General features: G+C 46.1%; 2 non-coding genes and 1 pseudogene across 2 annotated transcripts; all 3 read left to right on the forward strand.

Moving 5' to 3' along the window:
- Nucleotides 1–7,910: 7,910 nt before the first annotated feature.
- On the forward strand, nucleotides 7,911–8,018 carry LOC126301659 (U6 spliceosomal RNA). Its single transcript, XR_007553092.1, has one exon. It is a non-coding gene; the product is annotated as a U6 spliceosomal RNA (small nuclear RNA).
- A 3,036-nt stretch (nucleotides 8,019–11,054) lies between these two features.
- Nucleotides 11,055–11,155, forward strand: LOC126301661 (U6 spliceosomal RNA; annotated as a pseudogene).
- Nucleotides 11,156–23,290: 12,135 nt separating this feature from the next.
- Nucleotides 23,291–23,397, forward strand: LOC126301660 (U6 spliceosomal RNA). The gene has a single exon (XR_007553093.1). It is a non-coding gene; the product is annotated as a U6 spliceosomal RNA (small nuclear RNA).
- Nucleotides 23,398–72,089: the final 48,692 nt, after the last annotated feature.

The following is a 72,089-nucleotide window of genomic DNA, read 5'->3' on the forward strand; positions in this document are numbered from 1 at the left end:
AACAGTCTGAATGTTGCTGTTGACCATTTTTTGCTTGGAGATGCTCTTGAGCTTGAAACACACACAACAAGACCGGTGTTAACTAGCGAAATGGTCGGCAGAGTGCCGACACAGCGAGTTTTGGCTATCACTTGCACATCTAAAACAACGTCGGAAAGTAACTCGTTCGGCTTTTGAGTCACATAAAGTATGTGTGTTAATTTTGACGCCACTAGCTCTGCATGTTGTCATGCAATTTCTTTACCTCTCAGAAATGATTATGAGATAAAAGTGAAGTACGTGACGAGTGTGACGTTAGGAAAACATTAGGCATCATGGAGAGATTCTGTATGGGACCACCCAACCCAAACGAGTACTGTGTGACGTGCTACCCGGCAGGTATTCACCGAGGTAGCCGGCTAGCTCAGTCGGTAGAGCGTCAGACTCTTAATCCCAGGGTCGTGGGTTCGAGCCAGACGCAGGGCGGAACGGAATTTTGATCCGCTGCAGGTGTAAATCACCGTTTTTCTGATTAACGAGATTTAATGGAAATAGCAACTTTAAACTTTGCCTACGTCTCTGTCAGTCGCAAGGAAACTGTATTTGAAGGTGAAAGTGATTTTGTAGACATGTGTGAAAGACATGTTCTGAAATGCAAGTTTTGTTGTTTGGAGAGCTCATCGGTTACGTGTCAGATGTGTAGCTAAGCAGTAATTTGTCGCCATAGCTGCAAATATTAGCTGGTAATATGAAGTGTTGTCAGCTAAAGTCTGATGATGCAGACGACCGTAAGGACGAAGTACCCAAGAGTACCGCTAGGCCGCCCCTCTTTAGCTCAGTGGTAGAGCACTGGTCTAATAAACCAGGGGTCGTAAGTTCCATCCTCACATGAGAAAGATGAATTTTGGAAATCAGTTGCGCGTCGTGGCCGTATAGCAAACAGTACCTGTGATGACGAACAATTAGCGACAGGCGTTTTCTTAAGAATTACTCTCAGATGCGATTAAGGCGAATGGCGCAGATAAAGCATTTGCCAAAGCGGTACAGCATAGGGTGGGACGAGGCAGTCTGAATTACATTTTATAGATGTATTTCTCACATATCTCAGAGCCTCTCGCGATATTCGTCGTCGTCGTCGTCGTCGTCGTCGCCGCCGCCGCTTCTGCAGAAGTAGCAAATGGCAATCGTAGCAAATGCGGCGAGGGACGCCCTGCCTTCGATTCCGAATGCACAAAGTGTGTGGTCTTGTTTCTCGGCATAAGGTGGGACGAGGCAGTCTGAATTACATTTTATAGATGTATTTCTCACATATCTCAGAGCCTCTCGCGATATTCGTCGTCGTCGTCGTCGTCGTCGTCGTCGCCGCCGCCGCCGCCGCTTCTGCAGAAGTAGCAAATGGCAATCGTAGCAAATGCAGCGAGGGACGCCCTGCCTTCGATTCCGAATGCACAAAGTGTGTGGTCTTGTTTCTCAGCATAAGGTGGGACGAGGCAGTCTGAATTACATTTTATAGATGTATTTCTCACATATCTCAGAGCCTCTCGCGATATTCGTCGTCGTCGTCGTCGTCGTCGTCGCCGCCGCTTCTGCAGAAGTAGCAAATGGCAATCGTAGCAAATGCGGCGAGGGACACCCTGCCTTCGATTCCGAATGCACAAAGTGTGTGGTCTTGTTTCTCAGTCTATATTTGGTCGGTCACGACAGAGGTTGAATGTAACGAATGGGTGGGAAAGAGCAAGGGGCAGCGGCTGTGTAGAACGAAAACACAAATCCTCAGGGGTGTGAGCGTTTCGAGATGAGTCGTATACATGTAAATGTTGGTCGTCAGTGACCGTGTGGTCTAATGGATAAGGCGTCGGACTTCGGATTTGAAGATTACAGGTTCGAATGCTGTCACGCTTGTGTTTTTCCAGTTCTGAAAAAGAAACATAACGTTTTAATGTAGCAATTAAGCAGTACGAAACAGTCTGAATGTTGCTGTTGACCATTTTTTGCTTGGAGATGCTCTTGAGCTTGAAACACACACAACAAGACCGGTGTTAACTAGCGAAATGTTCGGCAGAGTGCCGACACAGCGAGTTTTGACTATCACTTGCACATCTAAAACAACGTCGGAAAGTAACTCGTTCGGCTTTTGAGTCACATAAAGTATGTGTGTTAATTTTGACGTCACTAGCTCTGCATGTTGTCATGCAATTTCTTTACCTCTCAGAAATGATTATGACATAAAAGTGAAGTACGTGACGAGTGTGACGTTAGGAAAACATTAGGCATCATGGAGAGATTCTGTATGGGACCACCCAACCCAAACGAGTACTGTGTGACGTGCTACCCGGCAGGTATTCACCGAGGTAGCCGGCTAGCTCAGTCGGTAGAGCGTCAGACTCTTAATCCCAGCGTCGTGGGTTCGAGCCAGGCGCTGGGCGGAACGGAATTTTGTTCCGCTGCAGGAGTAAATCACCGTTTTTCTGATTAACGAGATTTAATGGAAATAGCAACTTTAAACTTTGCCTACGTCTCTGTCAGTCGCAAGGAAACTGTATTTGAAGGTGAAAGTGATTTTGTAGACATGTGTGAAAGACATGTTCTGAAATGCAAGTGTTGTTGTTTGGAGAGCACATCGGTTACGTGTCAGATGTGTAGCCAAGCAGTAATTTGTCGCCATAGCTGCAAATATTAGCCGGTAATATGAAGTGTTGTCAGCTAAAGTCTGATGATGCAGACGACCGTAAGGACGAAGCACCCAAGAGTACCGCTAGGCCGCGCTTCTTTAGCTCAGTGGTAGAGCACTGGTGTAATAAACCAGGGGTCGTAAGTTCCATCCTCACAGGAAAAAGATGAATTTTGGAAATCAGTTGCGCGTCGTGGCCGTATTGCAAACAGTACCTGTGATGACGAACAATTAGCGACAGGCGTTTTTTTTAAGAATTACTCTCAGATGCGTTTAAGACGAATGGCGCAGATAAAGCATTTGCCAAAGCGGTACAGCATAAGGTGGGACGAGGCAGTCTGAATTACATTTTATAGATGTATTTCTCACATATCTCAGAGCCTCTCGCGATATTCGTCGTCGTCGTCGTCGTCGTCGTCGCCGCCGCCGCCGCTTCTGCAGAAGTAGCAAATGCCAATCGTAGCAAATGCGGCGAGGGACGCCCTGCCTTCGATTCCGAATGCACAAAGTGTGTGGTCTTGTTTCTCAGTCTATATTTGGTCGGTCACGTCAGAGGTTGAATGTAACGAATGGGTGGGAAAGAGCAAGGGGCAGCGGCTGTGCAGAACGAAAACACAAATCCTCAGGGGTGTGAGCGTTTCGAGATGAGTCGTATACATGTAAATGTTGGTCGTCAGTGACCGTGTGGCCTAATGGATAAGGCGTCGGACTTCGGATCTGAAGATTACAGGTTCGAATGCTGTCACGCTTGTGTTTTTCCAGTTCTGAAAAAGAAACATAACGTTTTAATGTAGCAATTGAGCAGTACGAAACAGTCTGAATGTTGCTGTTGACCATTTTTTGCTTGGAGATGCTCTTGACCTTGAAACACACACAACAAGACCGGTGTTAACTAGCGAAATGGTCGGCAGAGTGCCAACACAGCGAGTTTTGACTATCACTTGCACATCTAAAACAACGTCGGAAAGTAACTCGTTCGGCTTTTGAGTCACATAAAGTATGTGTGTTAATTTTGACGCCACTAGCTCTGCATGTTGTCATGCAATTTCTTTACCTCTCAGAAATGATTATGACATAAAAGTGAAGTACGTGACGAGTGTGACGTTAGGAAAACATTAGGCATCATGGAGAGATTCTGTATGGGACCACCCAACCCAAACGAGTACTGTGTGACGTGCTACCCGGCAGGTATTCACCGAGGTAGCCGGCTTGCTCAGTCGGTAGAGCGTCAGACTCTTAAACCTAGGGTCGTGGGTTCGAGCCAGACGCTGGGCGGAACGGAATTTTGATCCGCTGCAGGTGTAAATCACCGTTTTTCTGATTAACGAGATTTAATGGAAATAGCAACTTTAAACTTTGCCTACGTCTCTGTCAGTCGCAAGGAAACTGTATTTGAAGGTGAAGGTGATTTTGTAGACATGTGTGAAAGACATGTTCTGAAATGCAAGTGTTGTTGTTTGGAGAGCACATCGGTTACGTGTCAGATGTGTAGCCAAGCAGTAATTTGTCGCCATAGCTGCAAATATTAGCGGGTAATATGAAGTGTTGTCAGCTAAAGTCTGATGATGCAGACGACCGTAAAGACGAAGCACCCAAGAGTACCGCTAGGCCGCGCTTCTATAGCTCAGTGGTAGAGCACTGGTGTAGTAAACCAGGGGTCGTAAGTTCCATCCTCACAGGAGAAAGATTAATTTTGGAAATCAGTTGCGCGTCGTGGCCGTATTGCAAACAGTACCTGTGATGACGAACAATTAGCGACAGGCGTTTTTTTAAGAATTACTCTCAGATGCGATTAAGGCGAATGGCGCAGATAAAGCATTTGCCAAAGCGGTACAGCATAAGGTGGGACGAGGCAGTCTGAATTACATTTTATAGATGTATTTCTCACATATCTCAGAGCCTCTCGCGATATTCGTCGTCGTCGTCGTCGCCGCCGCCGCTTCTGCAGAAGTAGCAAATGGCAATCGTAGCAAATGCGGCGAGGGACGCCCTGCCTTCGATTCCGAATGCACAAAGTGTGTGGTCTTGTTTCTCAGTCTATATTTGGTCGGTCACGTCAGAGGTTGAATGTAACGAATGGGTGGGAAAGAGCAAGGGGCAGCGGCTGTGCAGAACGAAAACACAAATCCTCAGGGGTGTGAGCGTTTCGAGATGAGTCGTATACATGTAAATGTTGGTCGTCAGTGACCGTGTGGCCTAATGGATAAGGCGTCGGACTTCGGATCTGAAGATTACAGGTTCGAATGCTGTCACGCTTGTGTTTTTCCAGTTCTGAAAAAGATACATAACGTTTTAATGTAGCAATTGAGCAGTACGAAACAGTCTGAATGTTGCTGTTGACCATTTTTTGCTTGGAGATGCTCTTGAGCTTGAAACACACACAACAAGACCGGTGTTAACTAGCGAAATTGTCGGCAGAGTGCCGACACAGCGAGTTTTGACTATCACTTGCACATCTAAAACAACGTCGGAAAGTAACTCGTTCGGCTTTTGAGTCACATAAAGTATGTGTGTTAATTTTGACGCCACTAGCTCTGCATGTTGTCATGCAATTTCTTTACCTCTCAGAAATGATTATGACATAAAAGTGAAGTACGTGACGAGTGTGACGTTAGGAAAACATTAGGCATCATGGAGAGATTCTGTATGGGACCACCCAACCCAAACGAGTACTGTGTGACGTGCTACCCGGCAGGTACTCACCGAGGTAGCCGGCTAGCTCAGTCGGTAGAGTGTCAGACTCATAAACCCAGGGTCGTGGGTTCGAGCCAGACGCTGGGCGGAACGGAATTTTGTTCCGCTGCAGGTGTAAATCACCGTTTTTCTGATTAACGAGATTTAATGGAAATAGCAACTTTAAACTTTGCCTACGTCTCTGTCAGTCGCAAGGAAACTGTATTTGAAGGTGAAGGTGATTTTGTAGAGATGTGTGAAAGACATGTTCTGAAATGCAAGTGTTGTTGTTTGGAGAGCACATCGGTTACGTGTCAGATGTGTAGCCAAGCAGTAATTTGTCGCCATAGCTGCAAATATTAGCCGGTAATATGAAGTGTTGTCAGCTAAAGTCTGATGATGCAGACGACCGTAAGGACGAAGTACCCAAGAGTACCGCTAGGCCGCGCCTCTTTAGCTCAGTGGTAGAGCACTGGTGTAATAAACCAGGGGTCGTAAGTTCCATCCTCACAGGAGAAAGATGAATTTTGGAAATCAGTTGCGCGTCGTGGCCGTATTGCAAACAGTACCTGTGATGACGAACAATTAGCGACAGGCGTTTTTTTAAGAATTACTCTCAGATGCGATTAAGGCGAATGGCGCAGATAAAGCATTTGCCAAAGCGGTACAGCATAAGGTGGGACGAGGCAGTCTGAATTACATTTTATAGATGTATTTCTCACATATCTCAGAGCCTCTCGCGATATTCGTCGTCGTCGTCGTCGTCATCGTCGTCGTCGTCGCCGCCGCCGCTTCTGCAGAAGTAGCAAATGGCAATCGTAGCAAATGCGGCGAGGGACGCCCTGCCTTCAATTCCGAATGCACAAAGTGTGTGGTCTTGTTTCTCAGTCTATATTTGGTCGGTCACGTCAGAGGTTGAATGTAACGAATGGGTGGGAAAGAGCAAGGGGCAGCGGCTGTGCAGAACGAAAACACAAATCCTCAGGGGTGTGAGCGTTTCGAGATGAGTCGTATACATGTAAATGTTGGTCGTCAGTGACCGTGTGGCCTAATGGATAAGGCGTCGGACTTCGGATCTGAAGATTACAGGTTCGAATGCTGTCACGCTTGTGTTTTTCCAGTTCTGAAAAAGAAACACAACGTTTTAATGTAGCAATTGAGCAGTACGAAACAGTCTGAATGTTGCTGTTGACCATTTTTTGCTTGGAGATGCTCTTGAGCTTGAAACACACACAACAAGACCGGTGTTAACTAGCGAAATTGTCGGCAGAGTGCCGACACAGCGAGTTTTGACTATCACTTGCACATCTAAAACAACGTCGGAAAGTAACTCGTTCGGCTTTTGAGTCACATAAAGTATGTGTGTTAATTTTGACGCCACTAGCTCTGCATGTTGTCATGCAATTTCTTTACCTCTCAGAAATGATTATGACATAAAAGTGAAGTACGTGACGAGTGTGACGTTAGGAAAACATTAGGCATCATGGAGAGATTCTGTATGGGACCACCCAACCCAAACGAGTACTGTGTGACGTGCTACCCGGCAGGTATTCACCGAGGGAGCCGGCTAGCTCAGTCGGTAGAGCGTCAGACTCTTAAACCCAGGGTCTTGGTTTCGAGCCAGACGCTGGGCGGAACGGAATTTTGTTCCGCTGCAGGTGAAAATCACCGTTTTTCTGATTAACGAGATTTAATGGAAATAGCAACTTTAAACTTTGCCTATGTCTCTGTCAGTCGCAAGGAAACTGTATTTGAAGGTGAAGGTGATTTTGTAGACATGTGTGAAAGACATGTTCTGAAATGCAAGTGTTGTTGTTTGGAGAGCACATCGGTTACGTGTCAGATGTGTAGCCAAGCAGTAATTTGTCGCCATAGCTGCAAATATTAGCCGGTAATATGAAGTGTTGTCAGCTAAAGTCTGATGATGCAGACGACCGTAAGGACGAAGTACCCAAGAGTACCGCTAGGCCGCGCCTGTTTAGCTCAGTGGTAGAGCACTGGTGTAATAAACCAGGGGTCGTAAGTTCCATCCTCACAGGAGAAAGATGAATTTTGGAAATCAGTTGCGCGTCGTGGCCGTATTGCAAACAGTACCTGTGATGACGAACAATTAGCGACAGGCGTTTTTTTAAGAATTACTCTCAGATGCGATTAAGGCGAATGGCGCAGATAAAGCATTTGCCAAAGCGGTACAGCATAAGGTGGGACGAGGCAGTCTGAATTACATTTTATAGATGTATTTCTCACATATCTCAGAGCCTCTCGCGATATTCGTCGTCGTCGTCGTCGTCGTCGTCGTCGTCGTCGTCGTCGCCGCCGCCGCTTCTGCAGAAGTAGCAAATGGCAATCGTAGCAAATGCGGCGAGGGACGCCCTGCCTTCGATTCCGAATGCACAAAGTGTGTGGTCTTGTTTCTCAGTCTATATTTGGTCGGTCACGTCAGAGGTTGAATGTAACGAATGGGTGGGAAAGAGCAAGGGGCAGCGGCTGTGCAGAACGAAAACACAAATCCTCAGGGGTGTGAGCGTTTCGAGATGAGTCGTATACATGTAAATGTTGGTCGTCAGTGACCGTGTGGCCTAATGGAGTACTCGCTTCGGCGGTACATATACTAAAGTTGGAACGATACAGAGAAGATTAGCATGGCCCCTGCGCAAGGATGACAATAAAAAAAAAAAAAAAAAAAAAAATGTATAAGGCGTCGGACTTCGGATCTGAAGATTACAGGTTCGAATGCTGTCACGCTTGTGTTTTTCCAGTTCTGAAAAAGAAACATAACGTTTTAATGTAGCAATTGAGCAGTACGAAACAGTCTGAATGTTGCTGTTGACCATTTTTTGCTTGGAGATGCTCTTGACCTTGAAACACACACAACAAGACCGGTGTTAACTAGCGAAATGGTCGGCAGAGTGCCAACACAGCGAGTTTCGACTATCACTTGCACATCTAAAACAACGTCGGAAAGTAACTCGTTCGGCTTTTGAGTCACATAAAGTATGTGTGTTAATTTTGACGCCACTAGCTCTGCATGTTGTCATGCAATTTCTTTACCTCTCAGAAATGATTATGACATAAAAGTGAAGTACGTGACGAGTGTGACGTTAGGAAAACATTAGGCATCATGGAGAGATTCTGTATGGGACCACCCAACCCAAACGAGTACTGTGTGACGTGCTACCCGGCAGGTATTCACCGAGGTAGCCGGCTAGCTCAGTCGGTAGAGTGTCAGACTCTTAAACCCAGGGTCGTGGGTTCGAGCCAGACGCTGGGCGGAACGGAATTTTGATCCGCTGCAGGTGTATATCACCGTTTTTATGTTTAACGAGATTTAATGGAAATAGCAACTTTAAACTTTGCCTACGTCTCTGTCAGTCGCAAGGAAACTGTATTTGAAGGTGAAGGTGATTTTGTAGACATGTGTGAAAGACATGTTCTGAAATGCAAGTGTTGTTGTTTGGAGAGCACATCGGTTACGTGTCAGATGTGTAGCCAAGCAGTAATTTGTCGCCATAGCTGCAAATATTAGCCGGTAATATGAAGTGTTGTCAGCTAAAGTCTGATGATGCAGACGACCGTAAGGACGAAGCACCCAAGAGTACCGCTGGGCCGCGCTTCTTTAGCTCAGTGGTAGAGCACTGGTGTAGTAAACCAGGGGTCGTAAGTTCCATCCTCACAGGAGAAAGATTAATTTTGGAAATCAGTTGCGCGTCGTGGCCGTATTGCAAACAGTACCTGTGATGACGAACAATTAGCGACAGGCGTTTTTTTAAGAATTACTCTTTAGATGCGATTAAGGCGAATGGCGCAGATAAAGCATTTGCCAAAGCGGTACAGCATAAGGTGGGACGAGGCAGTCTGAATTACATTTTATAGATGTATTTCTCACATATCTCAGAGCCTCTCGCGATATTCGTCGTCGTCGTCGTCGTCGTCGTCGCCGCCGCCGCTTCTGCAGAAGTAGCAAATGGCAATCGTAGCAAATGCGGCGAGGGACGCCCTGCCTTCGATTCCGAATGCACAAAGTGTGTGGTCTTGTTTCTCAGTCTATATTTGGTCGGTCACGACAGAGGTTGAATGTAACGAATGGGTGGGAAAGAGCAAGGGGCAGCGGCTGTGTAGAACGAAAACACAAATCCTCAGGGGTGTGAGCGTTTCGAGATGAGTCGTATACATGTAAATGTTGGTCGTCAGTGACCGTGTGGTCTAATGGATAAGGCGTCGGACTTCGGATTTGAAGATTACAGGTTCGAATGCTGTCACGCTTGTGTTTTTCCAGTTCTGAAAAAGAAACATAACGTTTTAATGTAGCAATTAAGCAGTACGAAACAGTCTGAATGTTGCTGTTGACCATTTTTTGCTTGGAGATGCTCTTGAGCTTGAAACACACACAACAAGACCGGTGTTAACTAGCGAAATGTTCGGCAGAGTGCCGACACAGCGAGTTTTGACTATCACTTGCACATCTAAAACAACGTCGGAAAGTAACTCGTTCGGCTTTTGAGTCACATAAAGTATGTGTGTTAATTTTGACGCCACTAGCTCTGCATGTTGTCATGCAATTTCTTTACCTCTCAGAAATGATTATGACATAAAAGTGAAGTACGTGACGAGTGTGACGTTAGGAAAACATTAGGCATCATGGAGAGATTCTGTATGGGACCACCCAACCCAAACGAGTACTGTGTGACGTGCTACCCGGCAGGTATTCACCGAGGTAGCCGGCTAGCTCAGTCGGTAGAGCGTCAGACTCTTAATCCCAGGGTCGTGGGTTCGAGCCAGGCGCTGGGCGGAACGGAATTTTGTTCCGCTGCAGGAGTAAATCACCGTTTTTCTGATTAACGAGATTTAATGGAAATAGCAACTTTAAACTTTGCCTACGTCTCTGTCAGTCGCAAGGAAACTGTATTTGAAGGTGAAAGTGATTTTGTAGACATGTGTGAAAGACATGTTCTGAAATGCAAGTGTTGTTGTTTGGAGAGCACATCGGTTACGTGTCAGATGTGTAGCCAAGCAGTAATTTGTCGCCATAGCTGCAAATATTAGCCGGTAATATGAAGTGTTGTCAGCTAAAGTCTGATGATGCAGACGACCGTAAGGACGAAGCACCCAAGAGTACCGCTAGGCCGCGCTTCTTTAGCTCAGTGGTAGAGCACTGGTGTAATAAACCAGGGGTCGTAAGTTCCATCCTCACAGGAAAAAGATGAATTTTGGAAATCAGTTGCGCGTCGTGGCCGTATTGCAAACAGTACCTGTGATGACGAACAATTAGCGACAGGCGTTTTTTTTAAGAATTACTCTCAGATGCGTTTAAGACGAATGGCGCAGATAAAGCATTTGCCAAAGCGGTACAGCATAAGATGGGACGAGGCAGTCTGAATTACATTTTATAGATGTATTTCTCACATATCTCAGAGCCTCTCGCGATATTCGTCGTCGTCGTCGTCGTCGTCGTCGCCGCCGCCGCCGCTTCTGCAGAAGTAGCAAATGGCAATCGTAGCAAATGCGGCGAGGGACGCCCTGCCTTCGATTCCGAATGCACAAAGTGTGTGGTCTTGTTTCTCAGTCTATATTTGGTCGGTCACGTCAGAGGTTGAATGTAACGAATGGGTGGGAAAGAGCAAGGGGCAGCGGCTGTGCAGAACGAAAACACAAATCCTCAGGGGTGTGAGCGTTTCGAGATGAGTCGTATACATGTAAATGTTGGTCGTCAGTGACCGTGTGGCCTAATGGAGTACTCGCTTCGGCGGTACATATACTAAAGTTGGAACGATACAGAGAAGATTAGCATGGCCCCTGCGCAAGGATGACAATAAAAAAAAAAAAAAAATGTATAAGGCGTCGGACTTCGGATCTGAAGATTACAGGTTCGAATGCTGTCACGCTTGTGTTTTTCCAGTTCTGAAAAAGAAACATAACGTTTTAATGTAGCAATTGAGCAGTACGAAACAGTCTGAATGTTGCTGTTGACCATTTTTTGCTTGGAGATGCTCTTGACCTTGAAACACACACAACAAGACCGGTGTTAACTAGCGAAATGGTCGGCAGAGTGCCAACACAGCGAGTTTTGACTATCACTTGCACATCTAAAACAACGTCGGAAAGTAACTCGTTCGGCTTTTGAGTCACATAAAGTATGTGTGTTAATTTTGACGCCACTAGCTCTGCATGTTGTCATGCAATTTCTTTACCTCTCAGAAATGATTATGACATAAAAGTGAAGTACGTGACGAGTGTGACGTTAGGAAAACATTAGGCATCATGGAGAGATTCTGTATGGGACCACCCAACCCAAACGAGTACTGTGTGACGTGCTACCCGGCAGGTATTCACCGAGGTAGCCGGCTAGCTCAGTCGGTAGAGTGTCAGACTCTTAAACCCAGGGTCGTGGGTTCGAGCCAGACGCTGGGCGGAACGGAATTTTGATCCGCTGCAGGTGTAAATCACCGTTTTTATGTTTAACGAGATTTAATGGAAATAGCAACTTTAAACTTTGCCTACGTCTCTGTCAGTCGCAAGGAAACTGTATTTGAAGGTGAAGGTGATTTTGTAGACATGTGTGAAAGACATGTTCTGAAATGCAAGTGTTGTTGTTTGGAGAGCACATCGGTTACGTGTCAGATGTGTAGCCAAGCAGTAATTTGTCGCCATAGCTGCAAATATTAGCCGGTAATATGAAGTGTTGTCAGCTAAAGTCTGATGATGCAGACGACCGTAAGGACGAAGCACCCAAGAGTACCGCTGGGCCGCGCTTCTTTAGCTCAGTGGTAGAGCACTGGTGTAGTAAACCAGGGGTCGTAAGTTCCATCCTCACAGGAGAAAGATTAATTTTGGAAATCAGTTGCGCGTCGTGGCCGTATTGCAAACAGTACCTGTGATGACGAACAATTAGCGACAGGCGTTTTTTTAAGAATTACTCTTTAGATGCGATTAAGGTGAATGGCGCAGATAAAGCATTTGCCAAAGCGGTACAGCATAAGGTGGGACGAGGCAGTCTGAATTACATTTTATAGATGTATTTCTCACATATCTCAGAGCCTCTCGCGATATTCGTCGTCGTCGTCGTCGTCGTCGCCGCCGCCGCTTCTGCAGAAGTAGCAAATGGCAATCGTAGCAAATGCGGCGAGGGACGCCCTGCCTTCGATTCCGAATGCACAAAGTGTGTGGTCTTGTTTCTCAGTCTATATTTGGTCGGTCACGACAGAGGTTGAATGTAACGAATGGGTGGGAAAGAGCAAGGGGCAGCGGCTGTGTAGAACGAAAACACAAATCCTCAGGGGTGTGAGCGTTTCGAGATGAGTCGTATACATGTAAATGTTGGTCGTCAGTGACCGTGTGGTCTAATGGATAAGGCGTCGGACTTCGGATTTGAAGATTACAGGTTCGAATGCTGTCACGCTTGTGTTTTTCCAGTTCTGAAAAAGAAACATAACGTTTTAATGTAGCAATTAAGCAGTACGAAACAGTCTGAATGTTGCTGTTGACCATTTTTTGCTTGGAGATGCTCTTGAGCTTGAAACACACACAACAAGACCGGTGTTAACTAGCGAAATGTTCGGCAGAGTGCCGACACAGCGAGTTTTGACTATCACTTGCACATCTAAAACAACGTCGGAAAGTAGCTCGTTCGGCTTTTGAGTCACATAAAGTATGTGTGTTAATTTTGACGCCACTAGCTCTGCATGTTGTCATGCAATTTCTTTACCTCTCAGAAATGATTATGAGATAAAAGTGAAGTACGTGACGAGTGTGACGTTAGGAAAACATTAGGCATCATGGAGAGATTCTGTATGGGACCACCCAACCCAAACGAGTACTGTGTGACGTGCTACCCGGCAGGTATTCACCGAGGTAGCCGGCTAGCTCAGTCGGTAGAGCGTCAGACTCTTAATCCCAGGGTCGTGGGTTCGAGCCAGGCGCTGGGCGGAACGGAATTTTGTTCCGCTGCAGGAGTAAATCACCGTTTTTCTGATTAACGAGATTTAATGGAAATAGCAACTTTAAACTTTGCCTACGTCTCTGTCAGTCGCAAGGAAACTGTATTTGAAGGTGAAAGTGATTTTGTAGACATGTGTGAAAGACATGTTCTGAAATGCAAGTGTTGTTGTTTGGAGAGCACATCGGTTACGTGTCAGATGTGTAGCCAAGCAGTAATTTGTCGCCATAGCTGCAAATATTAGCCGGTAATATGAAGTGTTGTCAGCTAAAGTCTGATGATGCAGACGACCGTAAGGACGAAGCACCCAAGAGTACCGCTAGGCCGCGCTTCTTTAGCTCAGTGGTAGAGCACTGGTGTAATAAACCAGGGGTCGTAAGTTCCATCCTCACAGGAAAAAGATGAATTTTGGAAATCAGTTGCGCGTCGTGGCCGTATTGCAAACAGTACCTGTGATGACGAACAATTAGCGACAGGCGTTTTTTTTAAGAATTACTCTCAGATGCGTTTAAGACGAATGGCGCAGATAAAGCATTTGCCAAAGCGGTACAGCATAAGGTGGGACGAGGCAGTCTGAATTACATTTTATAGATGTATTTCTCACATATCTCAGAGCCTCTCGCGATATTCGTCGTCGTCGTCGTCGTCGTCGCCGCCGCCGGCGCTTCTGCAGAAGTAGCAAATGGCAATCGTAGCAAATGCGGCGAGGGACGCCCTGCCTTCGATTCCGAATGCACAAAGTGTGTGGTCTTGTTTCTCAGTCTATATTTGGTCGGTCACGTCAGAGGTTGAATGTAACGAATGGGTGGGAAAGAGCAAGGGGCAGCGGCTGTGCAGAACGAAAACACAAATCCTCAGGGGTGTGAGCGTTTCGAGATGAGTCGTATACATGTAAATGTTGGTCATCAGTGACCGTGTGGCCTAATGGATAAGGCGTCGGACTTCGGATCTGAAGATTACAGGTTCGAATGCTGTCACGCTTGTGTTTTTCCAGTTCTGAAAAAGAAACATAACGTTTTAATGTAGCAATTGAGCAGTACGAAACAGTCTGAATGTTGCTGTTGACCATTTTTTGCTTGGAGATGCTCTTGACCTTGAAACACACACAACAAGACCGGTGTTAACTAGCGAAATGGTCGGCAGAGTGCCAACACAGCGAGTTTTGACTATCACTTGCACATCTAAAACAACGTCGGAAAGTAACTCGTTCGGCTTTTGAGTCACATAAAGTATGTGTGTTAATTTTGACGCCACTAGCTCTGCATGTTGTCATGCAATTTCTTTACCTCTCAGAAATGATTATGACATAAAAGTGAAGTACGTGACGAGTGTGACGTTAGGAAAACATTAGGCATCATGGAGAGATTCTTATGGGACCACCCAACCCAAACGAGTACTGTGTGACGTGCTACCCGGCAGGTATTCACCGAGGTAGCCGGCTAGCTCAGTCGGTAGAGCGTCAGACTCTTAAACCTAGGGTCGTGGGTTCGAGCCAGACGCTGGGCGGAACGGAATTTTGATCCGCTGCAGGTGTAAATCACCGTTTTTCTGATTAACGAGATTTAATGGAAATAGCAACTTTAAACTTTGCCTACGTCTCTGTCAGTCGCAAGGAAACTGTATTTGAAGGTGAAGGTGATTTTGTAGACATGTGTGAAAGACATGTTCTGAAATGCAAGTGTTGTTGTTTGGAGAGCACATCGGTTACGTGTCAGATGTGTAGCCAAGCAGTAATTTGTCGCCATAGCTGCAAATATTAGCCGGTAATATGAAGTGTTGTCAGCTAAAGTCTGATGATGCAGACGACCGTAAGGACGAAGCACCCAAGAGTACCGCTAGGCCGTGCTTCTTTAGCTCAGTGGTAGAGCACTGGTGTAATAAACCAGGGGTCGTAAGTTCCATCCTCACAGGAAAAAGATGAATTTTGGAAATCAGTTGCGCGTCGTGGCCGTATTGCAAACAGTACCTGTGATGACGAACAATTAGCGACAGGCGTTTTTTTTAAGAATTACTCTCAGATGCGTTTAAGACGAATGGCGCAGATAAAGCATTTGCCAAAGCGGTACAGCATAAGGTGGGACGAGGCAGTCTGAATTACATTTTATAGATGTATTTCTCACATATCTCAGAGCCTCTCGCGATATTCGTCGTCGTCGTCGTCGCCGCCGCCGCTTCTGCAGAAGTAGCAAATGGCAATCGTAGCAAATGCGGCGAGGGACGCCCTGCCTTCGATTCCGAATGCACAAAGTGTGTGGTCTTGTTTCTCAGTCTATATTTGGTCGGTCACGTCAGAGGTTGAATGTAACGAATGGGTGGGAAAGAGCAAGGGGCAGCGGCTGTGCAGAACGAAAACACAAATCCTCAGGGGTGTGAGCGTTTCGAGATGAGTCGTATACATGTAAATGTTGGTCGTCAGTGACCGTGTGGCCTAATGGATAAGGCGTCGGACTTCGGATCTGAAGATTACAGGTTCGAATGCTGTCACGCTTGTGTTTTTCCAGTTCTGAAAAAGATACATAACGTTTTAATGTAGCAATTGAGCAGTACGAAACAGTCTGAATGTTGCTGTTGACCATTTTTTGCTTGGAGATGCTCTTCAGCTTGAAACACACACAACAAGACCGGTGTTAACTAGCGAAATTGTCGGCAGAGTGCCGACACAGCGAGTTTTGACTATCACTTGCACATCTAAAACAACGTCGGAAAGTAACTCGTTCGGCTTTTCAGTCACATAAAGTATGTGTGTTAATTTTGACGCCACTAGCTCTGCATGTTGTCATGCAATTTCTTTACCTCTCAGAAATGATTATGACATAAAAGTGAAGTACGTGACGAGTGTGACGTTAGGAAAACATTAGGCATCATGGAGAGATTCTGTATGGGACCACCCAACCCAAACGAGTACTGTGTGACGTGCTACCCGGCAGGTATTCACCGAGGTAGCCGGCTAGCTCAGTCGGTAGAGTGTCAGACTCATAAACCCAGGGTCGTGGGTTCGAGCCAGACGCTGGGCGGAACGGAATTTTGTTCCGCTGCAGGTGTAAATCACCGTTTTTCTGATTAACGAGATTTAATGGAAATAGCAACTTTAAACTTTGCCTACGTCTCTGTCAGTCGCAAGGAAACTGTATTTGAAGGTGAAGATGATTTTGTAGACATGTGTGAAAGACATGTTCTGAAATGCAAGTGTTGTTGTTTGGAGAGCACATCGGTTACGTGTCAGATGTGTAGCCAAGCAGTAATTTGTCGCCATAGCTGCAAATATTAGCCGGTAATATGAAGTGTTGTCAGCTAAAGTCTGATGATGCAGACGACCGTAAGGACGAAGTACCCAAGAGTACCGCTAGGCCGCGCCTCTTTAGCTCAGTGGTAGAGCACTGGTGTAATAAACCAGGGGTCGTAAGTTCCATCCTCACAGGAGAAAGATGAATTTTGGAAATCAGTTGCGCGTCGTGGCCGTATTGCAAACAGTACCTGTGATGACGAACAATTAGCGACAGGCGTTTTTTTAAGAATTACTCTCAGATGCGATTAAGGCGAATGGCGCAGATAAAGCATTTGCCAAAGCGGTACAGCATAAGGTGGGACGAGGCAGTCTGAATTACATTTTATAGATGTATTTCTCACATATCTCAGAGCCTCTCGCGATATTCGTCGTCGTCGTCGTCGTCATCGTCGTCGTCGTCGCCGCCGCCGCCGCTTCTGCAGAAGTAGCAAATGGCAATCGTAGCAAATGCGGCGAGGGACGCCCTGCCTTCGATTCCGAATGCACAAAGTGTGTGGTCTTGTTTCTCAGTCTATATTTGGTCGGTCACGTCAGAGGTTGAATGTAACGAATGGGTGGGAAAGAGCAAGGGGCAGCGGCTGTGCAGAACGAAAACACAAATCCTCAGGGGTGTGAGCGTTTCGAGATGAGTCGTATACATGTAAATGTTGGTCGTCAGTGACCGTGTGGCCTAATGGATAAGGCGTCGGACTTCGGATCTGAAGATTACAGGTTCGAATGCTGTCACGCTTGTGTTTTTCCAGTTCTGAAAAAGAAACATAACGTTTTAATGTAGCAATTGAGCAGTACGAAACAGTCTGAATGTTGCTGTTGACCATTTTTTGCTTGGAGATGCTCTTGACCTTGAAACACACACAACAAGACCGGTGTTAACTAGCGAAATGGTCGGCAGAGTGCCAACACAGCGAGTTTTGACTATCACTTGCACATCTAAAACAACGTCGGAAAGTAACTCGTTCGGCTTTTGAGTCACATAAAGTATGTGTGTTAATTTTGACGCCACTAGCTCTGCATGTTGTCATGCAATTTCTTTACCTCTCAGAAATGATTATGACATAAAAGTGAAGTACGTGACGAGTGTGACGTTAGGAAAACATTAGGCATCATGGAGAGATTCTTATGGGACCACCCAACCCAAACGAGTACTGTGTGACGTGCTACCCGGCAGGTATTCACCGAGGTAGCCGGCTAGCTCAGTCGGTAGAGCGTCAGACTCTTAAACCTAGGGTCGTGGGTTCGAGCCAGACGCTGGGCGGAACGGAATTTTGTTCCGCTGCAGGTGTAAATCACCGTTTTTCTGATTAACGAGATTTAATGGAAATAGCAACTTTAAACTTTGCCTACGTCTCTGTCAGTCGCAAGGAAACTGTATTTGAAGGTGAAGGTGATTTTGTAGACATGTGTGAAAGACATGTTCTGAAATGCAAGTGTTGTTGTTTGGAGAGCACATCGGTTACGTGTCAGATGTGTAGCCAAGCAGTAATTTGTCGCCATAGCTGCAAATATTAGCCGGTAATATGAAGTGTTGTCAGCTAAAGTCTGATGATGCAGACGACCGTAAGGACGAAGCACCCAAGAGTACCGCTAGGCCGTGCTTCTTTAGCTCAGTGGTAGAGCACTGGTGTAATAAACCAGGGGTCGTAAGTTCCATCCTCACAGGAAAAAGATGAATTTTGGAAATCAGTTGCGCGTCGTGGCCGTATTGCAAACAGTACCTGTGATGACGAACAATTAGCGACAGGCGTTTTTTTTAAGAATTACTCTCAGATGCGTTTAAGACGAATGGCGCAGATAAAGCATTTGCCAAAGCGGTACAGCATAAGGTGGGACGAGGCAGTCTGAATTACATTTTATAGATGTATTTCTCACATATCTCAGAGCCTCTCGCGATATTCGTCGTCGTCGTCGTCGTCGTCGCCGCCGCCGCCGCTTCTGCAGAAGTAGCAAATGGCAATCGTAGCAAATGCGGCGAGGGACGCCCTGCCTTCGATTCCGAATGCACAATGTGTGTGGTCTTGTTTCTCAGTCTATATTTGGTCGGTCACGTCAGAGGTTGAATGTAACGAATGGGTGGGAAAGAGCAAGGGGCAGCGGCTGTGCAGAACGAAAACACAAATCCTCAGGGGTGTGAGCGTTTCGCGATGAGTCGTATACATGTAAATGTTGGTCGTCAGTGACCGTGTGGCCTAATGGATAAGGCGTCGGACTTCGGATCTGAAGATTACAGGTTCGAATGCTGTCACGCTTGTGTTTTTCCAGTTCTGAAAAAGAAACATAACGTTTTGATGTAGCAATTGAGCAGTACGAAACAGTCTGAATGTTGCTGTTGACCATTTTTTGCTTGGAGATGCTCTTGACCTTGAAACACACACAACAAGACCGGTGTTAACTAGCGAAATGGTCGGCAGAGTGCCAACACAGCGAGTTTTGACTATCACTTGCACATCTAAAACAACGTCGGAAAGTAACTCGTTCGGCTTTTGAGTCACATAAAGTATGTGTGTTAATTTTGACGCCACTAGCTCTGCATGTTGTCATGCAATTTCTTTACCTCTCAGAAATGATTATGACATAAAAGTGAAGTACGTGACGAGTGTGACGTTAGGAAAACATTAGGCATCATGGAGAGATTCTGTATGGGACCACCCAACCCAAACGAGTACTGTGTGACGTGCTACCCGGCAGGTATTCACCGAGGTAGCCGGCTAGCTCAGTCGGTAGAGCGTCAGACTCTTAAACCTAGGGTCGTGGGTTCGAGCCAGACGCTGGGCGGAACGGAATTTTGATCCGCTGCAGGTGTAAATCACCGTTTTTCTGATTAACGAGATTTAATGGAAATAGCAACTTTAAACTTTGCCTACGTCTCTGTCAGTCGCAAGGAAACTGTATTTGAAGGTGAAGGTGATTTTGTAGACATGTGTGAAAGACATGTTCTGAAATGCAAGTGTTGTTGTTTGGAGAGCACATCGGTTACGTGTCAGATGTGTAGCCAAGCAGTAATTTGTCGCCATAGCTGCAAATACTAGCGGGTAATATGAAGTGTTGTCAGCTAAAGTCTGATGATGCAGACGACCGTAAGGACGAAGTACCCAAGAGTACCGCTAGGCCGCGCTTCTTTAGCTCAGTGGTAGAGCACTGGTGTAGTAAACCAGGGGTCGTAAGTTCCATCCTCACAGGAGAAAGATTAATTTTGGAAATCAGTTGCGCGTCGTGGCCGTATTGCAAACAGTACCTGTGATGACGAACAATTAGCGACAGGCGTTTTTTTAAGAATTACTCTCAGATGCGATTAAGGCGAATGGCGCAGATAAAGCATTTGCCAAAGCGGTACAGCATAAGGTGGGACGAGGCAGTCTGAATTACATTTTATAGATGTATTTCTCACATATCTCAGAGCCTCTCGCGATATTCGTCGTCGTCGTCGTCGCCGCCGCCGCTTCTGCAGAAGTAGCAAATGGCAATCGTAGCAAATGCGGCGAGGGACGCCCTGCCTTCGATTCCGAATGCACAAAGTGTGTGGTCTTGTTTCTCAGTCTATATTTGGTCGGTCACGTCAGAGGTTGAATGTAACGAATGGGTGGGAAAGAGCAAGGGGCAGCGGCTGTGCAGAACGAAAACACAAATCCTCAGGGGTGTGAGCGTTTCGAGATGAGTCGTATACATGTAAATGTTGGTCGTCAGTGACCGTGTGGCCTAATGGATAAGGCGTCGGACTTCGGATCTGAAGATTACAGGTTCGAATGCTGTCACGCTTGTGTTTTTCCAGTTCTGAAAAAGATACATAACGTTTTAATGTAGCAATTGAGCAGTACGAAACAGTCTGAATGTTGCTGTTGACCATTTTTTGCTTGGAGATGCTCTTCAGCTTGAAACACACACAACAAGACCGGTGTTAACTAGCGAAATTGTCGGCAGAGTGCCGACACAGCGAGTTTTGACTATCACTTGCACATCTAAAACAACGTCGGAAAGTAACTCGTTCGGCTTTTCAGTCACATAAAGTATGTGTGTTAATTTTGACGCCACTAGCTCTGCATGTTGTCATGCAATTTCTTTACCTCTCAGAAATGATTATGACATAAAAGTGAAGTACGTGACGAGTGTGACGTTAGGAAAACATTAGGCATCATGGAGAGATTCTGTATGGGACCACCCAACCCAAACGAGTACTGTGTGACGTGCTACCCGGCAGGTATTCACCGAGGTAGCCGGCTAGCTCAGTCGGTAGAGTGTCAGACTCATAAACCCAGGGTCGTGGGTTCGAGCCAGACGCTGGGCGGAAAGGAATTTTGTTCCGCTGCAGGTGTAAATCACCGTTTTTCTGATTAACGAGATTTAATGGAAATAGCAACTTTAAACTTTGCCTACGTCTCTGTCAGTCGCAAGGAAACTGTATTTGAAGGTGAAGGTGATTTTGTAGACATGTGTGAAAGACATGTTCTGAAATGCAAGTGTTGTTGTTTGGAGAGCACATCGGTTACGTGTCAGATGTGTAGCCAAGCAGTAATTTGTCGCCATAGCTGCAAATATTAGCCGGTAATATGAAGTGTTGTCAGCTAAAGTCTGATGATGCAGACGACCGTAAGGACGAAGTACCCAAGAGTACCGCTAGGCCGCGCCTCTTTAGCTCAGTGGTAGAGCACTGGTGTAATAAACCAGAGGTCGTAAGTTCCATCCTCACAGGAGAAAGATGAATTTTGGAAATCAGTTGCGCGTCGTGGCCGTATTGCAAACAGTACCTGTGATGACGAACAATTAGCGACAGGCGTTTTTTTAAGAATTACTCTCAGATGCGATTAAGGCGAATGGCGCAGATAAAGCATTTGCCAAAGCGGTACAGCATAAGGTGGGACGAGGCAGTCTGAATTACATTTTATAGATGTATTTCTCACATATCTCAGAGCCTCTCGCGATATTCGTCGTCGTCGTCGTCGTCGTCATCGTCGTCGTCGTCGCCGCCGCCGCTTCTGCAGAAGTAGCAAATGGCAATCGTAGCAAATGCGGCGAGGGACGCCCTGCCTTCGATTCCGAATGCACAAAGTGTGTGGTCTTGTTTCTCAGTCTATATTTGGTCGGTCACGTCAGAGGTTGAATGTAACGAATGGGTGGGAAAGAGCAAGGGGCAGCGGCTGTGCAGAACGAAAACACAAATCCTCAGGGGTGTGAGCGTTTCGAGATGAGTCGTATACATGTAAATGTTGGTCGTCAGTGACCGTGTGGCCTAATGGATAAGGCGTCGGACTTCGGATCTGAAGATTACAGGTTCGAATGCTGTCACGCTTGTGTTTTTCCAGTTCTGAAAAAGAAACACAACGTTTTAATGTAGCAATTGAGCAGTACGAAACAGTCTGAATGTTGCTGTTGACCATTTTTTGCTTGGAGATGCTCTTGAGCTTGAAACACACACAACAAGACCGGTGTTAACTAGCGAAATTGTCGGCAGAGTGCCGACACAGCGAGTTTTGACTATCACTTGCACATCTAAAACAACGTCGGAAAGTAACTCGTTCGGCTTTTGAGTCACATAAAGTATGTGTGTTAATTTTGACGCCACTAGCTCTGCATGTTGTCATGCAATTTCTTTACCTCTCAGAAATGATTATGACATAAAAGTGAAGTACGTGACGAGTGTGACGTTAGGAAAACATTAGGCATCATGGAGAGATTCTGTATGGGACCACCCAACCCAAACGAGTACTGTGTGACGTGCTACCCGGCAGGTATTCACCGAGGGAGCCGGCTAGCTCAGTCGGTAGAGCGTCAGACTCTTAAACCCAGGGTCGTGGTTTCGAGCCAGACGCTGGGCGGAACGGAATTTTGTTCCGCTGCAGGTGAAAATCACCGTTTTTCTGATTAACGAGATTTAATGGAAATAGCAACTTTAAACTTTGCCTATGTCTCTGTCAGTCGCAAGGAAACTGTATTTGAAGGTGAAGGTGATTTTGTAGACATGTGTGAAAGACATGTTCTGAAATGCAAGTGTTGTTGTTTGGAGAGCACATCGGTTACGTGTCAGATGTGTAGCCAAGCAGTAATTTGTCGCCATAGCTGCAAATATTAGCCGGTAATATGAAGTGTTGTCAGCTAAAGTCTGATGATGCAGACGACCGTAAGGACGAAGTACCCAAGAGTACCGCTAGGCCGCGCCTGTTTAGCTCAGTGGTAGAGCACTGGTGTAATAAACCAGGGGTCGTAAGTTCCATCCTCACAGGAGAAAGATGAATTTTGGAAATCAGTTGCGCGTCGTGGCCGTATTGCAAACAGTACCTGTGATGACGAACAATTAGCGACAGGCGTTTTTTTAAGAATTACTCTCAGATGCGATTAAGGCGAATGGCGCAGATAAAGCATTTGCCAAAGCGGTACAGCATAAGGTGGGACGAGGCAGTCTGAATTACATTTTATAGATGTATTTCTCACATATCTCAGAGCCTCTCGCGATATTCGTCGTCGTCGTCGTCGTCGTCGTCGTCGCCGCCGCCGCTTCTGCAGAAGTAGCAAATGGCAATCGTAGCAAATGCGGCGAGGGACGCCCTGCCTTCGATTCCGAATGCACAAAGTGTGTGGTCTTGTTTCTCAGTCTATATTTGGTCGGTCACGTCAGAGGTTGAATGTAACGAATGGGTGGGAAAGAGCAAGGGGCAGCGGCTGTGCAGAACGAAAACACAAATCCTCAGGGGTGTGAGCGTTTCGAGATGAGTCGTATACATGTAAATGTTGGTCGTCAGTGACCGTGTGGCCTAATGGAGTACTCGCTTCGGCGGTACATATACTAAAGTTGGAACGATACAGAGAAGATTAGCATGGCCCCTGCGCAAGGATGACAATAAAAAAAAAAAAAAAAAAAAATGGATAAGGCGTCGGACTTCGGATCTGAAGATTACAGGTTCGAATGCTGTCACGCTTGTGTTTTTCCAGTTCTGAAAAAGAAACATAACGTTTTAATGTAGCAATTGAGCAGTACGAAACAGTCTGAATGTTGCTGTTGACCATTTTTTGCTTGGAGATGCTCTTGACCTTGAAACACACACAACAAGACCGGTGTTAACTAGCGAAATGGTCGGCAGAGTGCCAACACAGCGAGTTTTGACTATCACTTGCACATCTAAAACAACGTCGGAAAGTAACTCGTTCGGCTTTTGAGTCACATAAAGTATGTGTGTTAATTTTGACGCCACTAGCTCTGCATGTTGTCATGCAATATCTTTACCTCTCAGAAATGATTATGACATAAAAGTGAAGTACGTGACGAGTGTGACGTTAGGAAAACATTAGGCATCATGGAGAGATTCTGTATGGGACCACCCAACCCAAACGAGTACTGTGTGACGTGCTACCCGGCAGGTATTCACCGAGGTAGCCGGCTAGCTCAGTCGGTAGAGCGTCAGACTCTTAAACCCAGGGTCGTGGGTTCGAGCCAGACGCTGGGCGGAACGGAATTTTGATCCGCTGCAGGTGTAAATCACCGTTTTTATGATTAACGAGACTTAATGGAAATAGCAACTTTAAACTTTGCCTACGTCTCTGTCAGTCGCAAGGAAACTGTATTTGAAGGTGAAGGTGATTTTGTAGACATGTGTGAAAGACATGTTCTGAAATGCAAGTGTTGTTGTTTGGAGAGCACATCGGTTACGTGTCAGATGTGTAGCCAAGCAGTAATTTGTCGCCATAGCTGCAAATATTAGCCGGTAATATGAAGTGTTGTCAGCTAAAGTCTGATGATGCAGACGACCGTAAGGACGAAGCACCCAAGAGTACCGCTAGGCCACGCTTCTTTAGCTCAGTGGTAGAGAACTGGTGTAGGAAACCAGGGGTCGTAAGTTCCATCCTCACAGGAGAAAGATTAATTTTGGAAATCAGTTGCGCGTCGTGGCCGTATTGCAAACAGTACCTGTGATGACGAACAATTAGCGACAGGCGTTTTTTTAAGAATTACTCTCAGATGCGATTAAGGCGAATGGCGCAGATAAAGCATTTGCCAAAGCGGTACAGCATAAGGTGGGACGAGGCAGTCTGAATTACATTTTATAGATGTATTTCTCACATATCTCAGAGCCTCTCGCGATATTCGTCGTCGTCGTCGTCGCCGCCGCCGCTTCTGCAGAAGTAGCAAATGGCAATCGTAGCAAATGCGGCGAGGGACGCCCTGCCTTCGATTCCGAATGCACAAAGTGTGTGGTCTTGTTTCTCAGTCTATATTTGGTCGGTCACGTCAGAGGTTGAATGTAACGAATGGGTGGGAAAGAGCAAGGGGCAGCGGCTGTGCAGAACGAAAACACAAATCCTCAGGGGTGTGAGCGTTTCGAGATGAGTCGTATACATGTAAATGTTGGTCGTCAGTGACCGTGTGGCCTAATGGATAAGGCGTCGGACTTCGGATCTGAAGATTACAGGTTCGAATGCTGTCACGCTTGTGTTTTTCCAGTTCTGAAAAAGAAACATAACGTTTTAATGTAGCAATTGAGCAGTACGAAACAGTCTGAATGTTGCTGTTGACCATTTTTTGCTTGGAGATGCTCTTGAGCTTGAAACACACACAACAAGACCGGTGTTAACTAGCGAAATTGTCGGCAGAGTGCCGACACAGCGAGTTTTGACTATCACTTGCACATCTAAAACAACGTCGGAAAGTAACTCGTTCGGCTTTTGAGTCACATAAAGTATGTGTGTTAATTTTGACGCCACTAGCTCTGCATGTTGTCATGCAATTTCTTTACCTCTCAGAAATGATTATGACATAAAAGTGAAGTACGTGACGAGTGTGACGTTAGGAAAACATTAGGCATCATGGAGAGATTCTGTATGGGACCACCCAACCCAAACGAGTACTGTGTGACGTGCTACCCGGCAGGTATTCACCGAGGTAGCCGGCTACCTCAGTCGGTAGAGCGTCAGACTCTTAAACCCAGGGTCGTGTTTTCGAGCCAGACGCTGGGCGGAACGGAATTTTGTTCCGCTGCAGGTGTAAATCACCGTTTTTCTGATTAACGAGATTTAATGGAAATAGCAACTTTAAACTTTGCCTACGTCTCTGTCAGTCGCAAGGAAACTGTATTTGAAGGTGAAGGTGATTTTGTAGACATGTGTGAAAGACATGTTCTGAAATGCAAGTGTTGTTGTTTGGAGAGCACATCGGTTACGTGTCAGATGTGTAGCCAAGCAGTAATTTGTCGCCATAGCTGCAAATATTAGCCGGTAATATGAAGTGTTGTCAGCTAAAGTCTGATGATGCAGACGACCGTAAGGACGAAGTACCCAAAAGTACCGCTAGGCCGCGCCTCTTTAGCTCAGTGGTAGAGCACTGGTGTAATAAACCAGGGGTCGCAAGTTCCATCCTCACAGGAGAAAGATGAATTTTGGAAATCAGTTGCGCGTCGTGGCCGTATTGCAAACAGTACCTGTGATGACGAACAATTAGCGACAGGCGTTTTTTTAAGAATTACTCTCAGATGCGATTAAGGCGAATGGCGCAGATAAAGCATTTGCCAAAGTGGTACAGCATAAGGTGGGACGAGGCAGTCTGAATTACATTTTATAGATGTATTTCTCACATATCTCAGAGCCTCTCGCGATATTCGTCGTCGTCGTCGTCGTCGTCGTCGCCGCCGCCGCTTCTGCAGAAGTAGCAAATGGCAATCGTAGCAAATGCGGCGAGCGACGCCCTGCCTTCGATTCCGAATGCACAAAGTGTGTGGTCTTGTTTCTCAGTCTATATTTGGTCGGTCACGTCAGAGGTTGAATGTAACGAATGGGTGGGAAAGAGCAAGGGGCAGCGGCTGTGCAGAACGAAAACACAAATCCTCAGGGGTGTGAGCGTTTCGAGATGAGTCGTATACATGTAAATGTTGGTCGTCAGTGACCGTGTGGCCTAATGGATAAGGCGTCGGTCTTCGGATCTGAAGATTACAGGTTCGAATGCTGTCACGCTTGTGTTTTTCCAGTTGTGAAAAAGAAACATAACGTTTTAATGTAGCAATTGAGCAGTACGAAACAGTCTGAATGTTGCTGTTGACCATTTTTTGCTTGGAGATGCTCTTGAGCTTGAAACACACACAACAAGACCGGTGTTAACTAGCGAAATTGTCGGCAGAGTGCCGACACAGCGAGTTTGTCTATCACTTGCACATCTAAAACAACGTCGGAAAGTAACTCGTTCGGCTTTTGAGTCACATAAAGTATGTGTGTTAATTTTGACGCCACTAGCTCTGCATGTTGTCATGCAATTTCTTTACCTCTCAGAAATGATTATGACATAAAAGTGAAGTACGTGACGAGTGTGACGTTAGGAAAACATTAGGCATCATGGAGAGATTCTGTATGGGACCACCCAACCCAAACGAGTACTGTGTGACGTGCTACCCGGCAGGTATTCACCGAGGTAGCCGGCTAGCTCAGTCGGTAGGGCGTCAGACTCTTAAACCCAGGGTCGTGTTTTCGAGCCAGACGCTGGGCGGAACGGAATTTTGTTCGGCTGCAGGTGTAAATCACCTTTTTTCTGATTAACGAGATTTAATGGAAATAGCAACTTTAAACTTTGCCTACGTCTCTGTCAGTCGCAAGGAAACTGTATTTGAAGGTGAAGTTGATTTTGTAGACATGTGTGAAAGACATGTTCAGAAATGCAAGTGTTGTTGTTTGGAGAGCACATCGGTTACGTGTCAGATGTGTAGCCAAGCAGTAATTTGTCGCCATAGCTGCAAATATTAGCCGGTAATATGAAGTGTTGTCAGCTAAAGTCTGATGATGCAGACGACCGTAAGGACGAAGTACCCAAGAGTACCGCTAGACCGCGCCTCTTTAGCTCAGTGGTAGAGCACTGGTGTAATAAACCAGGGGTCGCAAGTTCCATCCTCACAGGAGAAAGATGAATTTTGGAAATCAGTTGCGCGTCGTGGCCGTATTGCAAACAGTACCTGTGATGACGAACAATTAGCGACAGGCGTTTTTTTAAGAATTACTCTCAGATGCGATTAAGGCGAATGGCGCAGATAAAGCATTTGCCAAAGCGGTACAGCATAAGGTGGGACGAGGCAGTCTGAATTACATTTTATTGATGTATTTCTCACATATCTCAGAGCCTCTCGCGATATTCGTCGTCGTCGTCGTCGTCGTCGTCGCCGCCGCCGCTTCTGCAGAAGTAGCAAATGGCAATCGTAGCAAATGCGGCGAGGGACGCCCTGCCTTCGATTCCGAATGCACAAAGTGTGTGGTCTTGTTTCTCAGTCTATATTTGGTCGGTCACGTCAGAGGTTGAATGTAACGAATGGGTGGGAAAGAGCAAGGGGCAGCGGCTGTGCAGAACGAAAACACAAATCCTCAGGGGTGTGAGCGTTTCGAGATGAGTCGTATACATGTAAATGTTGGTCGTCAGTGACCGTGTGGCCTAATGGATAAGGCGTCGGACTTCGGATCTGAAGATTACAGGTTCGAATGCTGTCACGCTTGTGTTTTTCCAGTTCTGAAAAAGAAACATAACGTTTTAATGTAGCAATTGAGCAGTACGAAACAGTCTGAATGTTGCTGTTGACCATTTTTTGCTTGGAGATGCTCTTGAGCTTGAAACACACACAACAAGACCGGTGTTAACTAGCGAAATTGTCGGCAGAGTGCCGACACAGCGAGTTTGTCTATCACTTGCACATCTAAAACAACGTCGGAAAGTAACTCGTTCGGCTTTTGAGTCACATAAAGTATGTGTGTTAATTTTGACGCCACTAGCTCTGCATGTTGTCATGCAATTTCTTTACCTCTCAGAAATGATTATGACATAAAAGTGAAGTACGTGACGAGTGTGACGTTAGGAAAACATTAGGCATCATGGAGAGATTCTGTATGGGACCACCCAACCCAAACGAGTACTGTGTGACGTGCTACCCGGCAGGTATTCACCGAGGTAGCCGGCTAGCTCAGTCGGTAGGGCGTCAGACTCTTAAACCCAGGGTCGTGTTTTCGAGCCAGACGCTGGGCGGAACGGAATTTTGTTCGGCTGCAGGTGTAAATCACCTTTTTTCTGATTAACGAGATTTAATGGAAATAGCAACTTTAAACTTTGCCTACGTCTCTGTCAGTCGCAAGGAAACTGTATTTGAAGGTGAAGTTGATTTTGTAGACATGTGTGAAAGACATGTTCAGAAATGCAAGTGTTGTTGTTTGGAGAGCACATCGGTTACGTGTCAGATGTGTAGCCAAGCAGTAATTTGTCGCCATAGCTGCAAATATTAGCTGGTAATATGAAGTGTTGTCAGCTAAAGTCTGATGATGCAGACGACCGTAAGGACGAAGTACCCAAGAGTACCGCTAGACCACGCCTCTTTAGCTCAGTGGTAGAGCACTGGTGTAATAAACCAGGGGTCGCAAGTTCCATCCTCACAGGAGAAAGATGAATTTTGGAAATCAGTTGCGCGTCGTGGCCGTATTGCAAACAGTACCTGTGATGACGAACAATTAGCGACAGGCGTTTTTTTAAGAATTACTCTCAGATGCGATTAAGGCGAATGGCGCAGATAAAGCATTTGCCAAAGCGGTACAGCATAAGGTGGGACGAGGCAGTCTGAATTACATTTTATTGATGTATTTCTCACATATCTCAGAGCCTCTCGCGATATTCGTCGTCGTCGTCGTCGTCGTCGTCGTCGCCGCCGCCGCTTCTGCAGAAGTAGCAAATGGCAATCGTAGCAAATGCGGCGAGGGACGCCCTGCCTTCGATTCCGAATGCACAAAGTGTGTGGTCTTGTTTCTCAGTCTATATTTGGTCGGTCACGTCAGAGGTTGAATGTAACGAATGGGTGGGAAAGAGCAAGGGGCAGCGGCTGTGCAGAACGAAAACACAAATCCTCAGGGGTGTGAGCGTTTCGAGATGAGTCGTATACATGTAAATGTTGGTTGTCAGTGACCGTGTGGCCTAATGGATAAGGCGTCGGACTTCGGATCTGAAGATTACAGGTTCGAATGCTGTCACGCTTGTGTTTTTCCAGTTCTGAAAAAGAAACATAACGTTTTAATGTAGCAATTGAGCAGTACGAAACAGTCTGAATGTTGCTGTTGACCATTTTTTGCTTGGAGATGCTCTTGAGCTTGAAACACACACAACAAGACCGGTGTTAACTAGCGAAATTGTCGGCAGAGTGCCGACACAGCGAGTTTTGACTATCACTTGCACATCTAAAACAACGTCGGAAAGTAATTTGTTCGGCTTTTGAGTCACATAAAGTATGTGTGTTAATTTTGACGCCACTAGCTCTGCATGTTGTCATGCAATTTCTTTACCTCTCAGAAATGATTATGACATAAAAGTGAAGTACGTGACGAGTGTGACGTTAGGAAAACATTAGGCATCATGGAGAGATTCTGTATGGGACCACCCAACCCAAACGAGTACTGTGTGACGTGCTACCCGGCAGGTATTCACCGAGGTAGCCGGCTAGCTCAGTCGGTAGAGCGTCAGACTCTTAAACCCAGGGTCGTGTTTTCGAGCCAGACGCTGGGCGGAACGGAATTTTGTTCCGCTGCAGGTGTAAATCACCGTTTTTCTGATTAACGAGATTTAATGGAAATAGCAACTTTAAACTTTGCCTACGTCTCTGTCAGTCGCAAGGAAACTGTATTTGAAGGTGAAGGTGATTTTGTAGACATGTGTGAAAGACATGTTCTGAAATGCAAGTGTTGTTGTTTGGAGAGCACATCGGTTACGTGTCAGATGTGTAGCCAAGCAGTAATTTGTCGCCATAGCTGTAAATATTAGCCGGTAATATGAAGTGTTGTCAGCTAAAGTCTGATGATGCAGACGACCGTAAGGACGAAGTACCCAAAAGTACCGCTAGGCCGCGCCTCTTTAGCTCAGTGGTAGAGCAGTGGTGTAATAAACCAGGGGTCGCAAGTTCCATCCTCACAGGAGAAAGATGAATTTTGGAAATCAGTTGCGCGTCGTGGCCGTATTGCAAACAGTACCTGTGATGACGAACAATTAGCGACAGGCGTTTTTTTAAGAATTACTCTCAGATGCGATTAAGGCGAATGGCGCAGATAAAGCATTTGCCAAAGTGGTACAGCATAAGGTGGGACGAGGCAGTCTGAATTACATTTTATAGATGTATTTCTCACATATCTCAGAGCCTCTCGCGATATTCGTCGTCGTCGTCGTCGTCGTCGCCGCCGCCGCTTCTGCAGAAGTAGCAAATGGCAATCGTAGCAAATGCGGCGAGGGACGCCCTGCCTTCGATTCCGAATGCACAAAGTGTGTGGTCTTGTTTCTCAGTCTATATTTGGTCGGTCACGTCAGAGGTTGAATGTAACGAATGGGTGGGAAAGAGCAAGGGGCAGCGGCTGTGCAGAACGAAAACACAAATCCTCAGGGGTGTGAGCGTTTCGAGATGAGTCGTATACATGTAAATGTTGGTCGTCAGTGACCGTGTGGCCTAATGGATTAGGCGTCGGACTTCGGATCTGAAGATTACAGGTTCGAATGCTGTCACGCTTGTGTTTTTCCAGTTCTGAAAAAGAAACATAACGTTTTAATGTAGCAATTGAGCAGTACGAAACAGTCTGAATGTTGCTGTTGACCATTTTTTGCTTGGAGATGCTCTTGAGCTTGAAACACACACAACAAGACCGGTGTTAACTAGCGAAATTGTCGGCAGAGTGCCGACACAGCGAGTTTTGACTATCACTTGCACATCTAAAACAACGTCGGAAAGTAATTTGTTCGGCTTTTGAGTCACATAAAGTATGTGTGTTAATTTTGACGCCACTAGCTCTGCACGTTGTCATGCAATTTCTTTACCTCTCAGAAATGATTATGACATAAAAGTGAAGTACGTGACGAGTGTGACGTTAGGAAAACATTAGGCATCATGGAGAGATTCTGTATGGGACCACCCAACCCAAACGAGTACTGTGTGACGTGCTACCCGGCAGGTATTCACCGAGGTAGCCGGCTAGCTCAGTCGGTAGAGCGTCAGACTCTTAAACCCAGGGTCGTGTTTTCGAGCCAGACGCTGGGCGGAACGGAATTTTGTTCCGCTGCAGGTGTAAATCACCTTTTTTCTGATTAACGAGATTTAATGGAAATAGCAACTTTAAACTTTGCCTACGTCTCTGTCAGTCGCAAGGAAACTGTATTTGAAGGTGAAGGTGATTTTGTAGACATGTGTGAAAGACATGTTCTGAAATGCAAGTGTTGTTGTTTGGAGAGCACATCGGTTACGTGTCAGATGTGTAGCCAAGCAGTAATTTGTCGCCATAGCTGCAAATATTAGCCGGTAATATGAAGTGTTGTCAGCTAAAGTCTGATGATGCAGACGACCGTAAGGACGAAGTACCCAAGAGTACCGCTAGACCGCACCTCTTTAGCTCAGTGGTAGAGCACTGGTGTAATAAACCAGGGGTCGCAAGTTCCATCCTCACAGGAGAAAGATGAATTTTGGAAATCAGTTGCGCGTCGTGGCCGTATTGCAAACAGTACCTGTGATGACGAACAATTAGCGACAGGCGTTTTTTTAAGAATTACTCTCAGATGCGATTAAGGCGAATGGCGCAGATAAAGCATTTGCCAAAGCGGTACAGCATAAGGTGGGACGAGGCAGTCTGAATTACATTTTATAGATGTATTTCTCACATATCTCAGAGCCTCTCGCGATATTCGTCGTCGTCGTCGTCGTCGTCGCCGCCGCCGCTTCTGCAGAAGTAGCAAATGGCAATCGTAGCAAATGCGGCGAGGGACGCCCTGCCTTCGATTCCGAATGCACAAAGTGTGTGGTCTTGTTTCTCAGTCTATATTTGGTCGGTCACGTCAGAGGTTGAATGTAACGAATGGGTGGGAAAGAGCAAGGGGCAGCGGCTGTGCAGAACGAAAACACAAATCCTCAGGGGTGTGAGCGTTTCGAGATGAGTCGTATACATGTAAATGTTGGTCGTCAGTGACCGTGTGGCCTAATGGATAAGGCGTCGGACTTCGGATCTGAAGATTACAGGTTCGAATGCTGTCACGCTTGTGTTTTTCCAGTTCTGAAAAAGAAACATAACGTTTTAATGTAGCAATTGAGCAGTACGAAACAGTCTGAATGTTGCTGTTGACCATTTTTTGCTTGGAGATGCTCTTGAGCTTGAAACACACACAACAAGACCGGTGTTAACTAGCGAAATTGTCGGCAGAGTGCCGACACAGCGAGTTTTGACTATCACTTGCACATCTAAAACAACGTCGGAAAGTAATTTGTTCGGCTTTTGAGTCACATAAAGTATGTGTGTTAATTTTGACGCCACTAGCTCTGCACGTTGTCATGCAATTTCTATACCTCTCAGAAATGATTATGACATAAAAGTGAAGTACGTGACGAGTGTGACGTTAGGAAAACATTAGGCATCATGGAGAGATTCTGTATGGGACCACCCAACCCAAACGAGTACTGTGTGACGTGCTACCCGGCAGGTATTCACCGAGGTAGCCGGCTAGCTCAGTCGGTAGAGCGTCAGACTCTTAAACCCAGGGTCGTGTTTTCGAGCCAGACGCTGGGCGGAACGGAATTTTGTTCCGCTGCAAGTGTAAATCACCGTTTTTCTGATTAACGAGATTTAATGGAAATAGCAACTTTAAACTTTGCCTACGTCTCTGTCAGTCGCAAGGAAACTGTATTTGAAGGTGAAGGTGATTTTGTAGACATGTGTGAAAGACATGTTCTGAAATGCAAGTGTTGTTGTTTGGAGAGCACATCGGTTACGTGTCAGATGTGTAGCCAAGCAGTAATTTGTCGCCATAGCTGTAAATATTAGCCGGTAATATGAAGTGTTGTCAGCTAAAGTCTGATGATGCAGACGACCGTAAGGACGAAGTACCCAAAAGTACCGCTAGGCCGCGCCTCTTTAGCTCAGTGGTAGAGCACTGGTGTAATAAACCAGGGGTCGCAAGTTCCATCCTCACAGGAGAAAGATGAATTTTGGAAATCAGTTGCGCGTCGTGGCCGTATTGCAAACAGTACCTGTGATGACGAACAATTAGCGACAGGCGTTTTTTTAAGAATTACTCTCAGATGCGATTAAGGCGAATGGCGCAGATAAAGCATTTGCCAAAGTGGTACAGCATAAGGTGGGACGAGGCAGTCTGAATTACATTTTATAGATGTATTTCTCACATATCTCAGAGCCTCTCGCGATATTCGTCGTCGTCGTCGTCGTCGCCGCCGCCGCTTCTGCAGAAGTAGCAAATGGCAATCGTAGCAAATGCGGCGAGGGACGCCCTGCCTTCGATTCCGAATGCACAAAGTGTGTGGTCTTGTTTCTCAGTCTATATTTGGTCGGTCACGTCAGAGGTTGAATGTAACGAATGGGTGGGAAAGAGCAAGGGGCAGCGGCTGTGCAGAACGAAAACACAAATCCTCAGGGGTGTGAGCGTTTTGAGATGAGTCGTATACATGTAAATGTTGGTCGTCAGTGACCGTGTGGCCTAATGGATTAGGCGTCGGACTTCGGACCTGAAGATTACAGGTTCGAATGCTGTCACGCTTGTGTTTTTCCAGTTCTGAAAAAGAAACATAACGTTTTAATGTAGCAATTGAGCAGTACGAAACAGTCTGAATGTTGCTGTTGACCATTTTTTAATTGGAGATGCTCTTGAGCTTGAAACACACACAACAAGACCGGTGTTAACTAGCGAAATTGTCGGCAGAGTGCCGACACAGCGAGTTTTGACTATCACTTGCACATCTAAAACAACGTCGGAAAGTAATTTGTTCGGCTTTTGAGTCACATAAAGTATGTGTGTTAATTTTGACGCCACTAGCTCTGCACGTTGTCATGCAATTTCTTTACCTCTCAGAAATGATTATGACATAAAAGTGAAGTACGTGACGAGTGTGACGTTAGGAAAACATTAGGCATCATGGAGAGATTCTGTATGGGACCACCCAACCCAAACGAGTACTGTGTGACGTGCTACCCGGCAGGTATTCACCGAGGTAGCCGGCTAGCTCAGTCGGTAGAGCGTCAGACTCTTAAACCCAGGGTCGTGTTTTCGAGCCAGACGCTGGGCGGAACGGAATTTTGTTCCGCTGCAGGTGTAAATCACCGTTTTTCTGATTAACGAGATTTAATGGAAATAGCAACTTTAAACTTTGCCTACGTCTCTGTCAGTCGCAAGGAAACTGTATTTGAAGGTGAAGGTGATTTTGTAGACATGTGTGAAAGACATGTTCTGAAATGCAAGTGTTGTTGTTTGGAGAGCACATCGGTTACGTGTCAGATGTGTAGCCAAGCAGTAATTTGTCGCCATAGCTGCAAATATTAGCCGGTAATATGAAGTGTTGTCAGCTAAAGTCTGATGATGCAGACGACCGTAAGGACGAAGTACCCAAAAGTACCGCTAGGCCGCGCCTCTTTAGCTCAGTGGTAGAGCACTGGTGTAATAAACCAGGGGTCGCAAGTTCCATCCTCACAGGAGAAAGATGAATTTTGGAAATCAGTTGCGCGTCGTGGCCGTATTGCAAACAGTACCTGTGATGACGAACAATTAGCGACAGGCGTTTTTTTAAGAATTACTCTCAGATGCGATTAAGGCGAATGGCGCAGATAAAGCATTTGCCAAAGCGGTACAGCATAAGGTGGGACGAGGCAGTCTGAATTACATTTTATAGATGTATTTCTCACATATCTCAGAGCCTCTCGCGATATTCGTCGTCGTCGTCGTCGTCGTCGTCGTCGTCGTCGTCGTCGCCGCCGCCGCTTCTGCAGAAGTAGCAAATGGCAATCGTAGCAAATGCGGCGAGGGACGCCCTGCCTTCGATTCCGAATGCACAAAGTGTGTGGTCTTGTTTCTCAGTCTATATTTGGTCGGTCACGTCAGAGGTTGAATGTAACGAATGGGTGGGAAAGAGCAAGGGGCAGCGGCTGTGTAGAACGAAAACACAAATCCTCAGGGGTGTGAGCGTTTCGAGATGAGTCGTATACATGTAAATGTTGGTCGTCAGTGACCGTGTGGCCTAATGGATAAGGCGTCGGACTTCGGATCTGAAGATTACAGGTTCGAATGCTGTCACGCTTGTGTTTTTCCAGTTCTGAAAAAGAAACATAACGTTTTAATGTAGCAATTGAGCAGTACGAAACAGTCTGAATGTTGCTGTTGACCATTTTTTGCTTGGAGATGCTCTTGAGCTTGAAACACACACAACAAGACCGGTGTTAACTAGCGAAATTGTCGGCAGAGTGCCGACACAGCGAGTTTTGACTATCACTTGCACATCTAAAACAACGTCGGAAAGTAATTTGTTCGGCTTTTGAGTCACATAAAGTATGTGTGTTAATTTTGACGCCACTAGCTCTGCATGTTGTCATGCAATTTCTTTACCTCTCAGAAATGATTATGACATAAAAGTGAAGTACGTGACGAGTGTGACGTTAGGAAAACATTAGGCATCATGGAGAGATACTGTATGGGACCACCCAACCCAAACGAGTACTGTGTGACGTGCTACCCGGCAGGTATTCACCGAGGTAGCCGGCTAGCTCAGTCGGTAGAGCGTCAGACTCTTAAACCCAGGGTCGTGTTTTCGAGCCAGACGCTGGGCGGAACGGAATTTTGTTCCGCTGCAGGTGTAAATCACCGTTTTTCTGATTAACGAGATTTAATGGAAATAGCAACTTTAAACTTTGCCTACGTCTCTGTCAGTCGCAAGGAAACTGTATTTGAAGGTGAAGGTGATTTTGTAGACATGTGTGAAAGACATGTTCTGAAATGCAAGTGTTGTTGTTTGGAGAGCACATCGGTTACGTGTCAGATGTGTAGCCAAGCAGTAATTTGTCGCCATAGCTGCAAATATTAGCCGGTAATATGAAGTGTTGTCAGCTAAAGTCTGATGATGCAGACGACCGTAAGGACGAAGTACCCAAGAGTACCGCTAGACCGCGCCTCTTTAGCTCAGTGGTAGAGCACTGGTGTAATAAACCAGGGGTCGCAAGTTCCATCCTCACAGGAGAAAGATGAATTTTGGAAATCAGTTGCGCGTCGTGGCCGTTTTGCAAACAGTACCTGTGATGACGAACAATTAGCGACAGGCGTTTTTTTAAGAATTACTCTCAGATGCGATTAAGGCGAATGGCGCAGATAAAGCATTTGCCAAAGCGGTACAGCATAAGGTGGGACGAGGCAGTCTGAATTACATTTTATAGATGTATTTCTCACATATCTCAGAGCCTCTCGCGATATTCGTCGTCGTCGTCGTCGTCGTCGCCGCCGCCGCTTCTGCAGAAGTAGCAAATGGCAATCGTAGCAAATGCGGCGAGGGACGCCCTGCCTTCGATTCCGAATGCACAAAGTGTGTGGTCTTGTTTCTCAGTCTATATTTGGTCGGTCACGTCAGAGGTTGAATGTAACGAATGGGTGGGAAAGAGCAAGGGGCAGCGGCTGTGCAGAACGAAAACACAAATCCTCAGGGGTGTGAGCGTTTCGAGATGAGTCGTATACATGTAAATGTTGGTCGTCAGTGACCGTGTGGCCTAATGGATAAGGCGTCGGACTTCGGATCTGAAGATTACAGGTTCGAATGCTGTCACGCTTGTGTTTTTCCAGTTCTGAAAAAGAAACATAACGTTTTAATGTAGCAATTGAGCAGTACGAAACAGTCTGAATGTTGCTGTTGACCATTTTTTGCTTGGAGATGCTCTTGAGCTTGAAACACACACAACAAGACCGGTGTTAACTAGCGAAATTGTCGGCAGAGTGCCGACACAGCGAGTTTTGACTATCACTTGCACATCTAAAACAACGTCGGAAAGTAATTTGTTCGGCTTTTGAGTCACATAAAGTATGTGTGTTAATTTTGACGCCACTAGCTCTGCATGTTGTCATGCAATTTCTATACCTCTCAGAAATGATTATGACATAAAAGTGAAGTACGTGACGAGTGTGACGTTAGGAAAACATTAGGCATCATGGAGAGATTCTGTATGGGACCACCAAACCCAAACGAGTACTGTGTGACGTGCTACCCGGCAGGTATTCACCGAGGTAGCCGGCTAGCTCAGTCGGTAGAGCGTCAGACTCTTAAACCCAGGGTCGTGTTTTCGAGCCAGACGCTGGGCGGAACGGAATTTTGTTCCGCTGCAAGTGTAAATCACCGTTTTTCTGATTAACGAGATTTAATGGAAATAGCAACTTTAAACTTTGCCTACGTCTCTGTCAGTCGCAAGGAAACTGTATTTGAAGGTGAAGGTGATTTTGTAGACATGTGTGAAAGACATGTTCTGAAATGCAAGTGTTGTTGTTTGGAGAGCACATCGGTTACGTGTCAGATGTGTAGCCAAGCAGTAATTTGTCGCCATAGCTGTAAATATTAGCCGGTAATATGAAGTGTTGTCAGCTAAAGTCTGATGATGCAGACGACCGTAAGGACGAAGTACCCAAAAGTACCGCTAGGCCGCGCCTCTTTAGCTCAGTGGTAGAGCACTGGTGTAATAAACCAGGGGTCGCAAGTTCCATCCTCACAGGAGAAAGATGAATTTTGGAAATCAGTTGCGCGTCGTGGCCGTATTGCAAACAGTACCTGTGATGACGAACAATTAGCGACAGGCGTTTTTTTAAGAATTACTCTCAGATGCGATTAAGGCGAATGGCGCAGATAAAGCATTTGCCAAAGTGGTACAGCATAAGGTGGGACGAGGCAGTCTGAATTACATTTTATAGATGTATTTCTCACATATCTCAGAGCCTCTCGCGATATTCGTCGTCGTCGTCGTCGTCGTCGTCGTCGCCGCCGCCGCTTCTGCAGAAGTAGCAAATGGCAATCGTAGCAAATGCGGCGAGCGACGCCCTGCCTTCGATTCCGAATGCACAAAGTGTGTGGTCTTGTTTCTCAGTCTATATTTGGTCGGTCACGTCAGAGGTTGAATGTAACGAATGGGTGGGAAAGAGCAAGGGGCAGCGGCTGTGCAGAACGAAAACACAAATCCTCAGGGGTGTGAGCGTTTCGAGATGAGTCGTATACATGTAAATGTTGGTCGTCAGTGACCGTGTGGCCTAATGGATTAGGCGTCGGACTTCGGACCTGAAGATTACAGGTTCGAATGCTGTCACGCTTGTGTTTTTCCAGTTCTGAAAAAGAAACATAACGTTTTAATGTAGCAATTGAGCAGTACGAAACAGTCTGAATGTTGCTGTTGACCATTTTTTGCTTGGAGATGCTCTTGAGCTTGAAACACACACAACAAGACCGGTGTTAACTAGCGAAATTGTCGGCAGAGTGCCGACACAGCGAGTTTTGACTATCACTTGCACATCTAAAACAACGTCGGAAAGTAATTTGTTCGGCTTTTGAGTCACATAAAGTATGTGTGTTAATTTTGACGCCACTAGCTCTGCACGTTGTCATGCAATTTCTTTACCTCTCAGAAATGATTATGACATAAAAGTGAAGTACGTGACGAGTGTGACGTTAGGAAAACATTAGGCATCATGGAGAGATTCTGTATGGGACCACCCAACCCAAACGAGTACTGTGTGACGTGCTACCCGGCAGGTATTCACCGAGGTAGCCGGCTAGCTCAGTCGGTAGAGCGTCAGACTCTTAAACCCAGGGTCGTGTTTTCGAGCCAGACGCTGGGCGGAACGGAATTTTGTTCCGCTGCAGGTGTAAATCACCGTTTTTCTGATTAACGAGATTTAATGGAAATAGCAACTTTAAACTTTGCCTACGTCTCTGTCAGTCGCAAGGAAACTGTATTTGAAGGTGAAGGTGATTTTGTAGACATGTGTGAAAGACATGTTCTGAAATGCAAGTGTTGTTGTTTGGAGAGCACATCGGTTACGTGTCAGATGTGTAGCCAAGCAGTAATTTGTCGCCATAGCTGCAAATATTAGCCGGTAATATGAAGTGTTGTCAGCTAAAGTCTGATGATGCAGACGACCGTAAGGACGAAGTACCCAAAAGTACCGCTAGGCCGCGCCTCTTTAGCTCAGTGGTAGAGCACTGGTGTAATAAACCAGGGGTCGCAAGTTCCATCCTCACAGGAGAAAGATGAATTTTGGAAATCAGTTGCGCGTCGTGGCCGTATTGCAAACAGTACCTGTGATGACGAACAATTAGCGACAGGCGTTTTTTTAAGAATTACTCTCAGATGCGATTAAGGCGAATGGCGCAGATAAAGCATTTGCCAAAGCGGTACAGCATAAGGTGGGACGAGGCAGTCTGAATTACATTTTATAGATGTATTTCTCACATATCTCAGAGCCTCTCGCGATATTCGTCGTCGTCGTCGTCGTCGTCGTCGTCGTCGTCGTCGTCGTCGCCGCCGCCGCTTCTGCAGAAGTAGCAAATGGCAATCGTAGCAAATGCGGCGAGGGACGCCCTGCCTTCGATTCCGAATGCACAAAGTGTGTGGTCTTGTTTCTCAGTCTATATTTGGTCGGTCACGTCAGAGGTTGAATGTAACGAATGGGTGGGAAAGAGCAAGGGGCAGCGGCTGTGCAGAACGAAAACACAAATCCTCAGGGGCGTGAGCGTTTCGAGATGAGTCGTATACATGTAAATGTTGGTCGTCAGTGACCGTGTGGCCTAATGGATTAGGCGTCGGACTTCGGATCTGAAGATTACAGGTTCGAATGCTGTCACGCTTGTGTTTTTCCAGTTCTGAAAAAGAAACATAACGTTTTAATGTAGCAATTGAGCAGTACGAAACAGTCTGAATGTTGCTGTTGACCATTTTTTGCTTGGAGATGCTCTTGAGCTTGAAACACACACAACAAGACCGGTGTTAACTAGCGAAATTGTCGGCAGAGTGCCGACACAGCGAGTTTTGACTATCACTTGCACATCTAAAACAACGTCGGAAAGTAATTTGTTCGGCTTTTGAGTCACATAAAGTATGTGTGTTAATTTTGACGCCACTAGCTCTGCATGTTGTCATGCAATTTCTTTACCTCTCAGAAATGATTATGACATAAAAGTGAAATACGTGACGAGTGTGACGTTAGGAAAACATTAGGCATCATGGCGAGATTCTGTATGGGACCACCAAACCCAAACGAGTACTGTGTGACGTGCTACCCGGCAGGTATTCACCGAGGTAGCCGGCTAGCTCAGTCGGTAGAGCGTCAGACTCTTAAACCCAGGGTCGTGGGTTCGAGCCAGACGCTGGGCGGAACGGAATTTTGTTCCGCTGCAGGTGTAAATCACCGTTTTTCTGATTAACGAGATTTAATGGAAATAGCAACTTTAAACTTTGCCTACGTCTCTGTCAGTCGCAAGGAAACTGTATTTGAAGGTGAAGGTGATTTTGTAGACATGTGTGAAAGACATGTTCTGAAATGCAAGTGTTGTTGTTTGGAGAGCACATCGGTTACGTGTCAGATGTGTAGCCAAGCAGTAATTTGTCGCCATAGCTGCAAATATTAGCCGGTAATATGAAGTGTTGTCAGCTAAAGTCTGATGATGCAGACGACCGTAAGGACGAAGTACCCAAGAGCACCGCTAGGCCGCGCCTCTTTAGCTCAGTGGTAGAGCACTGGTGTAATAAACCAGGGGTCGCAAGTTCCATCCTCACAGGAGAAAGATGAATTTTGGAAATCAGTTGCGCGTCGTGGCCGTATTGCAAACAGTACCTGTGATGACGAACAATTAGCGACAGGCGTTTTTTTAAGAATTACTCTCAGATGCGATTAAGGCGAATGGCGCAGATAAAGCATTTGCCAAAGGGGTACAGCATAAGGTGGGACGAGGCAGTCTGAATTACATTTTATAGATGTATTTCTCACATATCTCAGAGCCTCTCGCGATATTCGTCGTCGTCGTCGTCGTCGTCGCCGCCGCCGCTTCTGCAGAAGTAGCAAATGGCAATCGTAGCAAATGCGGCGAGCGACGCCCTGCCTTCGATTCCGAATGCACAAAGTGTGTGGTCTTGTTTCTCAGTCTATATTTGGTCGGTCACGTCAGAGGTTGAATGTAACGAATGGGTGGGAAAGAGCAAGGGGCAGCGGCTGTGCAGAACGAAAACACAAATCCTCAGGGGTGTGAGCGTTTCGAGATGAGTCGTATACATGTAAATGTTGGTCGTCAGTGACCGTGTGGCCTAATGGATAAGGCGTCGGACTTCGGATCTGAAGATTACAGGTTCGAATGCTGTCACGCTTGTGTTTTTCCAGTTCTGAAAAAGAAACATAACGTTTTAATGTAGCAATTGAGCAGTACGAAACAGTCTGAATGTTGCTGTTGACCATTTTTTGCTTGGAGATGCTCTTGAGCTTGAAACACACACAACAAGACCGGTGTTAACTAGCGAAATTGTCGGCAGAGTGCCGACACAGCGAGTTTTGACTATCACTTGCACATCTAAAACAACGTCGGAAAGTAACTCGTTCGGCTTTTGAGTCACATAAAGTATGTGTGTTAATTTTGACGCCACTAGCTCTGCATGTTGTCATGCAATTTCTTTACCTCTCAGAAATGATTATGACATAAAAGTGAAGTACGTGACGAGTGTGACGTTAGGAAAACATTAGGCATCATGGAGAGATTCTGTATGGGACCACCCAACCCAAACGAGTACTGTGTGACGTGCTACCCGGCAGGTATTCACCGAGGTAGCCGGCTAGCTCAGTCGGTAGAGCGTCAGACTCTTAAACCCAGGGTCGTGTTTTCGAGCCAGACGCTGGGCGGAACGGAATTTTTTCCGCTGCAGGTGTAAATCACCGTTTTTCTGATTAACGAGATTTAATGGAAATAGCAACTTTAAACTTTGCCTACGTCTCTGTCAGTCGCAAGGAAACTGTATTTGAAGGTGAAGGTGATTTTGTAGACATGTGTGAAAGACATGTTCTGAAATGCAAGTGTTGTTGTTTGGAGAGCACATCGGTTACGTGTCAGATGTGTAGCCAAGCAGTAATTTGTCGCCATAGCTGCAAATATTAGCCGGTAATATGAAGTGTTGTCAGCTAAAGTCTGATGATGCAGACGACCGTAAGGACGAAGTACCCAAAAGTACCGCTAGGCCGCGCCTCTTTAGCTCAGTGGTAGAGCACTGGTGTAATAAACCAGGGGTCGCAAGTTCCATCCTCACAGGAGAAAGATGAATTTTGGAAATCAGTTGCGCGTCGTGGCCGTATTGCAAACAGTACCTGTGATGACGAACAATTAGCGACAGGCGTTTTTTTAAGAATTACTCTCAGATGCGATTAAGGCGAATGGCGCAGATAAAGCATTTGCCAAAGTGGTACAGCATAAGGTGGGACGAGGCAGTCTGAATTACATTTTATAGATGTATTTCTCACATATCTCAGAGCCTCTCGCGATATTCGTCGTCGTCGTCGTCGCCGCCGCCGCTTCTGCAGAAGTAGCAAATGGCAATCGTAGCAAATGCGGCGAGCGACGCCCTGCCTTCGATTCCGAATGCACAAAGTGTGTGGTCTTGTTTCTCAGTCTATATTTGGTCGGTCACGTCAGAGGTTGAATGTAACGAATGGGTGGGAAAGAGCAAGGGGCAGCGGCTGTGCAGAACGAAAACACAAATCCTCAGGGGTGTGAGCGTTTCGAGATGAGTCGTATACATGTAAATGTTGGTCGTCAGTGACCGTGTGGCCTAATGGATAAGGCGTCGGACTTCGGATCTGAAGATTACAGGTTCGAATGCTGTCACGCTTGTGTTTTTCCAGTTCTGAAAAAGAAACATAACGTTTTAATGTAGCAATTGAGCAGTACGAAACAGTCTGAATGTTGCTGTTGACCATTTTTTGCTTGGAGATGCTCTTGAGCTTGAAACACACACAACAAGACCGGTGTTAACTAGCGAAATTGTCGGCAGAGTGCCGACACAGCGAGTTTTGACTATCACTTGCACATCTAAAACAACGTCGGAAAGTAACTCGTTCGGCTTTTGAGTCACATAAAGTATGTGTGTTAATTTTGACGCCACTAGCTCTGCATGTTGTCATGCAATTTCTTTACCTCTCAGAAATGATTATGACATAAAAGTGAAGTACGTGACGAGTGTGACGTTAGGAAAACATTAGGCATCATGGAGAGATTCTGTATGGGACCACCCAACCCAAACGAGTACTGTGTGACGTGCTACCCGGCAGGTATTCACCGAGGTAGCCGGCTAGCTCAGTCGGTAGAGCGTCAGACTCTTAAACCCAGGGTCGTGTTTTCGAGCCAGACGCTGGGCGGAACGGAATTTTGTTCCGCTGCAGGTGTAAATCACCGTTTTTCTGATTAACGAGATTTAATGGAAATAGCAACTTTAAACTTTGCCTACGTCTCTGTCAGTCGCAAGGAAACTGTATTTGAAGGTGAAGGTGATTTTGTAGACATGTGTGAAAGACATGTTCTGAAATGCAAGTGTTGTTGTTTGGAGAGCACATCGGTTACGTGTCAGATGTGTAGCCAAGCAGTAATTTGTCGCCATAGCTGCAAATATTAGCCGGTAATATGAAGTGTTGTCAGCTAAAGTCTGATGATGCAGACGACCGTAAGGACGAAGTACCCAAAAGTACCGCTAGGCCGCGCCTCTTTAGCTCAGTGGTAGAGCACTGGTGTAATAAACCAGGGGTCGCAAGTTCCATCCTCACAGGAGAAAGATGAATTTTGGAAATCAGTTGCGCGTCGTGGCCGTATTGCAAACAGTACCTGTGATGACGAACAATTAGCGACAGGCGTTTTTTTAAGAATTACTCTCAGATGCGATTAAGGCGAATGGCGCAGATAAAGCATTTGCCAAAGCGGTACAGCATAAGGTGGGACGAGGCAGTCTGAATTACATTTTATAGATGTATTTCTCACATATCTCAGAGCCTCTCGCGATATTCGTCGTCGTCGTCGTCGCCGCCGCCGCCGCTTCTGCAGAAGTAGCAAATGGCAATCGTAGCAAATGCGGCGAGCGACGCCCTGCCTTCGATTCCGAATGCACAAAGTGTGTGGTCTTGTTTCTCAGTCTATATTTGGTCGGTCACGTCAGAGGTTGAATGTAACGAATGGGTGGGAAAGAGCAAGGGGCAGCGGCTGTGCAGAACGAAAACACAAATCCTCAGGGGTGTGAGCGTTTCGAGATGAGTCGTATACATGTAAATGTTGGTCGTCAGTGACCGTGTGGCCTAATGGATAAGGCGTCGGACTTCGGATCTGAAGATTACAGGTTCGAATGCTGTCACGCTTGTGTTTTTCCAGTTCTGAAAAAGAAACATAACGTTTTAATGTAGCAATTGAGCAGTACGAAACAGTCTGAATGTTGCTGTTGACCATTTTTTGCTTGGAGATGCTCTTGAGCTTGAAACACACACAACAAGACCGGTGTTAACTAGCGAAATTGTCGGCAGAGTGCCGACACAGCGAGTTTTGACTATCACTTGCACATCTAAAACAACGTCGGAAAGTAACTCGTTCGGCTTTTGAGTCACATAAAGTATGTGTGTTAATTTTGACGCCACTAGCTCTGCATGTTGTCATGCAATTTCTTTACCTCTCAGAAATGATTATGACATAAAAGTGAAGTACGTGACGAGTGTGACGTTAGGAAAACATTAGGCATCATGGAGAGATTCTGTATGGGACCACCCAACCCAAACGAGTACTGTGTGACGTGCTACCCGGCAGGTATTCACCGAGGTAGCCGGCTAGCTCAGTCGGTAGAGCGTCAGACTCTTAAACCCAGGGTCGTGTTTTCGAGCCAGACGCTGGGCGGAACGGAATTTTTTCCGCTGCAGGTGTAAATCACCGTTTTTCTGATTAACGAGATTTAATGGAAATAGCAACTTTAAACTTTGCCTACGTCTCTGTCAGTCGCAAGGAAACTGTATTTGAAGGTGAAGGTGATTTTGTAGACATGTGTGAAAGACATGTTCTGAAATGCAAGTGTTGTTGTTTGGAGAGCACATCGGTTACGTGTCAGATGTGTAGCCAAGCAGTAATTTGTCGCCATAGCTGCAAATATTAGCCGGTAATATGAAGTGTTGTCAGCTAAAGTCTGATGATGCAGACGACCGTAAGGACGAAGTACCCAAAAGTACCGCTAGGCCGCGCCTCTTTAGCTCAGTGGTAGAGCACTGGTGTAATAAACCAGGGGTCGCAAGTTCCATCCTCACAGGAGAAAGATGAATTTTGGAAATCAGTTGCGCGTCGTGGCCGTATTGCAAACAGTACCTGTGATGACGAACAATTAGCGACAGGCGTTTTTTTAAGAATTACTCTCAGATGCGATTAAGGCGAATGGCGCAGATAAAGCATTTGCCAAAGTGGTACAGCATAAGGTGGGACGAGGCAGTCTGAATTACATTTTATAGATGTATTTCTCACATATCTCAGAGCCTCTCGCGATATTCGTCGTCGTCGTCGTCGCCGCCGCCGCTTCTGCAGAAGTAGCAAATGGCAATCGTAGCAAATGCGGCGAGCGACGCCCTGCCTTCGATTCCGAATGCACAAAGTGTGTGGTCTTGTTTCTCAGTCTATATTTGGTCGGTCACGTCAGAGGTTGAATGTAACGAATGGGTGGGAAAGAGCAAGGGGCAGCGGCTGTGCAGAACGAAAACACAAATCCTCAGGGGTGTGAGCGTTTCGAGATGAGTCGTATACATGTAAATGTTGGTCGTCAGTGACCGTGTGGCCTAATGGATAAGGCGTCGGACTTCGGATCTGAAGATTACAGGTTCGAATGCTGTCACGCTTGTGTTTTTCCAGTTCTGAAAAAGAAACATAACGTTTTAATGTAGCAATTGAGCAGTACGAAACAGTCTGAATGTTGCTGTTGACCATTTTTTGCTTGGAGATGCTCTTGAGCTTGAAACACACACAACAAGACCGGTGTTAACTAGCGAAATTGTCGGCAGAGTGCCGACACAGCGAGTTTTGACTATCACTTGCACATCTAAAACAACGTCGGAAAGTAACTCGTTCGGCTTTTGAGTCACATAAAGTATGTGTGTTAATTTTGACGCCACTAGCTCTGCATGTTGTCATGCAATTTCTTTACCTCTCAGAAATGATTATGACATAAAAGTGAAGTACGTGACGAGTGTGACGTTAGGAAAACATTAGGCATCATGGAGAGATTCTGTATGGGACCACCCAACCCAAACGAGTACTGTGTGACGTGCTACCCGGCAGGTATTCACCGAGGTAGCCGGCTAGCTCAGTCGGTAGAGCGTCAGACTCTTAAACCCAGGGTCGTGTTTTCGAGCCAGACGCTGGGCGGAACGGAATTTTGTTCCGCTGCAGGTGTAAATCACCGTTTTTCTGATTAACGAGATTTAATGGAAATAGCAACTTTAAACTTTGCCTACGTCTCTGTCAGTCGCAAGGAAACTGTATTTGAAGGTGAAGGTGATTTTGTAGACATGTGTGAAAGACATGTTCTGAAATGCAAGTGTTGTTGTTTGGAGAGCACATCGGTTACGTGTCAGATGTGTAGCCAAGCAGTAATTTGTCGCCATAGCTGCAAATATTAGCCGGTAATATGAAGTGTTGTCAGCTAAAGTCTGATGATGCAGACGACCGTAAGGACGAAGTACCCAAAAGTACCGCTAGGCCGCGCCTCTTTAGCTCAGTGGTAGAGCACTGGTGTAATAAACCAGGGGTCGCAAGTTCCATCCTCACAGGAGAAAGATGAATTTTGGAAATCAGTTGCGCGTCGTGGCCGTATTGCAAACAGTACCTGTGATGACGAACAATTAGCGACAGGCGTTTTTTTAAGAATTACTCTCAGATGCGATTAAGGCGAATGGCGCAGATAAAGCATTTGCCAAAGCGGTACAGCATAAGGTGGGACGAGGCAGTCTGAATTACATTTTATAGATGTATTTCTCACATATCTCAGAGCCTCTCGCGATATTCGTCGTCGTCGTCGTCGTCGTCGTCGTCGTCGTCGTCGTCGTCGTCGTCGCCGCCGCCGCTTCTGCAGAAGTAGCAAATGGCAATCGTAGCAAATGCGGCGAGGGACGCCCTGCCTTCGATTCCGAATGCACAAAGTGTGTGGTCTTGTTTCTCAGTCTATATTTGGTCGGTCACGTCAGAGGTTGAATGTAACGAATGGGTGGGAAAGAGCAAGGGGCAGCGGCTGTGCAGAACGAAAACACAAATCCTCAGGGGTGTGAGCGTTTCGAGATGAGTCGTATACATGTAAATGTTGGTCGTCAGTGACCGTGTGGCCTAATGGATTAGGCGTCGGACTTCGGATCTGAAGATTACAGGTTCGAATGCTGTCACGCTTGTGTTTTTCCAGTTCTGAAAAAGAAACATAACGTTTTAATGTAGCAATTGAGCAGTACGAAACAGTCTGAATGTTGCTGTTGACCATTTTTTGCTTGGAGATGCTCTTGAGCTTGAAACACACACAACAAGACCGGTGTTAACTAGCGAAATTGTCGGCAGAGTGCCGACACAGCGAGTTTTGACTATCACTTGCACATCTAAAACAACGTCGGAAAGTAATTTGTTCGGCTTTTGAGTCACATAAAGTATGTGTGTTAATTTTGACGCCACTAGCTCTGCATGTTGTCATGCAATTTCTTTACCTCTCAGAAATGATTATGACATAAAAGTGAAGTACGTGACGAGTGTGACGTTAGGAAAACATTAGGCATCATGGAGAGATTCTGTATGGGACCACCCAACCCAAACGTGTACTGTGTGACGTGCTACCCGGCAGGTATTCACCGAGGTAGCCGGCTAGCTCAGTCGGTAGAGCGTCAGACTCTTAAACCCAGGGTCGTGTTTTCGAGCCAGACGCTGGGCGGAACGGAATTTTGTTCCGCTGCAGGTGTAAATCACCGTTTTTCTGATTAACGAGATTTAATGGAAATAGCAACTTGAAACTTTGCCTACGTCTCTGTCAGTCGCAAGGAAACTGTATTTGAAGGTGAAGGTGATTTTGTAGACATGTGTGAAAGACATGTTCTGAAATGCAAGTGTTGTTGTTTGGAGAGCACATCGGTTACGTGTCAGATGTGTAGCCAAGCAGTAATTTGTCGCCATAGCTGCAAATATTAGCCGGTAATATGAAGTGTTGTCAGCTAAAGTCTGATGATGCAGACGACCGTAAGGACGAAGTACCCAAAAGTACCGCTAGGCCGCGCCTCTTTAGCTCAGTGGTAGAGCACTGGTGTAATAAACCAGGGGTCGCAAGTTCCATCCTCACAGGAGAAAGATGAATTTTGGAAATCAGTTGCGCGTCGTGGCCGTATTGCAAACAGTACCTGTGATGACGAACAATTAGCGACAGGCGTTTTTTTAAGAATTACTCTCAGATGCGATTAAGGCGAATGGCGCAGATAAAGCATTTGCCAAAGCGGTACAGCATAAGGTGGGACGAGGCAGTCTGAATTACATTTTATAGATGTATTTCTCACATATCTCAGAGCCTCTCGCGATATTCGTCGTCGTCGTCGTCGTCGTCGTCGTCGCCGCCGCCGCTTCTGCAGAAGTAGCAAATGGCAATCGTAGCAAATGCGGCGAGGGACGCCCTGCCTTCGATTCCGAATGCACAAAGTGTGTGGTCTTGTTTCTCAGTCTATATTTGGTCGGTCACGTCAGAGGTTGAATGTAACGAATGGGTGGGAAAGAGCAAGGGGCAGCGGCTGTGCAGAACGAAAACACAAATCCTCAGGGGTGTGAGCGTTTCGAGATGAGTCGTATACATGTAAATGTTGGTCGTCAGTGACCGTGTGGCCTAATGGATTAGGCGTCGGACTTCGGATCTGAAGATTACAGGTTCGAATGCTGTCACGCTTGTGTTTTTCCAGTTCTGAAAAAGAAACATAACGTTTTAATGTAGCAATTGAGCAGTACGAAACAGTCTGAATGTTGCTGTTGACCATTTTTTGCTTGGAGATGCTCTTGAGCTTGAAACACACACAACAAGACCGGTGTTAACTAGCGAAATTGTCGGCAGAGTGCCGACACAGCGAGTTTTGACTATCACTTGCACATCTAAAACAACGTCGGAAAGTAATTTGTTCGGCTTTTGAGTCACATAAAGTATGTGTGTTAATTTTGACGCCACTAGCTCTGCATGTTGTCATGCAATTTCTTTACCTCTCAGAAATGATTATGACATAAAAGTGAAGTACGTGACGAGTGTGACGTTAGGAAAACATTAGGCATCATGGAGAGATTCTGTATGGGACCACCCAACCCAAACGAGTACTGTGTGACGTGCTACCCGGCAGGTATTCACCGAGGTAGCCGGCTAGCTCAGTCGGTAGAGCGTCAGACTCTTAAACCCAGGGTCGTGTTTTCGAGCCAGACGCTGGGCGGAACGGAATTTTGTTCCGCTGCAGGTGTAAATCACCGTTTTTCTGATTAACGAGATTTAATGGAAATAGCAACTTGAAACTTTGCCTACGTCTCTGTCAGTCGCAAGGAAACTGTATTTGAAGGTGAAGGTAATTTTGTAGACATGTGTGAAAGACATGTTCTGAAATGCAAGTGTTGTTGTTTGGAGAGCACATCGGTTACGTGTCAGATGTGTAGCCAAGCAGTAATTTGTCGCCATAGCTGCAAATATTAGCCGGTAATATGAAGTGTTGTCAGCTAAAGTCTGATGATGCAGACGACCGTAAGGACGAAGTACCCAAAAGTACCGCTAGGCCGCGCCTCTTTAGCTCAGTGGTAGAGCACTGGTGTAATAAACCAGGGGTCGCAAGTTCCATCCTCACAGGAGAAAGATGAATTTTGGAAATCAGTTGCGCGTCGTGGCCGTATTGCAAACAGTACCTGTGATGACGAACAATTAGCGACAGGCGTTTTTTTAAGAATTACTCTCAGATGCGATTAAGGCGAATGGCGCAGATAAAGCATTTGCCAAAGCGGTACAGCATAAGGTGGGACGAGGCAGTCTGAATTACATTTTATAGATGTATTTCTCACATATCTCAGAGCCTCTCGCGATATTCGTCGTCGTCGTCGTCGTCGTCGTCGTCGTCGTCGTCGTCGTCGTCGTCGCCGCCGCCGCTTCTGCAGAAGTAGCAAATGGCAATCGTAGCAAATGCGGCGAGGGACGCCCTGCCTTCGATTCCGAATGCACAAAGTGTGTGGTCTTGTTTCTCAGTCTATATTTGGTCGGTCACGTCAGAGGTTGAATGTAACGAATGGGTGGGAAAGAGCAAGGGGCAGCGGCTGTGCAGAACGAAAACACAAATCCTCAGGGGTGTGAGCGTTTCGAGATGAGTCGTATACATGTAAATGTTGGTCGTCAGTGACCGTGTGGCCTAATGGATTAGGCGTCGGACTTCGGATCTGAAGATTACAGGTTCGAATGCTGTCACGCTTGTGTTTTTCCAGTTCTGAAAAAGAAACATAACGTTTTAATGTAGCAATTGAGCAGTACGAAACAGTCTGAATGTTGCTGTTGACCATTTTTTGCTTGGAGATGCTCTTGAGCTTGAAACACACACAACAAGACCGGTGTTAACTAGCGAAATTGTCGGCAGAGTGCCGACACAGCGAGTTTTGACTATCACTTGCACATCTAAAACAACGTCGGAAAGTAATTTGTTCGGCTTTTGAGTCACATAAAGTATGTGTGTTAATTTTGACGCCACTAGCTCTGCATGTTGTCATGCAATTTCTTTACCTCTCAGAAATGATTATGACATAAAAGTGAAGTACGTGACGAGTGTGACGTTAGGAAAACATTAGGCATCATGGAGAGATTCTGTATGGGACCACCCAACCCAAACGAGTACTGTGTGACGTGCTACCCGGCAGGTATTCACCGAGGTAGCCGGCTAGCTCAGTCGGTAGAGCGTCAGACTCTTAAACCCAGGGTCGTGTTTTCGAGCCAGACGCTGGGCGGAACGGAATTTTGTTCCGCTGCAGGTGTAAATCACCGTTTTTCTGATTAACGAGATTTAATGGAAATAGCAACTTGAAACTTTGCCTACGTCTCTGTCAGTCGCAAGGAAACTGTATTTGAAGGTGAAGGTGATTTTGTAGACATGTGTGAAAGACATGTTCTGAAATGCAAGTGTTGTTGTTTGGAGAGCACATCGGTTACGTGTCAGATGTGTAGCCAAGCAGTAATTTGTCGCCATAGCTGCAAATATTAGCCGGTAATATGAAGTGTTGTCAGCTAAAGTCTGATGATGCAGACGACCGTAAGGACGAAGTACCCAAAAGTACCGCTAGGCCGCGCCTCTTTAGCTCAGTGGTATAGCACTGGTGTAATAAACCAGGGGTCGCAAGTTCCATCCTCACAGGAGAAAGATGAATTTTGGAAATCAGTTGCGCGTCGTGGCCGTATTGCAAACAGTACCTGTGATGACGAACAATTAGCGACAGGCGTTTTTTTAAGAATTACTCTCAGATGCGATTAAGGCGAATGGCGCAGATAAAGCATTTGCCAAAGCGGTACAGCATAAGGTGGGACGAGGCAGTCTGAATTACATTTTATAGATGTATTTCTCACATATCTCAGAGCCTCTCGCGATATTCGTCGTCGTCGTCGTCGTCGTCGTCGTCGCCGCCGCCGCTTCTGCAGAAGTAGCAAATGGCAATCGTAGCAAATGCGGCGAGGGACGCCCTGCCTTCGATTCCGAATGCACAAAGTGTGTGGTCTTGTTTCTCAGTCTATATTTGGTCGGTCACGTCAGAGGTTGAATGTAACGAATGGGTGGGAAAGAGCAAGGGGCAGCGGCTGTGCAGAACGAAAACACAAATCCTCAGGGGTGTGAGCGTTTCGAGATGAGTCGTATACATGTAAATGTTGGTCGTCAGTGACCGTGTGGCCTAATGGATTAGGCGTCGGACTTCGGATCTGAAGATTACAGGTTCGAATGCTGTCACGCTTGTGTTTTTCCAGTTCTGAAAAAGAAACATAACGTTGTAATGTAGCAATTGAGCAGTACGAAACAGTCTGAATGTTGCTGTTGACCATTTTTTGCTTGGAGATGCTCTTGAGCTTGAAACACACACAACAAGACCGGTGTTAACTAGCGAAATGGTCGGCAGAGAGCCGACACAGCGAGTTTTGACTATCACTTGCACATCTAAAACAACGTCGGAAAGTAACTCGTTCGGCTTTTGAGTCACATAAAGTATGTGTGTTAATTTTGACGCCACTAGCTCTGCATGTTGTCATGCAATTTCTTTACCTCTCAGAAATGATTATGACATAAAAGTGAAATACGTGACGAGTGTGACGTTAGGAAAACATTAGGCATCATGGCGAGATTCTGTATGGGACCACCCAACCCAAACGAGTACTGTGTGACGTGCTACCCGGCAGGTATTCACCGAGGTTGCCGGCTAGCTCAGTCGGTAGAGCGTCAGACTCTTAAACCCAGGGTCGTGGGTTCGAGCCAGACGCTGGGCGGAACGGAATTTTGTTCCGCTGCAGGTGTAAATCACCGTTTTTCTGATTAACGAGATTTAATGGAAATAGCAACTTGAAACTTTGCCTACGTCTCTGTCAGTCGCAAGGAAACTGTATTTGAAGGTGAAGGTGATTTTGTAGACATGTGTGAAAGACATGTTCTGAAATGCAAGTGTTGTTGTTTGGAGAGCACATCGGTTACGTGTCAGATGTGTAGCCAAGCAGTAATTTGTCGCCATAGCTGCAAATATTAGCCGGTAATATGAAGTGTTGTCAGCTAAAGTCTGATGATGCAGACGACCTTTAGGACGAAGTACCCAAGAGTACCGCTAGGCCGCGCCTCTTTAGCTCAGTGGTAGAGCACTGGTGAAATAAACCAGGGGTCCTAAGTTCCATCCTCACAGGAGAAAGATGAATTTTGGAAATCAGTTGCCCGTCGTGGCCGTATTGCAAACAGTACCTGTGATGACGAACAATTAGCGACAGGCGTTTTTTTAAGAATTACTCTCAGATGCGATTAAGGCGAATGGCGCAGATAATACATTTGCCAAAGCGGTACAGCATAAGGTGGGACGAGGCAGTCTGAATTACATTTTATAGATGTATTTCTCACATATCTCAGAGCCTCTCGCGATATTCGTCGTCGTCGTCGTCGTCGTCGCCGCCGCCGCTTCTGCAGAAGTAGCAAATGGCAATCGTAGCAAATGCGGCGAGGGACGCCCTGCCTTCGATTCCGAATGCACAAAGTGTGTGGTCTTGTTTCTCAGTCTATATTTGGTCGGTCACGTCAGAGGTTGAATGTAACGAATGGGTGGGAAAGAGCAAGGGGCAGCGGCTGTGCAGAACGAAAACACAAATCCTCAGGGGTGTGAGCGTTTCGAGATGAGTCGTATACATGTAAATGTTGGTCGTCAGTGACCGTGTGGCCTAATGGATTAGGCGTCGGACTTCGGATCTGAAGATTACAGGTTCGAATGCTGTCACGCTTGTGTTTTTCCAGTTCTGAAAAAGAAACATAACGTTTTAATGTAGCAATTGAGCAGTACGAAACAGTCTGAATGTTGCTGTTGACCATTTTTTGCTTGGAGATGCTCTTGAGCTTGAAACACACACAACAAGACCGGTGTTAACTAGCGAAATTGTCGGCAGAGTGCCGACACAGCGAGTTTTGACTATCACTTGCACATCTAAAACAACGTCGGAAAGTAATTTGTTCGGCTTTTGAGTCACATAAAGTATGTGTGTTAATTTTGACGCCACTAGCTCTGCATGTTGTCATGCAATTTCTTTACCTCTCAGAAATGATTATGACATAAAAGTGAAGTACGTGACGAGTGTGACGTTAGGAAAACATTAGGCATCATGGAGAGATTCTGTATGGGACCACCCAACCCAAACGAGTACTGTGTGACGTGCTACCCGGCAGGTATTCACCGAGGTAGCCGGCTAGCTCAGTCGGTAGAGCGTCAGACTCTTAAACCCAGGGTCGTGTTTTCGAGCCAGACGCTGGGCGGAACGGAATTTTGTTCCGCTGCAGGTGTAAATCACCGTTTTTCTGATTAACGAGATTTAATGGAAATAGCAACTTGAAACTTTGCCTACGTCTCTGTCAGTCGCAAGGAAACTGTATTTGAAGGTGAAGGTGATTTTGTAGACATGTGTGAAAGACATGTTCTGAAATGCAAGTGTTGTTGTTTGGAGAGCACATCGGTTACGTGTCAGATGTGTAGCCAAGCAGTAATTTGTCGCCATAGCTGCAAATATTAGCCGGTAATATGAAGTGTTGTCAGCTAAAGTCTGATGATGCAGACGACCGTAAGGACGAAGTACCCAAAAGTACCGCTAGGCCGCGCCTCTTTAGCTCAGTGGTAGAGCACTGGTGTAATAAACCAGGGGTCGCAAGTTCCATCCTCACAGGAGAAAGATGAATTTTGGAAATCAGTTGCGCGTCGTGGCCGTATTGCAAACAGTACCTGTGATGACGAACAATTAGCGACAGGCGTTTTTTTAAGAATTACTCTCAGATGCGATTAAGGCGAATGGCGCAGATAAAGCATTTGCCAAAGCGGTACAGCATAAGGTGGGACGAGGCAGTCTGAATTACATTTTATAGATGTATTTCTCACATATCTCAGAGCCTCTCGCGATATTCGTCGTCGTCGTCGTCGTCGTCGTCGTCGCCGCCGCCGCTTCTGCAGAAGTAGCAAATGCCAATCGTAGCAAATGCGGCGAGGGACGCCCTGCCTTCGATTCCGAATGCACAAAGTGTGTGGTCTTGTTTCTCAGTCTATATTTGGTCGGTCACGTCAGAGGTTGAATGTAACGAATGGGTGGGAAAGAGCAAGGGGCAGCGGCTGTGCAGAACGAAAACACAAATCCTCAGGGGTGTGAGCGTTTCGAGATGAGTCGTATACATGTAAATGTTGGTCGTCAGTGACCGTGTGGCCTAATGGATTAGGCGTCGGACTTCGGATCTGAAGATTACAGGTTCGAATGCTGTCACGCTTGTGTTTTTCCAGTTCTGAAAAAGAAACATAACGTTTTAATGTAGCAATTGAGCAGTACGAAACAGTCTGAATGTTGCTGTTGACCATTTTTTGCTTGGAGATGCTCTTGAGCTTGAAACACACACAACAAGACCGGTGTTAACTAGCGAAATTGTCGGCAGAGTGCCGACACAGCGAGTTTTGACTATCACTTGCACATCTAAAACAACGTCGGAAAGTAATTTGTTCGGCTTTTGAGTCACATAAAATATGTGTGTTAATTTTGACGCCACTAGCTCTGCATGTTGTCATGCAATTTCTTTACCTCTCAGAAATGATTATGACATAAAAGTGAAATACGTGACGAGTGTGACGTTAGGAAAACATTAGGCATCATGGCGAGATTCTGTATGGGACCACCAAACCCAAACGAGTACTGTGTGACGTGCTACCCGGCAGGTATTCACCGAGGTAGCCGGCTAGCTCAGTCGGTAGAGTGTCAGACTCTTAAACCCAGGGTCGTGGGTTCGAGCCAGACGCTGGGCGGAACGGAATTTTGTTCCGCTGCAGGTGTAAATCACCGTTTTTCTGATTAACGAGATTTAATGGAAATAGCAACTTTAAACTTTGCCTACGTCTCTGTCAGTCGCAAGGAAACTGTATTTGAAGGTGAAGGTGATTTTGTAGACATGTGTGAAAGACATGTTCTGAAATGCAAGTGTTGTTGTTTGGAGAGCACATCGGTTACGTGTCAGATGTGTAGCCAAGCAGTAATTTGTCGCCATAGCTGCAAATATTAGCCGGTAATATGAAGTGTTGTCAGCTAAAGTCTGATGATGCAGACGACCGTAAGGACGAAGTACCCAAGAGTACCGCTAGGCCGCGCCTCTTTAGCTCAGTGGTAGAGCACTGGTGTAATAAACCAGGGGTCGCAAGTTCCATCCTCACAGGAGAAAGATGAATTTTGGAAATCAGTTGCGCGTCGTGGCCGTATTGCAAACAGTACCTGTGATGACGAACAATTAGCGACAGGCGTTTTTTTAAGAATTACTCTCAGATGCGATTAAGGCGAATGGCGCAGATAAAGCATTTGCCAAAGTGGTACAGCATAAGGTGGGACGAGGCAGTCTGAATTACATTTTATAGATGTATTTCTCACATATCTCAGAGCCTCTCGCGATATTCGTCGTCGTCGTCGTCGTCGTCGCCGCCGCCGCTTCTGCAGAAGTAGCAAATGGCAATCGTAGCAAATGCGGCGAGCGACGCCCTGCCTTCGATTCCGAATGCACAAAGTGTGTGGTCTTGTTTCTCAGTCTATATTTGGTCGGTCACGTCAGAGGTTGAATGTAACGAATGGGTGGGAAAGAGCAAGGGGCAGCGGCTGTGCAGAACGAAAACACAAATCCTCAGGGTTGTGAGCGTTTCGAGATGAGTCGTATACATGTAAATGTTGGTCGTCAGTGACCGTGTGGCCTAATGGATAAGGCGTCGGACTTCGGATCTGAAGATTACAGGTTCGAATGCTGTCACGCTTGTGTTTTTCCAGTTCTGAAAAAGAAACATAACGTTTTAATGTAGCAATTGAGCAGTACGAAACAGTCTGAATGTTGCTGTTGACCATTTTTTGCTTGGAGATGCTCTTGAGCTTGAAACACACACAACAAGACCGGTGTTAACTAGCGAAATTGTCGGCAGAGTGCCGACACAGCGAGTTTTGACTATCACTTGCACATCTAAAACAACGTCGGAAAGTAACTCGTTCGGCTTTTGAGTCACATAAAGTATGTGTGTTAATTTTGACGCCACTAGCTCTGCATGTTGTCATGCAATTTCTTTACCTCTCAGAAATGATTATGACATAAAAGTGAAGTACGTGACGAGTGTGACGTTAGGAAAACATTAGGCATCATGGAGAGATTCTGTATGGGACCACCCAACCCAAACGAGTACTGTGTGACGTGCTACCCGGCAGGTATTCACCGAGGTAGCCGGCTAGCTCAGTCGGTAGAGCGTCAGACTCTTAAACCCAGGGTCGTGTTTTCGAGCCAGACGCTGGGCGGAACGGAATTTTTTCCGCTGCAGGTGTAAATCACCGTTTTTCTGATTAACGAGATTTAATGGAAATAGCAACTTTAAACTTTGCCTACGTCTCTGTCAGTCGCAAGGAAACTGTATTTGAAGGTGAAGGTGATTTTGTAGACATGTGTGAAAGACATGTTCTGAAATGCAAGTGTTGTTGTTTGGAGAGCACATCGGTTACGTGTCAGATGTGTAGCCAAGCAGTAATTTGTCGCCATAGCTGCAAATATTAGCCGGTAATATGAAGTGTTGTCAGCTAAAGTCTGATGATGCAGACGACCGTAAGGACGAAGTACCCAAAAATACCGCTAGGCCGCGCCTCTTTAGCTCAGTGGTAGAGCACTGGTGTAATAAACCAGGGGTCGCAAGTTCCATCCTCACAGGAGAAAGATAAATTTTGGAAATCAGTTGCGCGTCGTGGCCGTATTGCAAACAGTACCTGTGATGACGAACAATTAGCGACAGGCGTTTTTTTAAGAATTACTCTCAGATGCGATTAAGGCGAATGGCGCAGATAAAGCATTTGCCAAAGTGGTACAGCATAAGGTGGGACGAGGCAGTCTGAATTACATTTTATAGATGTATTTCTCACATATCTCAGAGCCTCTCGCGATATTCGTCGTCGTCGTCGTCGTCGTCGTAGTCGTCGCCGCCGCCGCTTCTGCAGAAGTAGCAAATGCCAATCGTAGCAAATGCGGCGAGGGACGCCCTGCCTTCGATTCCGAATGCACAAAGTGTGTGGTCTTGTTTCTCAGTCTATATTTGGTCGGTCACGTCAGAGGTTGAATGTAACGAATGGGTGGGAAAGAGCAAGGGGCAGCGGCTGTGTAGAACGAAAACACAAATCCTCAGGGGTGTGAGCGTTTCGAGATGAGTCGTATACATGTAAATGTTGGTCGTCAGTGACCGTGTGGCCTAATGGATAAGGCGTCGGATTTCGGATGTGAGATTACAGGTTCGAATGCTGTCACGCTTGTGTTTTTCCAGTTCTGAAAAAGAAACATAACGTTGTAATGTAGCAATTGAGCAGTACGAAACAGTCTGAATGTTGCTGTTGACCATTTTTTGCTTGGAGATGCTCTTGAGCTTGAAACACACACAACAAGACCGGTGTTAACTAGCGAAATGGTCGGCAGAGAGCCGACACAGCGAGTTTTGACTATCACTTGCACATCTAAAACAACGTCGGAAAGTAACTCGTTCGGCTTTTGAGTCACATAAAGTATGTGTGTTAATTTTGACGCCACTAGCTCTGCATGTTGTCATGCAATTTCTTTACCTCTCAGAAATGATTATGACATAAAAGTGAAATACGTGACGAGTGTGACGTTAGGAAAACATTAGGCATCATGGCGAGATTCTGTATGGGACCACCCAACCCAAACGAGTACTGTGTGACGTGCTACCCGGCAGGTATTCACCGAGGTAGCCGGCTAGCTCAGTCGGTAGAGCGTCAGACTCTTAAACCCAGGGTCGTGGGTTCGAGCCAGACGCTGGGCGGAACGGAATTTTGTTCCGCTGCAGGTGTAAATCACCGTTTTTCTGATTAACGAGATTTAATGGAAATAGCAACTTTAAACTTTGCCTACGTCTCTGTCAGTCGCAAAGAAACTGTATTTGAAGGTGAAGGTGATTTTGTAGACATGTGTGAAAGACATGTTCTGAAATGCAAGTGTTGTTGTTTGGAGAGCACATCGGTTACGTGTCAGATGTGTAGCCAAGCAGTAATTTGTCGCCATAGCTGCAAATATTAGCCGGTAATATGAAGTGTTGTCAGCTAAAGTCTGATGATGCAGACGACCGTTAGGACGAAGTACCCAAGAGTACCGCTAGGCCGCGCCTCTTTAGCTCAGTGGTAGAGCACTGGTGTAATAAACCAGGGGTCGTAAGTTCCATCCTCACAGGAGAAAGATGAATTTTGGAAATCAGTTGCCCGTCGTGGCCGTATTGCAAACAGTACCTGTGATGACGAACAATTAGCGACAGGCGTTTTTTTAAGAATTACTCTCAGATGCGATTAAGGCGAATGGCGCAGATAAAGCATTTGCCAAAGCGGTACAACATAAGGTGGGACGAGGCAGTCTGAATTACATTTTATAGATGTATTTCTCACATATCTCAGAGCCTCTCGCGATATTCGTCGTCGTCGTCGTCGTCGTCGTCGTCGTCGCCGCCGCTTCTGCAGAAGTAGCAAATGGCAATCGTAGCAAATGCGGCGAGGGACGCCCTGCCTTCGATTCCGAATGCACAAAGTGTGTGGTCTTGTTTCTCAGTCTATATTTGGTCGGTCACGTCAGAGGTTGAATGTAACGAATGGGTGGGAAAGAGCAAGGGGCAGCGGCTGTGTAGAACGAAAACACAAATCCTCAGGGGTGTGAGCGTTTCGAGATAAGTCGTATACATGTAAATGTAGGTCGTCAGTGACCGTGTGGCCTAATGGATAAGGCGTCGGACTTCGGATGTGAGATTACAGGTTCGAATGCTGTCACGCTTGTGTTTTTCCAGTTCTGAAAAAGAAACATAACGTTTTAATGTAGCAATTGAGCAGTACGAAACAGTCTGAATGTTGCTGTTGACCATTTTTTGCTTGGAGATGCTCTTCAGCTTGAAACACACACAACAAGACCGGTGTTAACTAGCGAAATGGTCGGCAGAGTGCCGACACAGCGAGTTTTGACTATCACTTGCACATCTAAAACAACGTCGGAAAGTAACTCGTTCGGCTTTTGAGTCACATAAAGTATGTGTGTTAATTTTGACGCCACTAGCTCTGCATGTTGTCATGCAATTTCTTTACCTCTCAGAAATGATTATGACATAAAAGTGAAGTACGTGACGAGTGTGACGTTAGGAAAACATTAGGCATCATGGCGAGATTCTGTATGGGACCACCCAACCCAAACGAGTACTGTGTGACGTGCTACCCGGCAGGTATTCACCGAGGTAGCCGGCTAGCTCAGTCGGTAGAGCGTCAGACTCTTAAACCCAGGGTCGTGGGTTCGAGCCAGACGCTGGGCGGAACGGAATTTTGTTCCGCTGCAGGTGTAAATCACCGTTTTTCTGATTAACGAGATTTAATGGAAATAGCAACTTTAAACTTTGCCTACGTCTCTGTCAGTCGCAAAGAAACTGTATTTGAAGGTGAAGGTGATTTTGTAGACATGTGTGAAAGACATGTTCTGAAATGCAAGTGTTGTTGTTTGGAGAGCACATCGGTTACGTGTCAGATGTGTAGCCAAGCAGTAATTTGTCGCCATAGCTGCAAATATTAGCCGGTAATATGAAGTGTTGTCAGCTAAAGTCTGATGATGCAGACGACCGTTAGGACGAAGTACCCAAGAGTACCGCTAGGCCGCGCCTCTTTAGCTCAGTGGTAGAGCACTGGTGTAATAAACCAGGGGTCGTAAGTTCCATCCTCACAGGAGAAAGATGAATTTTGGAAATCAGTTGCCCGTCGTGGCCGTATTGCAAACAGTACCTGTGATGACGAACAATTAGCGACAGGCGTTTTTTTAAGAATTACTCTCAGATGCGATTAAGGCGAATGGCGCAGATAAAGCATTTGCCAAAGCGGTACAGCATAAGGTGGGACGAGGCAGTCTGAATTACATTTTATAGATGTATTTCTCACATATCTCAGAGCCTCTCGCGATATTCGTCGTCGTCGTCGTCGTCGCCGCCGCTTCTGCAGAAGTAGCAAATGGCAATCGTAGCAAATGCGGCGAGGGACGCCCTGCCTTCGATTCCGAATGCACAAAGTGTGTGGTCTTGTTTCTCAGTCTATATTTGGTCGGTCACGTCAGAGGTTGAATGTAACGAATGGGTGGGAAAGAGCAAGGGGCAGCGGCTGTGTAGAACGAAAACACAAATCCTCAGGGGTGTGAGCGTTTCGAGATAAGTCGTATACATGTAAATGTAGGTCGTCAGTGACCGTGTGGCCTAATGGATAAGGCGTCGGACTTCGGATGTGAGATTACAGGTTCGAATGCTGTCACGCTTGTGTTTTTCCAGTTCTGAAAAAGAAACATAACGTTTTAATGTAGCAATTGAGCAGTACGAAACAGTCTGAATGTTGCTGTTGACCATTTTTTGCTTGGAGATGCTCTTCAGCTTGAAACACACACAACAAGACCGGTGTTAACTAGCGAAATGGTCGGCAGAGTGCCGACACAGCGAGTTTTGACTATCACTTGCACATCTAAAACAACGTCGGAAAGTAACTCGTTCGGCTTTTGAGTCACATAAAGTATGTGTGTTAATTTTGACGCCACTAGCTCTGCATGTTGTCATGCAATTTCTTTACCTCTCAGAAATGATTATGACATAAAAGTGAAGTACGTGACGAGTGTGACGTTAGGAAAACATTAGGCATCATGGCGAGATTCTGTATGGGACCACCCAACCCAAACGAGTACTGTGTGACGTGCTACCCGGCAGGTATTCACCGAGGTAGCCGGCTAGCTCAGTCGGTAGAGCGTCAGACTCTTAAACCCAGGGTCGTGGGTTCGAGCCAGACGCTGGGCGGAACGGAATTTTGTTCCGCTGCAGGTGTAAATCACCGTTTTTCTGATTAACGAGATTTAATGGAAATAGCAACTTTAAACTTTGCCTACGTCTCTGTCAGTCGCAAAGAAACTGTATTTGAAGGTGAAGGTGATTTTGTAGACATGTGTGAAAGACATGTTCTGAAATGCAAGTGTTGTTGTTTGGAGAGCACATCGGTTACGTGTCAGATGTGTAGCCAAGCAGTAATTTGTCGCCATAGCTGCAAATATTAGCCGGTAATATGAAGTGTTGTCAGCTAAAGTCTGATGATGCAGACGACCGTTAGGACGAAGTACCCAAGAGTACCGCTAGGCCGCGCCTCTTTAGCTCAGTGGTAGAGCACTGGTGTAATAAACCAGGGGTCGTAAGTTCCATCCTCACAGGAGAAAGATGAATTTTGGAAATCAGTTGCCCGTCGTGGCCGTATTGCAAACAGTACCTGTGATGACGAACAATTAGCGACAGGCGTTTTTTTAAGAATTACTCTCAGATGCGATTAAGGCGAATGGCGCAGATAAAGCATTTGCCAAAGCGGTACAGCATAAGGTGGGACGAGGCAGTCTGAATTACATTTTATAGATGTATTTCTCACATATCTCAGAGCCTCTCGCGATATTCGTCGTCGTCGTCGTCGTCGCCGCCGCTTCTGCAGAAGTAGCAAATGGCAATCGTAGCAAATGCGGCGAGGGACGCCCTGCCTTCGATTCCGAATGCACAAAGTGTGTGGTCTTGTTTCTCAGTCTATATTTGGTCGGTCACGTCAGAGGTTGAATGTAACGAATGGGTGGGAAAGAGCAAGGGGCAGCGGCTGTGTAGAACGAAAACACAAATCCTCAGGGGTGTGAGCGTTTCGAGATAAGTCGTATACATGTAAATGTAGGTCGTCAGTGACCGTGTGGCCTAATGGATAAGGCGTCGGACTTCGGATGTGAGATTACAGGTTCGAATGCTGTCACGCTTGTGTTTTTCCAGTTCTGAAAAAGAAACATAACGTTTTAATGTAGCAATTGAGCAGTACGAAACAGTCTGAATGTTGCTGTTGACCATTTTTTGCTTGGAGATGCTCTTCAGCTTGAAACACACACAACAAGACCGGTGTTAACTAGCGAAATGGTCGGCAGAGTGCCGACACAGCGAGTTTTGACTATCACTTGCACATCTAAAACAACGTCGGAAAGTAACTCGTTCGGCTTTTGAGTCACATAAAGTATGTGTGTTAATTTTGACGCCACTAGCTCTGCATGTTGTCATGCAATTTCTTTACCTCTCAGAAATGATTATGACATAAAAGTGAAGTACGTGACGAGTGTGACGTTAGGAAAACATTAGGCATCATGGCGAGATTCTGTATGGGACCACCCAACCCAAACGAGTACTGTGTGACGTGCTACCCGGCAGGTATTCACCGAGGTAGCCGGCTAGCTCAGTCGGTAGAGCGTCAGACTCTTAAACCCAGGGTCGTGGGTTCGAGCCAGACGCTGGGCGGAACGGAATTTTGTTCCGCTGCAGGTGTAAATCACCGTTTTTCTGATTAACGAGATTTAATGGAAATAGCAACTTTAAACTTTGCCTACGTCTCTGTCAGTCGCAAAGAAACTGTATTTGAAGGTGAAGGTGATTTTGTAGACATGTGTGAAAGACATGTTCTGAAATGCAAGTGTTGTTGTTTGGAGAGCACATCGGTTACGTGTCAGATGTGTAGCCAAGCAGTAATTTGTCGCCATAGCTGCAAATATTAGCCGGTAATATGAAGTGTTGTCAGCTAAAGTCTGATGATGCAGACGACCGTTAGGACGAAGTACCCAAGAGTACCGCTAGGCCGCGCCTCTTTAGCTCAGTGGTAGAGCACTGGTGTAATAAACCAGGGGTCGTAAGTTCCATCCTCACAGGAGAAAGATGAATTTTGGAAATCAGTTGCCCGTCGTGGCCGTATTGCAAACAGTACCTGTGATGACGAACAATTAGCGACAGGCGTTTTTTTAAGAATTACTCTCAGATGCGATTAAGGCGAATGGCGCAGATAAAGCATTTGCCAAAGCGGTACAGCATAAGGTGGGACGAGGCAGTCTGAATTACATTTTATAGATGTATTTCTCACATATCTCAGAGCCTCTCGCGATATTCGTCGTCGTCGTCGCCGCCGCTTCTGCAGAAGTAGCAAATGGCAATCGTAGCAAATGCGGCGAGGGACGCCCTGCCTTCGATTCCGAATGCACAAAGTGTGTGGTCTTGTTTCTCAGTCTATATTTGGTCGGTCACGTCAGAGGTTGAATGTAACGAATGGGTGGGAAAGAGCAAGGGGCAGCGGCTGTGTAGAACGAAAACACAAATCCTCAGGGGTGTGAGCGTTTCGAGATGAGTCGTATACATGTAAATGTTGGTCGTCAGTGACCGTGTGGCCTAATGGATAGTCTGCCTGCGGCAGCGGTGGTGAGCGGACCTCCAGGGCCAGCGCGCTGCGGCAGGAAGTGTTTACGTCAGGCGGTGAGTCGCGTGCTTACAGCGTCTGCTTATTAGTATTCGTTCCGTTCTGTAGGATCTGATATGGAATTATGAATCCGACTAACAGGAAAGATACCTTGAAGTTTACCTTTGATAGGAACTTTTCGAAACCAAATTCGTTTGAAGTTGAAGCATGGTTAGAGGAAACAGCTAAGATTACTTTTGATGACATTGTAGGGATAAATTTCTCTATCGTGACTAGTGTTGTTTATGTGAAATTAACGTCCTCTGAACTGTGTGATAGAATTGTGGAGTCCAGTGGAGGTGTACTGAAGTTTAAACATAGCGATGGTACCGTCAGTGACGTCAGCATTACTTATGCTGGACTGGGCATCCGAACGGCACGTATTTTCGAACTCCCGTTTGAAATAACAGCCGCGCAAATAAATTCTGCATTGACACCTTACGGGAGGGTCATTAACAATTTTGCGGAGCGTTGGTCCAAAGCCCACAAATTTCCGGTGCTTAACGGCGTCAGGCAGGTTAAGATCGATATACAGAAGCACATACCTTCATATATTTACGTAGGTGGACATCGCGGAATTGTCATATATGATGGGCAGCCAAAAACGTGTGCCGGCTGTGGTGCGCCCGGCCACGTGCGCTCTGAATGTATACAAAGACGGGTGACGCAGATACCTGTCGGTGAAGCCGCTAGCCCCCCTGTGACGACGGCACTGCCACTGACATACGCTGTCGCGGCTTCTGGTCTTCCACCCGCGACCCCGCCTGTAGATGCCCCTCGTTTGAATGATGTTTTGGCCGATAACGTCAAAGAACCGAGTGCTGACGCGGCACCGCCGCTACCACACTCAGAGATGGAGGTAACGACGGATGACTCCCCAGTGGTTGATGCCACTGGTACTGAGGATGAAGCAGACGCTGTGTTCCCGGCGGATCAACCCCAGAGTCAACAGTCCACTTCGGATGTTGATGATACTGCGAACCCTAACAGGAAGCCTTCCAAAAAGAAGCGGAGACTTGCACATCAAGGAGCCAATCAGCTCGCCCCACAGCTCCGCGACAAAGCGAAACGAATAAGCAGCCAAATGTGTCAGAACACTTCTGAACCCTCTGAAGTTGGTCTCCCTGCGTCTGGTCGAATGGACATTGATCCTGTAGTGCCTCCCCCTGTGAATCCACGACGGGTGGAAGATAGTGATACCTCGAGTAGAGTCGTTTTGCCGGATACCCACGCTCAAGGAAACGCAGGATCGCTTTTGTCAGAGGCCACTCTCACTGGGAATTGGGCACAGGAAATGGAAGTATTGGATGCGAGCAATGATGCGGCTGTCATGCGGACCATTGAGACGGAATCTTCGGCACCCCCCACAGAGCAGCATACACCAACCGTACCGGGAACTACAGGAACTCCGACTGACGCGCTTGGCCTCAATTTCGTTAGCCATCCTTCTAAGACTGTTTAATTAATAGTATGTGCCTTCTCCCATGAACGAGCCCCAAGCCTATAAAATTGCCACGTTAAACATCAATAAGATACAGTCGTACTGGCGGCTCCGTAATTTACAAGATTTTGTATACGCAGCGGATATCGATATTCTGTTACTTCAAGAAGTCGCTGCGATTGAACTTGACCGAATAACTGGTTATACTACTCTCTCCAATTCCGGGAGCGGTGCGAATTTAGGGACAGCGATTCTGTTAAAAGAAGGGATTGTAGCGACCGACGCAGAAAAACTGCCTGATCATAGAGGGATCGCTGTCACTTTCCATCGGACACGCATAATCAATGTTTACGCCCCGTCCGGCAGTAGCAATAGGCGTGCTAGGGCTGAGTTCTTCACAAGCGCCATAGTCCCACTTTTTAGGGGAACCTACGATCGTATAATTTTTGCGGGTGACTTCAATTGTGTCTTAAGTCCAAAAGACCAGACGCCTAATTTTAACAAATCTGGAGAACTAGAACGTATCGTCCAAGAAATGAACCTCATTGACACATGGGAGCATACGCACGGAGCGGCACCTGGGTTCACTCATGTCACGAACCACTCTGCAAGCCGGCTAGACAGAATCTATGTATCGGCGTGTATGAAGACTCAAGTCCTCCAATCCGAAGTTTGGCCCACAATTTTTTCCGATCATGCCGCATATATTTGTACTGTTAACATGGTCAAGCAAGGCACATTTCGCGGCAGAGGTTTCTGGAAACTTAACAATGCTCTCCTTAACGATGTTGACTGTCACCGTGTCTTTAACGAAACATGGGAGGCATGTGAACGACGGGTTGCACAGTATGCCTCCGTTACTGAATGGTGGATAACACATGCCAAACCAACTTTATCAAAAATGTTTAAACGCTACGCTCGGGACAAATCCTGGTGGCAACGGCAAACGTCTGAGTTTTATTTTACTTGTCTCAGGGAGCTTTACCAGTCCGATGTGACTGTACCTGAAAATTTTATGCAGATTAAAAAAATTAAGGCAAAATTATTAAAACTTCAGCGGCAGCAGGCAGAAGGCTTTCAAATAAGGTCCAGGCCCCAGAATGTGATAGACGACGAAATGACATCCATGTTTCACGTCATTCGTGAAAATAAGAGGGGGCGGCGGAGATTAATAACTCGTCTTCAGTTGAGTGAAGGCGTTGCGCTCACGCGGCAACAAGACATACGGAACGCACTTCACAATCACCTGGCAGATCTCCTGGCAACGACACATACCGACGATGGAACTCACGATGAATTACTCAATAACTTGCAAAGGACTTTGGGTGCTGCTGAAGTCGAAACTCTCATGCGAGAAATTGATGAAGACGAAATGGATTCTGCGCTATCACGAAGTCCGAAAAATAAATCGCCCGGACCCGACGGTCTCACTGCCGAATTTTATCTTACTTTCTGCGACAAATTAAAGCCCAAGTTGTTGAGTATGTTTAATGAAATTTTACGGCCTGATTTTAATGTTCCTCAGGCTCTCGTGGAAGGCATCGTGGTTTTAATCCCTAAACGCCCAATGTGCAGTTCTGTTGACGATTTTCGGCCGCTTACTTTACTGAACAGTGACTACAAAATTTTAGCACGTATTATTTCTAATAGATTGAAAATGTGGATGAATACTGTCATTGGTCAGTACCAGACCAGTGTCGGTGTCGGTAGGACGATATTCCAAAATTTGTCTCAATACAGGGACGTTACAGCCATTGCAGATGCGTGCAAGATACGGTGTGCGCTAGTTTCCCTTGACTTTTCAAAGGCATTCGACAGAGTAAACCATCAGTTTCTCATCCGGACGATGCATGCCATGGGATTTCCACTACTTTTTATCAATCTTATACATGAGCTCCTTCGTAAAGGAGTAACTCGACTCATGGTGAATGGCCAGCTGAGCGCATCAATTAATATTACTAATTCAGTGCGACAGGGATGCCCTATGTCAATGGCCTTGTTTGCCATTGCCATTGAGCCTTTGCTTGTCACCTTGACACAGCGTCTACAAGGATTAACCATCCACGGCATTAAGATTGTTTGTACTGCATATGCGGATGACGTCGGATTTTTGGTCATGGACGAAGGTGAAGTCGAGGAAGCCCTTCAGATCGTCAAAAACTACGAACTTGTTGCGGGTGCGAAGTTGAATGCCAGGAAATCTGGCATTATGAACATAGGACGCGGCATCTCGCTGCACCAACACGGTCAGTTGCAACTAATTTCTAAAATGAAATGCCTTGGTATTGAGTACAGGAGCAACATACAGCACACAATTGCGGTGAACTATAGGAATCTCCTGGCAAGTATGCGTGCTTGCATGCAGACCCACTACCTAAGAAGCCTTGATGAACTGCAGAAAGTCACCTTCGCTAATGTCTACCTCACCTCAAAGATTAACTACGTTGCACAAGTACTGCCCATGCCACAGGAGACAGCGAAGCGTATGATGTCCGCTCTAGGCCATTTTGTCACACGTGGACACATTTTTAAAGTCAAGTACGATACGCTCACTCTCTCCACGACCGATGGAGGCTTAAATTTAACAGATGTTCGTTCCAAGTCACGAGCTTTGTACGTATGCACCACCTACAAACGGTGGAGGTCGTTACCGAACAGTCTAACGGCTCACTTGTTAACCGAAATAGCGCCGGCCTGCCTGCAGCCTCCCGTCTCTGTTCAACATATTCCGCCTGCGCTGACTCACTTTAAGAGCTTTTTCATTGAGTTCAGTTACGTACGGTCAACTCTCCCAGAAAATGAGCTTTCCGTGGTGAAGTTAGTTTATAATAAACTACTGGCAACCAAGAACAGGAACAACATCGAACACAAATACCCCAATCATCGCTGGCCAGTGATATGGAAAAACATACATAGCCGTGATTTACCAACGTCAGTGAAAGCCTCTTGGTACAGGGTCGTGAACCGTAAAATAAGTACCAATTCACGACTTCATGCTCTACATTTGGCTGACTCACCTTTGTGCCTAACGTGCAACTTGCCTGATACTGATGAACATCGTTTTCTGTGCACCACTGTCCAAGCAGTTTGGCCATGCATTCGCCGAAAACTGGCTACGATTATGAGGACTTCCCAGCTTTGTATTAAACCTGAAGATTTCCTGTATCCGGATTCAGTGCCGTACCCGAACACCAAACGGAACTCTGTCAATTGGTTGAAGGGTCATTATGTTCATTATTTACAGACGCAAGAACCCAAGAGTGAGGCGGCGTTCTGTCTTTACCTGGCATTACAGTTTCACATACTTTCACAGACGAGACATTACAGGAAACGATATGCGAATTTTTTAGAAGTCGTTCTTCGATGAAAGAAGTATTTTTTTTCTTTTCTTCATTCTACATTGCTTTGTTTTTCTTTCTTTTCTTCTTCAAATGTCACAGTGACGTATACTGAACAGTGTTACGACAAGGACTATTTTATTTTCTTCTGTTTTTCTAGCGGACCAGAGTTCCTTTTTTCATTTTCTATTTAAAAAACAAAATAAAATAAAATAAAAAGATAAATAAATAATTCAGAAATCATGGCAGATGAAGCCGACGCCGACGAAGGCGATTTATGGCGAGCGCAAGGCGGGGCTGAAGGGGAGGAAGGAGGCCCTAAAAGATAAAAAAAAAAAAAAAAAAAAAAAAAAAAATGGATAAGGCGTCGGACTTCGGATCTGAAGATTACAGGTTCGAATGCTGTCACGCTTGTGTTTTTCCAGTTCTGAAAAAGAAACATAACGTTTTAATGTAGCAATTGAGCAGTACGAAACAGTCTGAATGTTGCTGTTGACCATTTTTTGCTTGGAGATGCTCTTGAGCTTGAAACACACACAACAAGACCGGTGTTAACTAGCGAAATTGTCGGCAGAGTGCCGACACAGCGAGTTTTGACTATCACTTGCACATCTAAAACAACGTCGGAAAGTAACTCGTTCGGCTTTTGAGTCACATAAAGTATGTGTGTTAATTTTGACGCCACTAGCTCTGCATGTTGTCATGCAATTTCTTTACCTCTCAGAAATGATTATGACATAAAAGTGAAGTACGTGACGAGTGTGACGTTAGGAAAACATTAGGCATCATGGAGAGATTCTGTATGGGACCACCCAACCCAAACGAGTACTGTGTGACGTGCTACCCGGCAGGTATTCACCGAGGTAGCCGGCTAGCTCAGTCGGTAGAGCGTCAGACTCTTAAACCCAGGGTCGTGTTTTCGAGCCAGACGCTGGGCGGAACGGAATTTTTTCCGCTGCAGGTGTAAATCACCGTTTTTCTGATTAACGAGATTTAATGGAAATAGCAACTTTAAACTTTGCCTACGTCTCTGTCAGTCGCAAGGAAACTGTATTTGAAGGTGAAGGTGATTTTGTAGACATGTGTGAAAGACATGTTCTGAAATGCAAGTGTTGTTGTTTGGAGAGCACATCGGTTACGTGTCAGATGTGTAGCCAAGCAGTAATTTGTCGCCATAGCTGCAAATATTAGCCGGTAATATGAAGTGTTGTCAGCTAAAGTCTGATGATGCAGACGACCGTAAGGACGAAGTACCCAAAAGTACCGCTAGGCCGCGCCTCTTTAGCTCAGTGGTAGAGCACTGGTGTAATAAACCAGGGGTCGCAAGTTCCATCCTCACAGGAGAAAGATGAATTTTGGAAATCAGTTGCGCGTCGTGGCCGTATTGCAAACAGTACCTGTGATGACGAACAATTAGCGACAGGCGTTTTTTTAAGAATTACTCTCAGATGCGATTAAGGCGAATGGCGCAGATAAAGCATTTGCCAAAGTGGTACAGCATAAGGTGGGACGAGGCAGTCTGAATTACATTTTATAGATGTATTTCTCACATATCTCAGAGCCTCTCGCGATATTCGTCGTCGTCGTCGTCGTCGTAGTCGTCGCCGCCGCCGCTTCTGCAGAAGTAGCAAATGCCAATCGTAGCAAATGCGGCGAGGGACGCCCTGCCTTCGATTCCGAATGCACAAAGTGTGTGGTCTTGTTTCTCAGTCTATATTTGGTCGGTCACGTCAGAGGTTGAATGTAACGAATGGGTGGGAAAGAGCAAGGGGCAGCGGCTGTGTAGAACGAAAACACAAATCCTCAGGGGTGTGAGCGTTTCGAGATGAGTCGTATACATGTAAATGTTGGTCGTCAGTGACCGTGTGGCCTAATGGATAAGGCGTCGGATTTCGGATGTGAGATTACAGGTTCGAATGCTGTCACGCTTGTGTTTTTCCAGTTCTGAAAAAGAAACATAACGTTGTAATGTAGCAATTGAGCAGTACGAAACAGTCTGAATGTTGCTGTTGACCATTTTTTGCTTGGAGATGCTCTTGAGCTTGAAACACACACAACAAGACCGGTGTTAACTAGCGAAATGGTCGGCAGAGAGCCGACACAGCGAGTTTTGACTATCACTTGCACATCTAAAACAACGTCGGAAAGTAACTCGTTCGGCTTTTGAGTCACATAAAGTATGTGTGTTAATTTTGACGCCACTAGCTCTGCATGTTGTCATGCAATTTCTTTACCTCTCAGAAATGATTATGACATAAAAGTGAAATACGTGACGAGTGTGACGTTAGGAAAACATTAGGCATCATGGCGAGATTCTGTATGGGACCACCCAACCCAAACGAGTACTGTGTGACGTGCTACCCGGCAGGTATTCACCGAGGTAGCCGGCTAGCTCAGTCGGTAGAGCGTCAGACTCTTAAACCCAGGGTCGTGGGTTCGAGCCAGACGCTGGGCGGAACGGAATTTTGTTCCGCTGCAGGTGTAAATCACCGTTTTTCTGATTAACGAGATTTAATGGAAATAGCAACTTTAAACTTTGCCTACGTCTCTGTCAGTCGCAAAGAAACTGTATTTGAAGGTGAAGGTGATTTTGTAGACATGTGTGAAAGACATGTTCTGAAATGCAAGTGTTGTTGTTTGGAGAGCACATCGGTTACGTGTCAGATGTGTAGCCAAGCAGTAATTTGTCGCCATAGCTGCAAATATTAGCCGGTAATATGAAGTGTTGTCAGCTAAAGTCTGATGATGCAGACGACCGTTAGGACGAAGTACCCAAGAGTACCGCTAGGCCGCGCCTCTTTAGCTCAGTGGTAGAGCACTGGTGTAATAAACCAGGGGTCGTAAGTTCCATCCTCACAGGAGAAAGATGAATTTTGGAAATCAGTTGCCCGTCGTGGCCGTATTGCAAACAGTACCTG

This window comes from Schistocerca gregaria, unplaced genomic scaffold (genome assembly GCF_023897955.1).
Source record: "Schistocerca gregaria isolate iqSchGreg1 unplaced genomic scaffold, iqSchGreg1.2 ptg000077l, whole genome shotgun sequence".
Lineage (NCBI taxonomy): Eukaryota > Metazoa > Arthropoda > Insecta > Orthoptera > Acrididae > Schistocerca > Schistocerca gregaria.